This window comes from Capra hircus, chromosome 15, assembly GCF_001704415.2.
Source record: "Capra hircus breed San Clemente chromosome 15, ASM170441v1, whole genome shotgun sequence".
NCBI classification, from domain to species: domain Eukaryota; kingdom Metazoa; phylum Chordata; class Mammalia; order Artiodactyla; family Bovidae; genus Capra; species Capra hircus.
Window position 1 is genome coordinate 35,414,568 of NC_030822.1, and position 72,089 is coordinate 35,486,656.

The window sequence follows — 72,089 nt, forward strand, 5'->3', positions numbered from 1 at the left end:
AACCAAGGCTGGCAGCTCATACCCAACGGATCAGTTTATTATAGGGTAACTTACATGGTGGGTTTGGGCAGATGACAATCCAGAAGCATTTGCAGCTGCAAATCACAGTCCAGGGTTCACTGGGACAATGTTATAGTTAACCTAGTGTTGGGGGTGGGTGCTTAGAAACAGGAAGTATATGCCTAAGTCAAGATTTATAGTCTACATAAGAACTTCTTCAATCATCATATTTATCCTTTGTGTTTCTCTTTTTCTTTGATGATCTTACCAGGACTTTATCAATATTATTAATCTTTCCAAAGTACTAGTTTTGTTCTTTTGTTGAATCGTTAAATTTTCTATATTGTTTCTGCTTCCAATTTTATTCATTTTGCTATTATCTTTAATAATTCCTTAATCTTATTTACCTTATCTAAATTTATACTTCTTTTTCTAACTTCTTAAGTTGTCACCTTAGATAATTGATATTAAATCTTCATACTTTCCTAATATAAACATTTAAAAGTGTAATTTTCCCTCTACTTTAGCTATATTCCACAACTTTTACTACATGTCATTATAGTTTGAAATATTTTCTAATATTCTCTATGATTTCTTATTTGAATCACAGATTATTTAGAGGTATTTTGTTTAATTTCTGGTTGTTTGAACCTTTTCATTACATATATTGTTATTGTTTTCAGTTTAAATATATGTTGGGTTTTTTCTTTGAAATTTATTAAGACATAATTTATGACCCAGCACAAAAATGTACCCTGCTCCCCCCAACATTTTCCAACCTTCCTTTAACATTATCAAGTGGAAATCACTCAGTTGTGTCCTACTTTTTGTGACCCCATGGACTGTAGTCTGTCAGGCTCTTCTTTCCATGGAATTCTCCAGGCAAGAATACTGGAGTAGGTAGCCATTCCCTTCTCCAGGAGGTCTTCCCAACCCAGGGATTAAACCCAGGTTTCCCGCATTGCGGGAAGATTCCTTACCATCCGAGCCACCAGGGAAGCCCAAGAATACTGGAGTGGGTAGCCAATCACTTCTCCAGGGGATCTTCCTGACTCAAGAATTGAACCGAGGTTTCGTGCATTGCAAGGGGATTTTTACCAGCTGAGCTACTAGGGAAGCCCTTGTAACATTATCAACCTCACCCAAAGAAAGTGAAAGGCGCCCTCTGCTGCCTACTAAGAAAGAACCCTACCCTCTACTTTCTCTTGCTTGTTTTTACATATGGTAAGAAAGGTCACTAACTGGACAGAGACAGTTGGAGTAGTGGTGGGGTTGTTGAGTCTAAGAGTAGGTAGCGTGTTCCAACCTATCCATTTCACTGACTGCCTAGAGGATCTATAAGGACAGCAATGGACTCTCTCTTGCTTCATATTCAAAGGCCATAAGTTCACTTGCATAAGTACACATGATCGGCTTCCCAAAGAGAACTTGGGAGCCAGCCATTATCTTTTTGTAGTTTACATTTTTCTAGATCTTCATCCATTTATGGGGATCCTACAGATGGCTCAGTGGTAAAGAATCCTCCTGCTAATACAGGAGATGCAGGTTTGATCCCTGGGTCGGGGAGATTCCCTGGAGATGGATATGGCAACCCACTTCAGTATCTTTGCCTGGAAAATCCCATGAACAGAGGAGCCTGGCAGGGCTATAGTCCATGGGGTCACAAAAGAGTCAGACAAGACTCAGAAACTAAGCAAGAACAACATAGATATTTGTACTTTGAACCAAATTTTCACATCAAGTATACCCCCAGATTAAGGAAGGGAGTAAGCAGCGATCCTAAGATCTAGAATTAGGGAATGAAATTGATGGCCCCCTCTATGTTCTCTGGTTCCACCTATATCAGTCATGACTCCCTGGAGAGCTATGCATATGGAAGTTATTAAGCTCTATTATTTCTTTCAGTCAGTTCAGTCATTCAGTCATGTCTGACTCTTTGCAACCCTATGGACTGCAGCATGCTAGGCTTCCCTGTCCATCACCAACTCCCGGAGCTTGCTCAAACTCATGTCCATTCAGCCAGTGATGCCATCCAACCATTTCATCCTCTATTGTCCCTTTCTACTCTTGCCTTCAATCTTTCCTAGCATCAGGGTCTTTTCCAATGAGTCAGTTCTTTGCATCAAGTGGCCAAAGTATTGGAGCTTCAGCTTCAGCATCAGTTCTTCCAATGAATATTCAGGGTTGATTATCTTGCTGGTTTGATCTCCTTGCTGTTAAGCGACTCTCAAGAGTCTTCTCTAACACCACAGTTCAAAAGTATCAATTCTTTGTACCTCAGCTTTCTTTATAGAGCAACTTTAACATCCATTTATTACTTTAGCCCCTCTTTAATTCCTTGTTGAGTGATCACTACTACTAAGAATACAGAAAGGATTAAGAGTAGAAAACCTGCCCTTCTGATCTCCAGCAGTACTCCTGAGCTTTTTTCTCTCAAAGGGGCACTCTGTTTCTACCAAGTTAAGGAACATCTAATTCTAGGATGAGAGATCTGTATTCCTAATCCTAAACAAAAAACCACACCAAAATTACTAACCGAATGAAAGAAGCACTCTTTGTAGAGGTACCAAGTTTGTGCATTCATCCTGTATCACAATTACTGAAGATGTTTCTTGCATTGGAGATTAAGTCAGACACTTATCTTTGAGAAGTAAATGAAACACAAAAGACTCCTATATACCAGAAGCTTATGGCTTAAAATGGAAGCTATATACAAAACTACTAATACCAAAAATGAAATCTAAAATGTAATAATTCTGATTCAGGATGCTGGATTGAAAATATGATGTACTTTCTCTCTCTCCCAAAAGTCTCATTTAATAGACAAAGAATTATAAAAATAACAATAACAGTTCTAGGATACAGGGAAGTGTAAAACGATTAGTTCAAACATTTTCTGAATTTTCTGGATCCATAAGTCAAATTGGATTGGAAATATAGAAAAAAACAAAATGAAAAAAATCTGCAAACCAATGTAAATGTGGATGGTAGAATTATGAGTTAGGGTAAAGAAGTTAGTGAAGTCGCTCAGTCGTGTCCGACTCTTTGTGACCCCATGGACTGTAGCCTACCAAATTCCTGTGTCCATGGGATTTTCCAGGCAATAGTACTGGAGTGGATTGCCATTTCCTTCTCCAGGGGATCTTCCCGACCCAGGGATCGAACCCGAGTCTCCCGCATTGTAGACAGATGTTTTACAGTCCGAGCCACCAGGGAAGTCCAATTCAGAGAGGGGAAATGTTCTTATTAAGAGATCTAGGGAATGCTCCAACCTTAGAATAAATAATAACATAAAAGAAAAATCATTCAGTGAACTGATGAAATTATTCTTGTAGTGTCAGAGGAGATGGGTTACTTTAGTATCCTGTGCACACAAAGTGCCAAGGAAACCAGCTCCCTCTATTAATGAAGGAGATGTTGCTGAATCTCCAAGCCCTGTTATTGCTGTAGGGCCAGAGAGAATCAGTTAATTCTGAGATAGTAAACCAGCAGGAAAGACAAGAAGGTTAATCCAAAGCATCAGTACTAACATTTAGCTGAATGGCTACACAGTGAAATACTTTCATAATATTGATAAATATTTATCATGGATAATCAAGGAAAAGAGAAAAAGTACAAGTAAACACTGCTAGGAATGAAATAGAGGATATACCAGAGAACACAGTAGAAAATTAAATAATAAAATAATTTAAATAATTTTCTCATACTAAATTTGGATGTGAGTAAAATAAATAGATTTTTAGACAAGAACCACAAATCTTTTCAAAGGGAAATTTTTAAAGACATCCTTCAGGCAAAGAAATATGTATACTACTAGAAAGATCTGAGATGAAAATTATATACTGCTTAAGCTATAGGTAAGTCTGTTGTAACAAAGATCCCAAAAAAATACAGTGGCTTAAACCGACCTCAAGTTCATTTTTGTCAGGGATTTAAGTCAGGTTTGGTGGCCCAGGAAGAATCAGGACACAGACTTTTCTATAATGTAGCCCTGCCATCTTCAACACATATTTCCATCTTTTGATCCAAGCAAGCTGCTTCACATCGACATTCCAAGCACTGGAAAGTGGTATAAATGGAAGGACAAAGCAAATTACTCCTTTTGTAATCTCCTCAAACTAAATACCTCTAGTGTCAAAGTAGTTGTTTTCCAGTGTGTGTGATATAGCATAGGCTGGCTTCCCCAGGACAATTTTACCATAGTTTAAATCCGAGTGATGAGAATATGCAATCCCTCCTGCAATAAGAACTCAGACCTATCCTCCTTTACTCACCCACGTGTGACAACCAAATTAATGACTTCACTCTCAGCTTTATAATAGGAAACTACTTATTAGAAGTCAATTTTACAAAGAAAGGAGAAATTGGAAACACTAACCATCTACCCTACCACTTCTACTGTGATGGAATCTCAAGATAGGATACTCTGATCACTTGAGCATCTTACTTCTAGGTACCAGTGACTTGATTTCTTCCAGGACTAAAAAACATTGTAACTTTTTTAAGGATTCAAAATAGTTAAGATCAATATTAAGGCAATATCCTACAAACAGGCAACAAATCAATTGCGACAATCCTCTTTTAACTTTTTACCCAGTTCCTGTTAGCAGAGATGGAGGGGGGCCTCATTGAAATCACTCCATATCCACATTTCAGAAAGAGTAACTCAGTCTAAGTGGCATAACTGCTTCTAAATTTACTAATAAACCTATGTTTATCAACATCATATTCTAGCATATGTTACAGTTGTGAGATACAAATAATTACATGGTTACTTTTTCTTGGTTAAATTAATACTTACCAAATACATAAATTCAATGCTTTATCTTATTCCTTCTTTATCCAAAGAAAAATATAGGTAAATTAAAATGTAATAAATCTGAAATACAACAGATCTCTTTAAAAAGAAAATCACTATTCACATGTGGTTCTTCATTAAATACAGGGATATCACATTATTCCCTATCACAGTATCTGCTACACATAAGTTTGTTTTAAATAAATAACACCCATATTATTTCAGGAAAACGTATTTTCTCACATTGTGACTGTCTCAAATGATTTGAGAAATGTTCTTATTACACAGGAGCCTAGTGACCTGAAGCTCATAGCACTTACAAATTTTGATGACACTCAGAACTAAAACCAGACAAACATTGGAACTTTCCATACACACTCTAGGAGATGTTGCACAGTCAGTCATTAGACAGAGAAAACGGCATATCCAGGACCATCGTGTGTGTCTCCTAACCCCGAACACCTCTGTTACCAAGAATAGAGAAATGTTTGGATTAGGAAATAAAGAACGGAGGAAATATTCACAATCAGGCTCTCCAGGCACACTCCAGTCAGCCGTGGAGCCAAGTGTTCATGATGCTCTTTGCCATGAGACTATTACAACCAGAAGAGCTTCTCACAATAGCAGTGGACTCTATCCATTTGGCCAACACCAACCACGGGCTCCCAGCAGCATGGCTGGAAAGAACCTCTGAAGAAAATGTTTGGGATGTGTTCAGATCAGTCCTTTTATGTCAAACACCCTGAGTACTCGCTGGCGGATCTGCTGAGTCTTCACCCCATAGACCAGAGGATTGAGTGCAGGTGGCACCAGGAGGTAGAGTGTGGCCAGAAGAACATGGACGTGATGGGGCACCTGCTGGCCAAAGCGGTGAGTGAGGAAGGAGAACATTCCAGGCACATAGAAGACCAGGATGACACAAATGTGAGATCCGCATGTGCTAAAGGCCTTAAGTCGGGCCTCACCCCCTGGTACCTTCAGCACTGCCCGCAGGATGAGGGCATAGGAAACACCAATGGCCAGGACATCGAGACCAACCACAAGCAGCGCCACTGCCAGCCCATAGGCTTGGTTCACTGTGCTCTCTGAGCAGGCTAGTTTTACCACGGCCATGTGCTCACAGTAGGCATGGCCTATGACGGTGGCCTGGCAGAAGACAAGTCTCCTCAACAAGATGGGGAAGGGGAGGAGGAGGAGCATCCCCCGCACCAGCACCGCCATCCCGATGCGCCCTATGACCCTGGGATGCAGGATGGTAGAATGGTGCAGAGGGCGACAGATGGCTACATAGCGATCCAGAGCCATGGCTACAAGTACACCTGACTCCATGGAAGAGAAGGCATGGATGAAGAACATCTGGACCAGACAGGCGGTGTACCCGATCTCATGGGCATGAACCAGGAGCACTGCAAGGGTTTTGGGTGCAGTGGAGGAGGCCAGGACCAGGTCAATGCCAGAGAGCATGGCCAGAAAGAGGTACATAGGCTGCTGCAAGGATGGGTCAGTCCAGATGGTGAAGAGGATGGTGACATTGCCCAGCAGGGCAAGGAGGTAAAGGACACACAGCGGCAGTGCTATCCAGTGCTGGCTTTCCTCTAAACCTGGGATGCCGACCAGGAAGAAGGATGGCTGCATCAGCCTCCAGCTGGAATTACTCAGGGTTTTCATCAATGGCTTGGAAAGGGAAAAGGCAAAAAAAACAAAATCATGATTTCTTCATTCTTTATGGATTATCACATTGTCCAGATCTGGCTACCATCTTCATGAGATGAAGAAAGAAGTTTAAACTGTAACACAAGAGAATAAAATCAGATACTAGGAGGAAAATCTCTTTTTCTTCAGATAATTTAGCAAAGGCAAGATATCCACATATCTTAATTAAGAGAGACTAGTTTCATTAAGGGATAAGGGTAAGCATAGGCTGCTTTTAGAGATATGTTGAAACTCAAACATTCAATTACTTCTAGTCTGAAATTGTCTACACAGAAGAATTCTTTTTTTGCCCCTTGGCATTGATCAACACTATAAATCAGTCTGCTGTTTTTTAAATTAGTATTCCTCAGATTCCATGACTTAGCCCTCCACCAGTGTTTCTCTTATATCCCCAGTCCACCACTTTCTACATTTACCTGTTAGTTATATGTTGCTGATTCCAAGGGTTCACTCTTTCCTCTCTTCCATATTCTGTACTTTATCCCTGATTGAGCTCACATGAGTTTAATATTTATATACTTTAATTTATATACTTCCAAACAGCTTTTTTTATGTCAGATATCTTTCTGAAACACAAATCCACTTTTCCACTTGCTTCCTAAATATCTGTACCACATGCTCAACATATTCAAGACTGAATTAACTTACCTATTCTTCCTAAATCTGCTCCACTTCACTTTTGCCATGTTTTTGTGAATTATATCACTGTCAACCTTTCCAACCCAATATACGAACTTGAAATGACCCTTGCTTATTATGTCTCTATTGTCTGCAAAGTCCCTTGGACAGAAGAGCCTGGTGGGCTACAGAGAGATTCTGACATTACTCAGTGCGAGCCCCTGAGCATGCACAATTCTGTCTCTCATCCTTTTTACATAATCACAGTATCTGTGGACTGGATTTTTAACCCTTCTTATATCCACTTCTTTTTCTCAACCCCCAGTGTCAGTGTTTAGGTCATACTCCCTACTCCTCCAAACTGGATTGTTTCCTTAAATCTCTCCGCTTTTGTCACTTATCCTTTCAATCCACTCTTTATTCTCAAGCCAAAGGGTTCTTAAATGCATCTAAAATGCAGATGTCATCATGTCACTCCTACAGTTAAGTTTTTTTAGTTCATTTAATCTGTGAAATAAAACCTACATTTATGACTGGTATACAAGGTTTTCAAAGTCTATCTTTTTGTATCACTTTGACTTGCACTTAAAATATTCCCACATGTATAGTTTACTTGTTTTTCGAATTATATGAGTATACCATCCTATTTTACATGGGCCTTTTTAAGTATTCTTTGTCCTCCTCTTTATCTGAATTGCTGCTTCTTCAAACTTCAGAGTCCACTGTCTTCTGCCTCTTAAAAAGAATTCACTGACTATGTTTGAACCACTGATTGAGTTATGGGCATTTTATTTTATTATCCTTCTTTGTTCATCCACAATTTTCTGTTTTATCTGTATCATAGAAATTCTTTCAGTGTCTTCATGATTTATATCAAGTAAAGGACCATGTCTTATTGAAATTTATAATTATCAGCTAGCTGGCAGAGACTTCATGATGTAACAGGCTAACACAAGCTGTGCAGGAAGACAGATTAAAATTTTAATTCTGCACCATTCACATTCTAAATGAAATCTTGGTATGATACTTAAACTCTCTGTCTATGATGCCTCATCTGATGGTAAAGCAAATATTATGTCTTACAAGTGTTTATAAATATTAATTAAATGATGTATATCAGTTTACTATAAATTATACACAAACTCATAGCTGGTTCTGTAATCTTACCTCAAAGGCAAAGCCTATTATGATACTTCTCCATAGCAGTCCTGGTGACTGTGAACAGGTACTGAGCAGGGAAGATGTTATTACCAATTGGTAGGTCCCAGAGGCCACGCAAACCCATCTGAACAGAGCCAAAGGTAACCTCCCGATTGGTTAGAGGCACACAGAGCTAAGTCTGCTGTCCCAGGATAGCTGATTGGGTAAGCAAGGAGTGGTACCTACCCCTGACCAGATGGCTAATGTTGGTCCAGTGTTGGTCATCATTTCTAAGCCTGTACATCCTGATTACTATGATAAGAAATTTCATGTTCAGGAAGCTAAGAAACCCCACATTGCTGTATAAGCTCAGACTTCTCATATTCACAGGTCAAACTCAGACCCAATAAATACTTCAGTGGATTTTGTACTTCAGTATGTTCTATCTTCCATCTATCGTGAATGTTGTGTGCTAAAAGTTACCATAATTGAGCCATTCCTTTGGACAAAGAGCTGATTCACACAAAATTGCTTCTCTTTCCTGAGTGTAGATCTTGCTCAATGACTGGTCTATGTACAAATACAACATCCTGACATATTTTCTCCTATATGAAACAACATTGAAGTACCATCCCAGCTCAAGAGCATCCCTATGGAGTCAACATCAGCATCTGGGATAACTGGATCACAGTTTAACTTCTTTCTCTGCCTCATCCTGCTTCCTTCACTCTTGACAGGTGTTATTTCCAAGCATACTTCAAAATAAGCCACCTACATATAAATCTCTGCATTAGGTTTATTCTAGGGAACCTAAGATGAATGCCACCTGTCTCAGGTGAATTGAGCACTCTGCTTCTCTTTGGGGAATTGTGGCAAGCATACAAACATCAGCTTCAATACTATAGCAAGTATAGGATAAATACACATCTCAGAAAACTCATCCCAGGAAGTTTCCAATGAGATAGGCTAAGATCTTCTTTATCATATCTTTCCATCACCAGGTAAACTCTTCCCTTGGTCCCATCTCAGATAAAGCAGCTACCAGTCCACCCCAGGGACCATGTTCATCTTTGGGATAAAGTTTCTAGTGCAGTCTTTTCATTCTTCCAGTCTACAAACATTTCACTTATAGCTAGCAGGAAGTCTCAGTTATTCATTTATTCAATAGATATTAAATATCTACCAAATCTAAGTGCTCTAATAGATGTTGGACAAAAAAACAGCCACCAACAGCTGACGTGATAAAATGGTCCTTGTGATCACAGATCATGGAATGATACTTTTAAATACATGATCATAAGAATAACTAATAGAAGTTATAAGTGTTATAAGTCAAAACTAAAGTGTTTTATGAGAACATTCTCTGCCTGGAGAGTTCAGGGAAGCCATCCTAAATTCAAGTTCATGACCAAAAGAATGGGTTAAAATGAAGAGAGGGGTGAGAGTAAGCTGAGGATACAAAATTCCTGAGGCAAGAGAGAAGGGAGCTTGGTATTGTCAAAGACCTGAAGAAATCATGACACTGGGGAATGTAGTTCTCAGGAATTTAGCCTGGCCTGTAAGTAAGACTGTAACATGCACGTTTTTGGGTCATTTTAAAGGCCAGCAGAAAGTTATGAAGATTTTAAGCAGAAGGTTGAAACACAATCAGAATCTCATTATTAAGTCTCACACTAAGAGTGTGGATAGGAAGGAATGATGCATAGATGATGGGACATCTGTTGGAAACAAGCATAGCAATCTTTAACGAGGTTCAAGTATAAGTATATGTCATGGGAATCGGTAAATGAGATAGGACTTTTGGTAATAAAGAAATGAAGAATAAGAAAACCTAGAGTGTTCAATGGGTCATTCACCCTGAAGTCTCCCTCCAGGACTATGGGTAGCCAAATAATAAAGAAGATATTGATTAAATCATCATTTGATGAAAGAAGAGATATTAGTAACAGCAAGAGGTAGAGGATGATATCCATGAATGACATGAACCTCGAAAGCAGCAGTCTGCGCTTGTTTGTTTGCTAGTCTGTTTTTACTGAACATTGCATTTGGGAACAAGAACAGTAAACTCACTTCCAAACCAGAGGTAAAAGAAGCGTGAGAAAATGGATGTTCCCCACTTAGTAGGAAGTGTAACATTTTCATTAGAAAAATATGAGAACTATGAGAGTACCATCTTCATACACATTTAGTAGACATTAAATGACAGAGTTTATGTATAATGCAGTTTTATTCTCTAAGCTTCAGGGTACCACAGAATAAGAGGAAAACAACAAGAGCTTCTCATATTATCAAAGTTTTACACTAATATCAATACAAAGAGGGAGAAGCCACAGGGCTCTAGAGGGAGATACCTTAGGTGGATGGAGGTTTGAGTGGTAATTACCATCAGTAAGAGCTTTGAGCTCTGATGGAGCTTTGATGGAGCAGCTTTGGCTGCTCCCTCTCTTCTGCCGATCTTTCTTCCACTCCTATCAGTGGAGCAGGGAAAAGAGAAAGGGGGTCCTCTCTTTTTGCCCTTTCTTTGAAAAGCTTTCTTCTTACTAATAATATTGAAGATTAATATTTAACAGAGAAAAATATGGGATCATACAGTGTGCATAGAACAGAAGCCACTTTAGAGGACTGAGGCAGACTCCCCATAGGGACCATAAATTTAATCCTGGTCCACTTACCCACCCAACAATTCAGGCTCATAGTCTCTAAATTCTGGTCATTTATAGCATCAGTCTAAACCCAGTCTAACCCATGTCCCATCTCTTCCCATGGCCTCCCACTGAGAATTAATACTCTATAACTTAGAACCAATCTTTACCATAGCACTGTCGCATTTTATCATAATTTCTACATTTTCAAGTTCATTTCACCAGCACACTGACAGCCTGGTAAATACTCAGGGTCAAGAAGAAAATAATGAAGAAAGGGAGAGCAAATAAAGAAAAGAAAAACAAATGCTAGTTTTCTCTTTGTTCCTTGCTTCTGCACAGCAGAGTCTGTGTTATAAATATGTCCTCTAATATGCTTATATAGTATCCAAAATACCACCAGTTGAACTTATAACAACTGAAAAGACTCAGTTAATGTGCCCTTAGTCATGAAAATGATAGTGAAGACAGTACTATAAATAATGATTGCAATGGCAATAACATTTTTGTGAAAATTTATTTAATTTCTCCAATAAAAATGTATTAGTACCTACTGTTACACTTATGAAGATTTATATATTTATTTATGGAAAAACACAATGTGACTGATGAGGAAATATGCTAGTGATGACACAGTCCATGAAAAGAATGAGATATATTTATTGAACAAGCATTTATTGAGAGCCTATTATATGCCAGGTACTATGATAAGAAAACAACACATTTAACTCACAATTTACTAAAGATGGGGGACAGAGATCATTCATTCAATCAGTACGTATATTGTGATGGATAATGAGATAAATACACACAAAGCTCTGGGTTCAAAAAACAGGTGACCTTATCTAGTTCAAAAAAACCTTCCTCAAGAAGGTAAGGTTTGACTTGAAATTCAAGATGAGTAGAAATGTCAAGAAAAAGGACAGGATGATGCATTTCCATTAGGAAGAGCCCTGACAATACATAACTGGAGGAAGCTGGACTCATGAAGAACTAAAGAAGGTAACATGTTATTACAAATATATAACACTCACTCAACACTACGTATATTGCAAGAGTATGTAAATACTTAACAGCATACAAGAAACATTACAGTGAGAACCAGCGGTAGAAACTAGAAGACAATGGGCAAGAGAGTTAGAAATGAAGACAGAAAATAAACAGACAAAGCAAGAATTAGAACAATAATATTGTGTGCAATAAACTTTAACTCAGGTCTTTGTACCAGAGGCTAAAAATAAGGAAATAAAGAATTAGTATTAACCTGAGAAGTTAGAAATACATAATACTATAAGAGCCATAGAAGGTCAGCCATCTCAGAAACAGGCTAGAAAAATACAAAGAATAAAGACTTCAAATGTTATGGCAATTTTGGGGTCAGATGGAACATGAATATTTTACAGTTTCTCTCATAATCTTAAGACTTAAAGTATCTCCAAAATTTGCCACCCCAGTTTCTGTGATGCCAAAGTTTTTCTGATAGAGGGAGACTTACTGCTTCCATAGACAGGCTATGTGTCAGCATCATGGTGGTGGGAGGTGGCCCATGTTTTCATATGAACTCCTGAGTCACTTGATCCAGGTCTATTAAAGTCTAATTATTTCTTAATTACCTGATGCACTTATTTTGTCAAGACAAGTAAATAACAAACTTTTAGGGGAAAAGGTATCCAAAGAAGTACTTGCTGATTGATCAACTGATATACTCCCCAGCCCTTCTCGATTTTCATCCAAATATCTAAACACCATAGGTCTCAGAAGAGATTTCCCAACTTCTAAACACTCAGGGTAACTTCATTTGCTCTCTCTTCTTTGTCCCCACCAGGTAAGTATCATGGTCTTATGGGGCTCCCATCCCACAGGGGAGGGTCACCTTGGCCCCTGAGGTCCAACTAATGAGAACTACACTCAGGTGGGATCAATACGGTTGAGACTTAGAATTTTACACAGGTGCTCCCAGATCTGCTTGGTCTTGACTCCATAGACAATGGGGTCCAGTGCAGGAGGAAACAGCAAGTAGAGACTGGCAAGGATGACTTTCGCAGCGGAGGCTGTGGGTTGGCTAAAGCGCTGCATGATTACAGAAAGAAAGCCTGGTCTGTAGAAAAAGAGAATGACACAGATGTGAGCTGTACATGTGCTGTCTGCTTTAGCACGTGCCTCAAATGAAGGCAAATGAATCAAGGTCCTCACAATCTGCCATAAGAGTAGGCAATAAAGGCCACATCTCCAGCACCAAGAAAAATCGCCACAGCAAAGGCATAGAGGTTATCCATGGTGGGGGCCCCACAGGCCGGTTTCACCACTGCCATATGCTCATGGTAGGTGTAGGCAATTGTGTGGGAGCCACAGTAGGACAGCCAAGGGGCCAGGCTTGGAAAGGAGGTGGTCAAACCCACGCCTCAAAGCACCACCAGGCCTCCAGTCTTGGCAACAACTACCAGGGTAAGAATGGTTGCGTAACATAGTGGGTTATAGATGGCCACAAAGTGGTCCAGGGCCGTGGCCACCAGCCCTCCCGATTCCATGGAAGAGAATGCATGGATGAAGAACATCTGGAAAAGACAGGAGTAGGAGCCGATGGCTATAGCACCAAACCAGAAAATGGCCAGCATCTTGGGCAGAGTGGAGAGAGAGAGAACCAGGTCAACAAAGGAGAGCATGGCAAGAAATAAAAACATGGGCTGGTGAAGACTGCATTCTGTCTGGATGACAAAAAGCAGGACACCATTCCCAGTTACTGCGAGAAAGAACATGAAGCAAAAAGGAAGTGAGATCCAAATGTGGACAGCAGTCAATCCTGGGATGTCAGCCAAGAAGAAAGTATGTGAGAAGAGATGAGAATTATTGGAAAAAGTCATGGTGGTCATCTCACTTAGAAGTGTGAAATGCCCCTGCAAAGAAAGGCAAGCAGGTTAAATTCAATGAGAAGGTTAGGAGCTCAGAATATGTGGTCTCACTAACTCCACCATCACCATCAGTCTTCCCCCATTATTCTAAGAAAATAGTCAAAAGTAATTTCAATTATGTCAATGTTTCTGCAAGATCTTTAAACACAGAAGAGGCAAGTCAGCTTGGTCCAGTGGGAAATGCATTGAACAAAAAAAAAGCAGAAACCAGTTTCCAGAATTATGCTTCCTACTATATCTGTGACCTGGAGCAATTCACATAATTTAAGCAAATCACAGATTCAAGTAGATGCCCAGGAACTGTTGTAAATGAAACTCCTTCCCATCATGATCTTATTCCCAAATTCTGAATGCTAGTGATTGATCTAATTAGCACAGACCTCATATAAGTCTTATATAACCAACCTTCATCTGAAACTGCCCCAAATCCTAACACCTGGAAAATTCCTCAATTTGGAGACATTCCACTTCTCCAAACTCCACTGACTTCCAGGTTATGGAATAAATGGTCCCTGATGACTCCAACATTGATTAGATTCTTCCTTGGGTTATTCCCCAATCATTTCACAAATGTATATCTTGCTTCTTTCCCCAAAATCTCAATAGAGATCTGATTTCACCACCTCCTGTATCTCCCACTCCTTCAAGGTGGTATTGTACAGGGGTAGACACAAAGTTCAGAGTTGTGGTGACCTGGAATAAACAGAAACTTTTTTAATAATAATCATATGAAATTCGAAAACTCTATATCACAGCTATACTGCTAAGAACAGGAAATAAAGTGATCAGATATACCTTCCAATTCAGCTTTTCATGTAATCACATAAAGTGTACAGAATTATACATATCCTCAACATGTACTATGCTCAAACCGTCATTTTGTAGGTTAGAAAACTAAGGTCTAGAAATAAGTAAAAGACCCAGAACCCCAGGGTTATTAGTGACAGAATCAGACAAGAACTCGCATCCACTGACGCACGAGCTAGGAGGTTATCGTCTTGTCTTTGAGTGAACAGTGACTGCTATGGGGCAGAGGAGGAACGCCCAGGGCACTGTGGCCAGGACTGGGTAGCACAGGAACCAAATAGCATGGCAAATGAAGAACTACTTGGGGATTAGGTGTCTCCCAGCATCCCCCAACATCTGCGGGACCGCAATCCTCTCATGCCAGAGAAAAGCACAAGGACATGCAGGGACCTGGGCCCAGGGTCTGAGAGGGTTTTGGAGCATAAGAGTGATTCACATTCCAGGCAGAGACATTACAGCTGGGTTCCTCTCATACTTTCAGTGGCAGCAGAAGGAGTCTCTAAACATGAGGGAAAGGAGCAGAAGTTAGCCCAGGAGCATAGTTCAGAAAAGAAGGAACATATATGCATTAACATACAATATTTGTTTTTCTCTTTCTGACTTACTCAATTCTGTATGACAGACTCAAGGTCTAGCCACATCTCTACAGTTGACCCAATTTCATTCCTTTTTATGCCTGAGTAATATTACATTGAATACATATAACTGATTCACTTCATCATAGAGCAGAAACTAACACTACATTGTAAAGCAATTATACTACAATTTTTAAAAGGAAATTAAAATAAGAAGGAACAGTGCAGCTTTAAAATGACCAGGAACATTTTGCTTTTCTCTCCAAGAGAAATTACATGACTGTTGCCGATACCTTCAACCATAGCTGCTAAGGAGACTATGTGATAACAGCAGAAGGCATAAGGGCTTGGAAGAGAAGGAGATTTGAGTGGACCTGTAGTTCTGGTGTCTTGGAATAAACACTGGACCAGAAGTCAAGATCCTGGTTCAAGGTACTATTTCTGCCATATGTCTGCTGTGTGACTTTAAGCAAAACATCTAACCGTTTTCAAGCCTTAGTGTCCTCACATGTGAAATGAACATACTAAAATCTATCTCACAAGATCATTATGAGAATCCAATGACATACAATATGTGAAAATTCCTTATCAAATGCTAAAAACAGTCATTTTATTATCACTGAATTACGAGAAGTAAATGATGCATTAGGAGCTATCTGATTAAGAGCAACAGAAACTTTGGCAATTCAGAGGCAATGCATTTGATTTGACAAAAGATGATAGGTTCCAAAAAAAAAAAAAAAAAAGGTTGTTTCATCTCATATGTGGATGTTGTTTAGTAGTAACTCAGAGCCACCCAGTCAAAAATACTATATCCTCCCAGATAATGTTCCCTTTCTCCCTCCCAACACACATTGTTTCCCTCAGCATCCCCAGAATATGGTGCTGTGAGGGAAGGAGTGTTGGAAGATGTCAAGAAATGTGGCTTTGATCACCTGAGCACATGCTTCAGATTATCCAAAAAGTTGCCCAACCTTAAGCCTCAACCCACTTTGTGGAATGAAACAGTGTCTTCAGGACTGTGTAGGAAATAGTTAAATCTAATGGCCCAACTATCCCCTCAGGACCCAGCAAATGTCCCTCATTATAAACTTTATGCCTCAAGGGAAAGTCTAACTCAGTAAGCTCAACTCTTTTATTTCCATCAGGGAAATAGTAAAGGTTAAGAATCCTAGAGCTAGAGGATTCCTGGAGGCAGATGTAGGGGCCTCCATAAATGTTTCCCTAAGGTTCGCCTTGCAGGCTTCAAGGAGGAGTCAACCTATAAATAACTTACTATTGAGCCAGAACCAGCAGGATGTTTGCCTGCTTTGGAGGAAGTAATTCTCACACACCCAATTCCCCCCGCTTGTATATGACACAATGTGAAAGTGTTAGTCACTCAGTCGTGCCCGACTCTTTGTGACCCCATGGACTATAACCTGCCAGGCTCCTCTGTCCATGAGATTTTCCAAGAAAGAATACTGGAGTGGTAGCCATTCCCTTTTCCAAAGGATCTTCCTAACCCAGAGATCAAATCTGGGTCTCTCACATTGCTGGCAGATTCTTTACCACATAAGGCACCAGAGAAGCCCATATACAACACGAAAGGTCTAGATAGATCTATGATGATGTACACATCATCAATATTGGTGATATTTCCCCCTTTTCCCTACTGTTATCAATACAATGCATTTTTACCCCCAGACAGCCTATCAGATTATTCAGATCTGGGAAGCTTGGGGAAAAAATTAAGTTGTAGATGTAGCCTATTCGAATCTCTCTTCCTTGGGCCTACCCTTAAATATTACTCACCAAAGAGGTGCACTGACCTATGAGGAATGAGAAGTTAAGCTACCAGTCAGGTCCCAAGAACAGAGTATTTAATGGGTACATTTTCAGGCACTGCCTATAGGGATCCAAAGTGAAACTCCCACCACCCAGATACCAATTAGTACTCTGCTCCCTCTTCAAACAAAGGTCTAACAAGGTCTCTTCTTATTACTGAGTCCTCAAGGAACAGCCCCAATGGGGAATATTTTGAACATCATACTCCAGGGTGCCATGTCAAGAAAGGGCTAAGGGCCTGCAACCAGAAGCAAGGAGAGACATCCTGTGATGGGAAATGGGACCACCTAATTTGATCACCAAGCAACCTGATTTAGGGAAGGTAAGAGGAGGGCAGGGAGATGGGGAGGGACAACACCAGGACCAGCTACAAATTACCTATATAACCCCATGACATAGGTGGAACTATGAGAGGAAGAATGGATTAATAGGTGACAGTGTTTATAAAATGAGAGAATCTGGCCATGGAATAAGGCTGGAGAAAATGCCAAATGTCTCCTGTACTAGATTTCAAAATGGTAGACGCAAGGGCAGGCCAAGTCCTGTAGGTATTGCCATCCATATCTTATCTCACCTTAGTGAGATTACCTTCAGCTCTGTCTCTTCTTAACCAATTTCTCTACACTTGACTCAACCCAGTCACTAAAATCCCTCCTTAAAGTGGTGCCAGATTAATCTATGAGAGAATATTCAAGAGAATAGAGGATCTGGACATTGCATTGGATTGAGGAGGATTAGAAAAACGGAGTGTGTACATAAAAGGATATGTGTGGTGGTATGCATGAGTCTTCATGGATTCTTCAAATCCAGTAAGAAACAAAGTATTCGTATTTTGAAGAAAAGAAGTTTTTGTTGTTTTTTTTTTTTAATGAAGCCAAAGGAAAAATAAGAACAAATACATGAAAATTTGTAGTTCGGGACTTGGCCAGATTTGTATGTCTTCAGAAGGATAATCCTTAACTAGAAAGATAAAAGTTAACACAAGTTATATTAAAAGAGAGCAGCACAATTTGACTGGAAATGGTCATTGCCCAGAATCAGTTCCTCCACTTAGGAAAGCCACGTTCTAAGGGTACTAACCCAGTTCCAGAGGGAAGAAGACATGGTAGGTGTCATTTTAGGTAGAGCCAAGATTATGAACACTAACGTGAAGCACTCAACTTTCCGACATTGAAGCCAAGCTTGGTAACAATGAGCTTAGGACAGATCATTGCATCTTAGAGGATGCTAGGATATCTCTGAAACTTCAGGATATTGGTTTTATACGGTAGAAAATATCAGGTCACAACCTCATCGGAGGAGGAATGAGTAGGCAGGAGCAATACAAAGGTCAATCGAGTGGAACTGAAGGAGAGGATGAGTAACTGAAACAAGAACTTAAGACTCAGAAAATAGAGAAGTTGGGGGTTCCGTGGCAGGCCAGTGGTTAGGATTTCACACTTTCACTGCTAAGGGTACAGGTTCAACCCCTGGTCAGGGAACTAAAAGCCTCCAAGCCATGTGCCCTTTGGCCCCCAAAAAAGAAAACTATTAAAACTAAAACATTAGATTAATATAAACATGGACCATCTAACTGAAATCCTCAAATCCTCATCTAAATTCAGAAATTGGGTAAAATATCAAGAGATCAGGACAAGACCAAATCTCCAAGAACATTCAAGAGGATTTGGATCAATAATCTGGATCAATAAAAGTATTTCTTGAGTTCCTCTTAAGGGTTGCAAAAGAAAGAAAGAAATATGGATTTTTAGAGTCAGATGAAAGATACACATTAAGCTAAAGCAAAGCATCACCAAAGGCAAGCAGAGGTACAAGCAAAGATTTCTGTGGCCACACCTTGGAGAGATGGAAACACCTTGGGGAGACAGAATCTAATTATGCCTGTGGGAATCAAGGAAGGATATACTAATGAAACAATATTAAGAGGAAAGTTGAAAAGTGAGAATAGAATATTTCAGGATCAGACATTAACATTAAAGACACCAAAACTACTAAAGTATGGAATTCTTGATGAATAGCCAAAAACTGAAAATTGAAGGATTAGTGGAGAGGAATGAGATTTAAGAGGGAGGTTGGATCCAGGTTGCAACACGTCCTAAGTGCTCTTCTGAATAACACTACATGTTAAATATGAGCTCAAGGAAGACAACGAACAAGGGAGTTGTTTAAGCAAAGCAGTGATGATAATAAATTAGTGACTTAGTAGATTTCTTACATATATTCTGGGCATGAGAAGAAAGACATGATATCTGAATGAGTAAGAATTAGTGAAATCCAAGAGGAAATCTGTGGCAATGAAGTAAAAAGGAGGAAATTGGACCAAGTCTTTACTGATAAATATTGTCAGTTAACAAATAGACAACAATCCTGTGCAAATTTTTAGAAAATAGGGAAGGAGGGAACACGTTCCTACTCATTTTATGAGGTCAGTATTAACTGACAACAAATTAGAGACTTACAAAACAAGAAAATCCAGGCCTATAACCCTCATGAACAGAGATATAAAAATCCTTTACAAATGGTTAGCAAATCAAATTCAACAATATATAAAAATGATGATGAGTAGATGGGGCTTGATGATGCTGTGAAAGTGCTGCACTCAATATGCCAGCAAATTTGGAAAACTCAGCAGTGGCCACAGGACTGGAAAAGGTCAGTTTTCATTCCAATCCCAAAGAAAAGTAATGTCAAAGAATGTTCAAACTACTGCACAAATGCACTCATCTCACATGCTAGTAAAGTAATGCTCAAAATTCTCCAAGCCAGGCTTCAACAGTATGTGAACCGTGAACTTCCAGATGTTCAAGCTGGATTTAGAAAAGGCAGAGGAACCAGAGATCAAGTTGCCAACATCTACTGGATCATCGAAAAAGCAAGAGAGTTCCAAGAAACCATCTATTTCTGCTTTACTGACTATGCCAAAGCCTTTGTCTGTGTGGATCACAATAAACTGTGGAAAATTCTGAAAGAGATGGGAATACCAGACCATCTGACCTGTCTCTTGAGAAATATGTATGCAGGTCAAGGAGCAACAGTTAGAACTGGACATGGAACAACAGACTGGTTCCAAATAGGGAAAGGAGTATATCAAGGCTATATATTGTCACCATGCGTATTTAACTTATATGCAGAGTCGAAGTCGAAAGTGAAAGTGAAGTCGTTCAGTCATGTCCGACTCTTTGTGACCCCATGGACTGTAGTCTATCAGGTTCCTCCATCCATGGGACTTTCTAGGCAAGAGTGCTGGAGTGGATTGCCATTTCCTTCTCCCAGGGGATCTTCCCAACCCAGGAATCAAACCCGGGTCTCCCGCATTGCAAGCAGACACTTTACCATCTGAGCCACCAGGGAAGCCAGAGTACATCATGAGAAATGCTGGGCTGGATGAAACACAAGCTGGAAGCAAGATTGCCGGGAGAAATATCGATAACCTCAGATATGCAGATGACACCACCCTTACCGCAGAAAATGAAGAAGAACTTAAGAGCCTCTTGATGAAAGTGAAAGGGGAGAATGAAAAAGTTGGCTTAAAGCTCAGCATTCAGAATACTAAGATCATGGCATCTGATCCCATCACTTCATAGAAAATAGGTGGGAAAACAGTGGAAACAGTGAGAGATTTTATTTGGGGGGGGGCTCTAAAATCATTGCTCTAAAATGACTGCAGCCATGAAATTAAAAGACACTTGCTCCTTGAAAGAAAAGTTATGGCCAACCTAGACAGCATATGAAAAAGCAGAGACATTACTTTGCTGACAAAGGTCCATCTAGTCAAAGCTGTGGTTTTTCCAGTAGTCATGTATGGATGTGAGAGTTGGAATATAAAGAAAGCTGAGCACTGAAGAATTGATGCTTTTGAACTGTGGTGTTGGAGAAGACTCTTGAGAGTCCTTTGAACTGCAAGGAGATCCAACCAATCCATCCTGAAGGAAATCAGTCCTGAATATTCATTGGAAGGACTGATGTTGAAGCTGAAACTCCAATACTTTGGCCACCTGATGTGAAGAACTGACTCATTGGAAAAGACTCTGATGCTGGGAAAGATTGAAAGCAGGAGGAGAAGGGGGGGACAGAGGATGAGATGGTTGGATGGCATCACTGACTCAATGGACATGAATTTGAGTAAACTCTGGACATTGGTGACCAGACAGGGAGGCCTAGTGTGCTGCAGTCCATGGGGTTGCAAAGACTGAGCGACTGAACTGAACCGAACTGAGATGAGGCTTACCCAAGAATGAAAGATAGTTTAACATTCAAAAAAGTTGATTTAATTCATCAAATTAACAAAATAAATGATGAAAATCACATACAAAATAAAATAAGAACTTAGCATTTCTGGGGGAAAAAGTAAAATGATTATCACTTGACTACAACATAACTGTAAGTAGAAAAACCTACGATCTGTACTATTAAGTAAATCTAGCAGGGTCATTTGATAAAGTCAATACAAAATTGATTTTCTGCACTTGTACACAGTATTAATAACTGGAAAACTGGAAAATTAGATTCATAAAATCATTAAGTATGATGACATCAAAATATATAATATACTCAGGATTTAATTTGATAGACTATATCTGAGTCTTTGCACTGACAATTAGAAAACATAGCTGGGAGAAATTTTAGATTTAAATTAATGAAGAGAAATGCTATGTTCATGCATTGGAGAACTCAATATGACTAAGATGTCTAGTCTCCCAAATTGATCTATAAACGTGATGTAATTTCAAAGAAAATCCCAGAAGATTTTTTGTTTGTAAAAATTGGACAACTTGTTCTCAAACTTACCTGAAATGCAAAGACCCAACAGAACAAAAATAATTTTGGAAACAATTCAGAAGTTATCAAAGTCGGAGGACTAATTTCAAGACATTTTAAATCTACAATATCAAGACAGTGTAATATTACATAAGGGATAGTTTAATAGCTCAATGGAACAAAAAGCAGAGTTCAGAATATACACACACACACATATATATAAATAATCAGTTGATTTTTTTTTAAACTAACGTGCAAGGTACTGTGATGGGAAAGGGATAAACTTTTCAATAAGGGGTATTGAAACAACTGAATATTCATATACAAAAGATAAACTTCCTCCATGGAGACCAAGTAGAAATTGAAGACACAGACCACCCCAGATAAATGGCAAGGATAAAAAGCAGGGGGATTTACTTGGGAGGCTTGTCTTGGGCACCCACAAGATGAGTAAATCTTCACAGCACCAGTCAGAATCTTAGGAGTTTATAGAGAGATCTTAAGAGGATTCACTCAGATGGTCTCAACAACACATGACTCTCTTCAGCTGCATCTTTGAAAATGGGTCTGGCTATGGGACTGGTGGGTGGTACACCCATTCCAAGGACAGGAAGGGAGTGAGGATCCTGATTGCCCAGGTCCAGCTCAGGGATCAATCAGCAGTCACATCCTCTGAATGAGGTAATCCAAAAATCTTAAGACAATGTAGAAGCTAAAATTATGAATTTTCTAGGAAAAAAATAGGATAAAATCTTTGCAACTTTATGTTAAGCAAAAATTTCTTCAATAGGACACAAAATGTGTTTTATTTTAAAATATAGTTTACTAGTTTTATTTTATAATTTTATAGTTTTATTTTAAGCTATAAAATAAAAATTGATTCCTTGGTGGCTCAGACCGTAAAGAAACCACCTACAATGTGGGAGACCTGGGTTCAATTCCAGGTTTTGGAAGATCCCCTGGAGGAGGGCATGACAACCCACTCCAGTATTCTTGCCTGGAGAATCCCACGGACAGAGGAGCCTAGTGGGTTGCAGTCCATGGGGTTGCAAAGAGTCAGACATGACTGAGTGACTAATCACAGCACAGCATAGTTCATTAGCTTTATTTTATAATTTTATTTCAAACTATAAAATAAAAATTGATATATTAGCATTTACCAAAATTTTTAAATCTTCTCATCAGAAGACACCATTTAGAAATAAAAGACAGAAGGAAGCAGGTGGCTGACCCGTCGGCCCCTTGAGGGGCAGCACCATGCTGCTCCCTGTGAGCCCAGGCCGGCGCCCCAGGGCAAGGCGCCATGAAGCTGTACAGCCTAAGTGTCTGCACAAAGGTGAGTCCAAGGCAGTGCTGCTCAAAGCCACATATGATGTGTCCTCTTTCAGCTTCTTCCAGAGGTCCAGGGTTTAGGAATTCCCCGCCTTCACAAGCCAACTGATTGTGGTGGTGGTGGTGGTGGTGGTGGTGGTTTAGTTGCTAAGTCATGTCTGACTTTTGCAACCCCATGGACTGTAGCCTGTCAGGCTCTTCTGTCCATGGGATTCTCCAGGCAAGAACACTGGAGTGGGTTTTCATTTCCTTCTCCAGAGGATCCTGATTGTGGAGTGCTCTGCAGAAGGTAGCCAAGCTTCTGTGGAACAAGAATATCTGTGCCATGTCTTCGTGAAAAATGACAGTCTTGCGGAAGTGGTCACTGCTGACAGTGAACATCCATCCTGGGGGTCTTTTACCTTGCTAGAGAAGGTACTAGATGAATTCTCCAAGCAGGTCCACAGGACAGACTGGCCAGTTGGATCCCCTGATACCCTCCAGTACACAGGCCTGGACAGTCACCTCAGTAGACACCAGAACCCCGGAGAAGCTGACTCCATGACTACAGTGCAGGCTGAACTGGATGAGACCAAGTTCATCCTGCACAACACCATGGAGTCTTTATTAGCGCGAGGCGGGAAGCTCGATGACCTGGTGTCCAAATCCGAAGTGCTGGGAATACAGTCGAAAGTCTTCTATAAAATGGCCAGGAAATAAAACTCGTCCTGTGCAACCATGTGATGGCCACCAGCAGAGCCCTGCGCTGGCACATCACCGTCATTCACATCAGAACCGCACCCCCATCCCCCACCCCAGGAAGCAGAGCCACTTCGCAACAACCCAAGTGGGACAGACTCAACTTCCGCTTTGGAGCTCCTGGGAGGAACCGAAGGGTGGAAGGCACCTAGGGGTGGGGAACGTTCAAATTCACATGCCTAGTTATTTTTGAAAAGATAACTTGAGGCCGGTAAAAGTGTGTTTTGGGGCCAAATGGAACCATAAAGCTCAGTGACTCTGCAAAATAAATAAAAATAAAAGGTAAGTTGCAGACTTGGTAAATATATTTGCACTGCATGGGTCTGAGAAAGGATTTGAATCCCGATTATGTAAAGAAATTATACAGAGAAATAATAAGACAACTCAAAAACAATAAAAACATTTGAACACTTTTCACAGGAAGATTTATGGATAGCCAACAAGTTCAGAAGCATATTAAAAGATGTTCAATATCATTAGTCATTGAAGAAATGCAAATTAAAACCATAATAACTTACAATGATCGCCATATTAGGATGGCTAAAATTAACACTGACCATACCAAGTGCTGGAGAAGGAAATGGCAACACACTCCAGTACTCCCGCCTGGAAAATTCCATGGGTGGAGGAGCCTGGTAGGCTACAGTCCATGGGGTCGCAAAGAGTCTGACACGACTGAGTAACTTCACTTTCTTTCTTTCTATAGTTCCTTTTGGAGAAGGAAATGACAACCCACTCCAGTGTTCTTGCCTGGAGAATCCCATGGACAGAGGGGCCTGGTGCACTACAGTCTATGGGGTTGCAAAGAGTCGGACACGACTAAGCAACTAACACACACACGTACCAAGTGCTGATGAGGATGCAAAGCAACTGGAGCTCTCAAATTGCTGGTAACAGTGTAGAATGGTAGAACCACTTTGGAAAACAATTTGGTAGATGCATTTTAATAAAATTAAACATATGCATATCACATAACCTAGCAACTCCATGCCTGAATTTTTTAAAATTTTTATTGGGGTATACTTGAGCTTGGGCAAACTCCAGGAGATGGTGAGGGACAGGGAAGCCTGGAGTGGGGTCCATGGGTTCCATGGGGTCACAAAGAGTTGGACATAACTTGGTGACCAAACAACATAAGTGATTTCCAACTTGTCTTAATTTCAGGTGTACAACAGAGTGAATCTGTTATATAGACATATATATCCACTAATTTTTATATCCTAATGTTCCATATAGGACATTACAGAGTATTGCATAAAGTTCCCTGTGCTATACCATAGGTCCTTATTAGTTATTCATTTTATATACAGTAGTTTGCTTGTGTCAATCCCAATCTTTCAATTTATCCCTCCCAACCCCTCCCAGGTAACCATAAGTTTATTTTTTACATTTGTAACTCTGTTTCTGTTTTGTAGATAAGTTCACTTGTAGCCTTTTTTAGAGTCCACACTTAAGTGATTCATATGACATTTGTCTTTCTCTGACTTACTTCACTCAGTATGACAATTTCAAAGTCCATCCATGTCACTGCAAATGGCATTATTTTGTTCTCTTTATGGCTAAGTAATATCCCATTGTATATATGCACCACATCTTCTTTCCATTCATCTGTCAAAGGACATTTAAGTTGCTTCCATGTCTTGGCTTTTGTAAATAGTACTGCAATGAACATTGGAGTGTCCATGCCTAAATATTTACTAAAGAGAAATGAAAAAATTTAGGTTAAAAAAAATCCAGTTTTATTAATCATTTCCTTTACATTTAGTCCTTTTTTATGAGCTATTTAAGAAATTTTTATTTACTCCAAGGTTATGAATATATTCTTGTATGCTATCATTTAGAGCTTTTACTGTTTTTAACCTTTCACATTTATTCTCAAAATGACTTTTATGTGGCTAGGGATCAAGGTTCACTTTTGCCTGTGGACAGCCTATAGACCTTCTACCTTTTAGAAAAAAGACTGCCCTTTCCCACACTGCTTTGTGTTCATATACATGTAGGTTTATCTTTCAGCTCTCTCTTCTTTTTAATAATCTTTTTTCTTTTTCCTGTACTACACTGTGTTAATTATTATAGCCTTATAATATATACTGTTTATAAAGCTTAAGTTCCTCAATCTGATTCTTCCTCTTTAGGTATTTTTATAACAAATATGTGGGAAAGTATCAATTTGTAAGATTAGGTTGAGTGCCATATCAAAATACCCATGATAACCACAATGAGGTACCACTTCACACCAGTCAGAATGTCTGCAATCCAAAAATCTGCAAGCAATAAATGCTGGAGAGGGTGTGGAGAAAAGGGAACCCTCCTACACTGTTGGTGGGAATGCAAACTAGTACAGCCACTATGGAGAACAGTGTGGAGATTCCTTAAGAAATTGCAAATAGAACTACCTTATGACCCAGCAATCCCACTGCTGGGCATACACACCGAGGAAACCAGAATTGAAAGAGACACATGTACCCCAATGTTCATCGCAGCACTGTTTATAATAGCCAGGACATGGAAACAACCTAGATGTCCATCAGCAGATGAATGGATAAGAAAGCTGTGGTACATATACACAATGGAGTATTACTCAGCCGTAAAAAAGAATTCATTTGAATCAGTTCTGATGAGATGGATGAAACTGGAGCCGATTATACAGAGTGAAGTAAGCCAGAAAGAAAAACACCAATACAGTATACTAACACATATATATGGAATTTAGGAAGATGGCAATGACAACCCTGTATGCAAGACAGGGAAAGAGACAGAGATGTGTATAACGGACTTTTGGACTCAGAGGGAGAGGGAGAGGGTGGGATGATTTGAGAGAATGGCATTCTAACATGTATACTATCATGTAAGAATTGAATCGCCAGTCTATGTCTGACACAGGATGCAGCATGCTTGGAGCTGGTGCATGGGGATGACCCAGAGAGATGTTATGGGGAGGGAGGTGGGAGGGGGGTTCATGTTTGGGAACGCATGTAAGAATTAAAGATTTTAAAATTTAAAATATAAAAAACTAAAAAAAAAAAAAAATTAACAAAAAAAATCTAGGAAGAAAACCACCGTATGACCCAGCAATCCCACTTCTAGGCATATACCCTGGGGAAACCAAAACTGAAAAAGACACATGTACCCCATTCTTCACTGCAGCACTATTTACAATAGCTAGAACATGGAAGCAACCTAAATGCCCATCAACAGATGAATGGATAAAGAAGTTGTGTTACATAAACACAATGGAATATTACTCAGCCATAAAAAGGAACACTTTTGAGTCAGTTCCAATGAGATGGATGAACCCAGAACCTATTATACTGAGTAAAGTAAGTCAGAAAGAGAAAGATAAATATTGTATTCTAATGCATATATACGGAATCTAGAAAAATAGTACTGAAGAATTTACTTACAGGGCAGCAATAGAGAAACAGACATATAGAGTAGATTATGGATATGGGGAGTAGGGGAGGAGAGGGTGAGATGTATGGAGAGAATAACATGGAAACTTACATTACTGTATGTAAAATAGATAGCCACGGGCATTTCCTGTATGGCTCAGGAAACTCAAACAGAGGCTCTGTATCAACCTAGAGGGAGATGGGAGGGAGATTCAAAAGGGAGGGGATATATGTATACCTATGGTTGATTCATGTTGAGGTTTGACAGAAAACAAAATTCTGTAAAGCAAGTATCCTTCAATAAAAAAATTAATTAAATAAAAAAAATAAATAAAGAAATCTCAATTCAGATACTAAATTTTCATCAAAAAAAAAAAAAATACCCATGATATCCATGGAAGTTCTTGTCGCTGGCTTTCCAGTGTCATATATATGCACTGGTTTGTCAACAACCTCTCATATCCTTGTGTCATGTGGAGAAAGATGTTACTCTATCCCCTCTAGAGCTCTGAGTCAGTTGACTGAGGCCCTGTCACACCTGCATCACAATCTACTTCTCCGTTTACCCAATCTTTCCTTCTCCCTGCTTTTCCATGGGTTCTGATCCCCAGTAAACCTCTTGTACACTTGATTGTTTCGTTGTCTACTTCCCACGAATCAAATCTGAGTCCCTTTGCAGTCCACCTGAAACTATCACAAGTTAATTGGCTACACACCAATGCAAAATAAAAAGTTTTTAAAATGATACATTTTGATACATTTTGGTTTAGTAGGAAGATTGGAGAATATAAATCTCAAGTAGATTTAAAAGAATATGAGAGGTAAGGAACTGGGAGCTACTCATTGAGAGAAGTGCTTTAGGAATTTGTGGAAGAAAGAAAAGAGAGGGAGCAGATTTAGGACAAGAGTGCTGGGTGGGAGAAATTTGAGATCAGGAGGTATATTAGTCAAAGTCCTAACAGGAAACAGATGATACATGCAAAAGGAAAGATTGAAGAGAGTATAACGAAGAGAACAGTCAAAATACATGGGAAGAGTTAAAAATAATAATAATAATAAAGCAGGGGTGGCAAAATACACCAGGGCTGGTGACATCAAAGGCATTACCCTCCCTAGGCTGGACAGCAATGGAGAGCTCACTATTGGCACAGTCATCAAGGGAATCACCTCATGGGAACAGTGGCCTTAGGAGAAGCCGCAGGCACTACAGAACAGTGAGTGGACTTGTAAGGTGTCCCCCAACTTGTCCTTCTTGCTGCCTCTGATCAACTGCCAGTGCTTTCTATAAGCCAAACCTAACAACATCCAGAGGCAATAGACTTTACCCTCTCTGGGTACAGAGCAAGGTATAAAGTGGGTCTGGGGGTGGGGGAGTCAGGTAGAATGTATTTAGAAGAAGAAGTATAAATATGCTCTAATATGGGACAGATAACCCATGAGAAAAGACATAGTAAAACATAAAACAGAGAGAATACATCTGCTGGAAAATGGTCCCTATGGAGGGTGAAGAAAATTGTGTCTTGTGGGAGGGGCAGGCCTTGATGGAGTCACACAGATTGAAAAACACCTCTCTGTAAACCTTCATCTGCAGAGATGAGTACTAATAGTGCTTCCCAAGGGACTGAGGCCTGAGTACTTCTCTTCCCTGAGATGAATTTGATATGCTCCTAAGACTGTTGAAGGCCTTTCCAGGCTGCAGTGAGAAAACATCAAGTTTTGATGCACACAGGAAAAAAGATTAGAGAGAGCTTCTTGAAGGACCAAGGGAGTAACATAAAGGGTCCAGGGTACCTCCAAGTTCCAATCTATGCAACAACCCAGCTGCCAGGGGAGAGGAAAGGATGTATTCTTTGCAGCAAAAGTAAGAGCGTATCCAAGAGAATAGAAACCATAAAGAAGGATGAATAGCGAAGAATTACTTCTTTCGAACCGAGGTGCTGGAGAAGACTCTTGAGAGTTCCTTGAATAGCAAGGAGATCAAACCAGTTAATCCTAAAGGAAATCAACCCTGAATGTTCATCAGAAGAACTGATGCTGAAGCTGCAGTTCCAATACTTTGGCCACCTGATTCGAAGAGCTGACTCACTGGGATGGTTGGATGGCATCACTGACTCAATGGACATGAGTTTGAGCAATCTCCGAGAGATAGTGAAGGACAGGGAAGCCTGGAGTGCTGCATGTGGGGTCACATGTGACCCATGGGGTCACAAAGGGTTGAACATGATGAGCAACTGAAAAACAGCAACAGAAGGCAGTTCCATATGCAGAGAATCTCTCCAAGACCTCCTAGCAGGGAGTGACCGGGAGACCGAGGTGAGAGGAGGAGGCTCATTTCCTGCCCTGTGTGCCCTCTGCGTTCCGGTTGCCCAGCCTCTTTCTTCCTTTCCTGTCGGTGTTCTCACTTTGTTTCCTTAGTGTGATCACTGCAATTCTGGCCCTCTTTTCGGTCAAAAACAAGTGAGAAAAGTGTACATATTAGAAAGAACAGAAACCCCTACCGGAGGAAAGAGTCCCAGAACCACTGCCTCTTGGAGCCTGACACGGAGGAGCCATGTAGTAAATGCTGAAAGGATGGTGAAAGCAGGACAACATTCTGTTTAAATTACAGATCCAAGAGCCTGAACAGAGAGAGTGACTTAATTCACTCATTTCTGATTTTAAAAAACCAAATCAAGAATTAGAAATAGACATAAAATCACCAAACCAGTTAAGATTGTTTATCTGAAAAGCATTCAAATATCAATAACCTCAAATATGCAGATGATACCACTCTCATGTCAGAAAGTGAAGAACTAAAGAGCCTCTTGATGAAAGTGAAAGAGGAGGGTGAAAAAGTTGGCTTAAAACTCACTATTCAGAAAACTAAAATCATGGCAGCTGCTCTCATCAATTCAAGTGAAATAGATGGGGAAACAATGCAAACAAGGACAAATTTTATTTTCTTGGGCTCCAAAATCACTGCAGATGATGACTGCAGCCATGAAATTAAAAAACACTTGCTCCCTGGGAGAAAAGTCATGACCAACCTAGACAGCATATTAAAAAGCAGAGACATTACTTTACCAACAAAGGTCCATTTAGTCAAAGCTAAGGTTTTTCCAGTAGTCATGTATGAATGTAAGATTTGGACCATAATGAAAGCTGAGTGCCAAAGAGCTGATGCTTTTGAAGTGTGGTGTTGGAGAAGACTCTTGAGAGTCCCTTGGACTGCAAGGAGATCCAACCAGTCAATCCTGAAGGAAATCAGTCCTGAATATTCATTGTAAGGACTGATGCTGAAGCTGAAACTCCAATACTTTGGCCACCTGATGCAAAGAACTGACTCATTGGAGAAGACCCTAATGCTGAGAAAGATTGAAGACGGGAGGAGGAAGGGATGACATAGGATGAGATGATGGATGGCATCACTGACTCAATGGTCATGAGTTTGAGCAAGCTCGAACTTGCTTGTTGGTAATGGACAGGGAAGCCTGGCGTGCTGCAGTCCGTGGGGTCACAAAGAGTTGGACGTGACTGAGTGACTGAACTGAACTGAATGGATTCACCAGCACCACACTGAGGAGAGCTCCAGGAACATATTATTTAAAGTTCAGATCTAGACAAGGATGTTCACCATCAGTGTTTCTTTATATTGTTTAGAAAATTATAAAGATTTTTAAAAGATGCCAAATATAAACAAGAGCTTATATTAATTAAAGTTATTCCAGTGAAATTTTAGCAATGCATCTTCCTGCCAAAAAAAAAAAAAAATGATAAATACCGAGGAGAATCTCCTAAATAATTAGCTTTAAAAGCAGTAGTGTAAAATAGTTATGTTTTGTGAAATGTTTTAGAAAGCAATAATGATCCAAAGGTTTTTAAGATAATAATAGCTAATTTGGAAAGATAAAGAGATAAAAGAGAAATATAAGGTAAAAAATTCTAAAACTACTTATGACATTTATGACAGAAATTTCCATTAAATTTCTGAATGGAAAGAATCAATGAGATATAGATAATCAGTTCTTCCATATTACTCTGTATGTTTCAATTTAATACAACCAGTCTTTTTTTAATTGAAAAAATTATCCAAAATTACTAGTAAAACCCTACTCTAAAGTGAAAGTGAAGTCGCTCAGTCATGCCTGACTCTTTGTGACCCCACAGAGAGTAGCCTGTACCAAGCTCCTCCGTCCATGGGATTTTCCAGGCAAGAGTACTGGAGTGGGTTGCCATTTATCATTTGGTAAACATACTAATTCAATTAGTACTGGCATTAAAAACAGAAAACTGACTGGTTAGGTAACGATCCTTGAATATATGTTTGAATTTAATATTTGACCCAAAAAAGCACATTGCAATAAATGGGAATGTTTATTTACTGAACAGTGCTGCAACAATGAGTTAGCTATCTGTTGTTCAGTCACTGTCAGGTCTGACTCTTTGTGACCCCATGGACTGCAACATTCCAGGCTTCCCTGTCTATCACCATCTCCCAGAGCTTGCTCAAACTCATGTCCATTGAGTCAGTGATGCCATCTGACTATCTCATCCTCTATTGTCCCCTTCTCATCCCTCCTTCAATCTTTCCCTGTGTCAGGGTCTTTTCTAATGAGTCAGCTCTTCGCATCAGGTGGCCAAAGTATTAGAACTTCAGCTTCAACCTCAGTCCTTCCAGTGAATATTCAGGACTGATTTGCTTTATGGTCCAAAAGGAAATTTTGGAAACTCAGCTTTCTTTATGGTCCAAATCTTACATTCATACATGACTACTGGAAAAACCATAGCTTTGACTAGATGGACCTTTGTCGACAAAGTAATGTCTCTGCTTTTTAATATGTTGTCTAGGTTGGTCATAACTTTTCTCCTAAGGAGCAAGCATCTTTTAATTTCATGGCTGCAGTTACCATCTGCAGTAATTTTGTAACCCAAAAAAATAAAGTCTGCCACTGTTTCTACTGTTTCCCCATCTATTTGCCGTGAAGTGATGGGACCAGATGCCATGATCTTAGTTTTCTGAATGTTGAGTTTTAAGCCAAATTTTCACTCTTCTCTTTCACTTTCATCAAGAGGCTCTTTAGTTCTTCTTTGCTTTCTGCCATAAGGGTGGTGTCATCTGCATATCTGAGGTTATTGATATTTCTCCCGGCAATCTTGATTCCAGCTTATGTTTCATCCAGCCCAGCGTTTCTCATGATGTACCCTGCATCATGATGCAGATGGGTTGTACATAATGCCATATACATAAAGGATGGGCTGTACATAAAGCCAAAACAGAAAATTACCTAAAGTATGTAAATGGGGGGGAAAAGATCTTTTAAAATGTCCAAGTTAAAAAATAGTCAAAGTTCACAAAACAGTGATGAAAAAGGTAAACCAAAATTGTAATATCAATTTTTACTTATTCTAATAATAAAGATTTTTAAATTGAAAATTTTAATGATGGCATGGATGTGATGAAATAGATACTCATAAGCAAATTCTGGATGTGTAAAGTACTATCATATATCTATGAAGCAACATTTCAGTGTCTGTCAAAAATATAAAAACCAATATTGTCATAAAGGGGTAGAAAAACCTCTTTAAAAGACAGTTTAGCAATTTTTTTTGGTCCATTTCACCCAGTAATGTGGAAATTATGGATAAACTTACATATATGCTTAAATATATATGAACAGTAATTTTATTGGATCATGTTTTACCATAGTAAATACTGGAAAAAAATTGAATGTCTTTCAAAAGTTCTTATTAAGATATTGGACATTTACGTGGTACAAAATCATGCAACTTAGCAATGGGGCATATCTATAACATGATATGGAGTGGTCTCTGAGACACATTAAAAAAGAAAAGGAGAGGAAACAAAAAGAAGAGGATGATTAGTATGCTAACATTTGTTTTTCTCTTTTATGGGAAAATATATATAAAAACTATAGGTTCAAAAACTATCTCTAGAAAGATTCCCCAAAAACTGGTATTACTGGCTGCCTCTGGTGAAAGAGAAGGGATTTGGGAGGCCCAAACACAGGAATCTTACTTTCCATTGTTTTACTTTTTAACGTCATTTGATTTTTTTTTTTTTTTTTTACTATCTGCATGTGTAACACTAAGAATATAAAAATACTATTAAAAGTAAAATTTTAAGATGGCTATGCCCTTTCCCAGGTAGCTCAGTAGTAAAGAATCTGCCTGCCAATGCAGGAACCACAGGAGACTAGGGTTCCATCCCTGGGTTGGGAAGATCTCCTGGAGGAGGAAATGGCAACCCACTCCAGCATTCTTGACTGGAAAAACCTATGGACAGAGGCTGCAGCCCATGGGGTTGCAAAGAGTCAGACACAACTGAGTCACAGAGCACACACACATGATATGCTCTTTGTACATATCACCATTGTATCATTTCTTAAATTCTACTCAAATGAAATAATCTGAAAAGTAAAATACTGCTGAGTAATATATGAAAGAGCCAAATATAGAAATACAGAAATTGAGATTTCACATAGCTTTTAATACTTAAATTCATGATTCATTCATTCACCCATGCAATAAATTTTTACTGCCTATTTTATGTCTTAGGGCATACTACTAAGAGACAAAGGCAAGATACAAAATTATTTTATAAGATATAAATTTCTTAAATATAAAGCAAAAAATGGGGGTAAAACAAATATTAATATTTGTTATCTGTTAGATAACAGATAACTGGTTATTGTTGATATACTTGGCCAAGTAGACATACAAGTAGTGATGACAAATAGGTATTCAAATATTTCTGTTTAGAATTAACTTGGGCTTTCTTTATTGCTCTTCTGTGGAATATTTCCCAGAGTCAAAAAAAAGTTGAAGGTCATTCATGAATAAAAGAAACTGTGTCATTGATGGCAGTCCCTGATCAGAACTGGAATGGGTGAATTTAACTCAGATGACCATTACATCTACTACTGCAGGCAGGAATCCCTCAGAAGAAATGGAGTAGCCATCATGGTCAACAAAAGAGTCCGAAATGCAGTACTTGGATGCAATCTCAAAAACGACAGAATGATCTCTGTGCCTCTCCGAGGCAAACCATTCAATATCACAGTTATCCAAGTCTATGCCCCAACCAGTAACGCTGAAGAAGCTGAAGTTGCACGGTTTTATGAAGACCTACAAGACATACCAAGGGAACATTTCATGCAAAGATGGGCTCGATAAAGGACAGAAATTGTCTGGACCTAACAGAAGCAGAAGATATTAAGAAGAGGTGGCAAGAAAACACGGAAGAACTGTACAAAAAAGATCTTCATGACCAAGATAATCACGATGATGTGATCACTAATCTAGAGCCAGATATCTTGGAATGTGAAGTCAAGTGGGCCTTAGAAAGCATCACTATGGACAAAGCTAGTGGAGGTGATGGAATTCCAGTTGAGCTGTTTCAAATCCTAAAAGATGATGCTGTGAAAGTGCTGCACTCAATATGCCAGCAAATTTGGAAAACTCAGCAGTGGCCACTGGACTGGAAAAGGTCAGTTTTCATTCCAATCCCAAAGAAAGGCAATGTAAAAGAATGCTCAAACTACCACACAATTGCACTCATCTCACACGCTAGTAAAGTAATGCTCAAAATTCTCCAAGCCAGGCTTCAGCAATACGTGAACCATGAAATCCCTGATGTTCAAGCTGGTTTTAGAAAAGGCAGAGGAACCAGAGATCAAATTGCCAACATCCACTGGATCATGGAAAAAGCAAGAGAGTTCCAGAAAACCATCTATTTCTGCTTTATTGACTATGCCAAAGCCTTTCACTGTGTGGATCACAATAAACTGTGGAAAATTCTGAAAGAGATGGGAATACCAGACCACCTAACCTGCCTCTTGAGAAATCTGTATGCAGATCAAGAAGCAACAGTTAGAACTAGACATGGAACAACAGACTGGTTCCAAATAGGGAAAGGAGTACATCAAGGCTGTATATTGTCACCCTGCTTATTTAACTTCTATGCAGAGTACATCATGAGAAACGCTGGAATAGAAGAAACACAAGCTGGAATCAAGATTGTCGGGAGAAATATCAATCACCTCAGATATGCAGATGACACCACCCTGATGGCAGAAAGTGAAGAGGAACTAAAAAACCTCTTGATGAAAGTGAAAGAGGAAAGCGAAATAGTTGGCTTAAAGCTCGACATTCAGAAAACGAAGATCATGGCATCCGGTCCCATCACTTCATGGCAAATAGGTAGGGAAACAGTGGAAACAGTGTCAGACTTTGTGTTTTGGGGCTCCAAAATCACTACAGATGGTGACTGCAGCCATGAAATTAAAAGACGCCTATTCCTTGGAAGGAAAGTTATGACCAACCTAGATAGTATATTCAAAAGTAGAGACATTACTTTGCTGGCTAAGGTCCATCTAGTCAAGGCTATGGTTTTTCCTGTGGTCATGTATGGATGTGAGAGTTGGACTGTGAACAAAGCTGAGCGCCGAAGAATTGATGCTTTTGAACTGTGGTGTTGGAGAAGACTCTTGAGAGTCCCTTGGACTGCAAGGAGGTCCAACCAGTCCATTCTGAAGGAGATCAGCCCTGGGATTTCTTAGGAGGGAATGATGCTGAAGCTGAAACTCCAATACTTTGGCCACCTCATGCGAAGAGTTGACTCATCAGAAAAGACTCTGATGCTGGGAGGGATTGGGGGCAGGAGGAGAAGGGGACGACAGAGGATGAGATGGCTGGATGGTATCACGGACTCTATGGACATGAGTCTGAGTGAACTCCGGGAGATGGTGATGGACAGGGAGGCCTGGCATGCTGCGATTTATGAGGTTGCAAAGAGTCAGACACGACTGAGCGACTGAACTGAACTGAACTGATCAGGACCCTCTGCTGAACTTTCAAATGCAACCTCTTTCTTATTTCAGTTTATGGAGAGCCACCAAGAATAGCATCACTGACTCATTGGACCTGAGTTTGAGCAAGCTCCAGGAGATGGTGAAGGACAGGGAAACTGGCATACTGCACAGTTCATGGGTTTGCAAAGAGTCAGATACGACTGAGTGACTGAACAACAACCAAGAATAGGGCACCTATCCCATAGATATTTCTACCAGTGTTACCAACAGTTTCAGCCTCCAGATTTCCCAGTTCATCTTGATGGGGCCCCCAAGCACTCGTGATTGGCAGCACTGGCTCTCCCTGCCCCTGGCTATGCTCTACTTTTTAGTCCTTGGTACCAATCTCCTCATCACGACCACCATCCAACATGAGCTCTCACTGCATGAGCCCATGTACATTTTTCTCTGCATATTAATAGCTGTGGACATTAGCCTGGCTACCAGCATCATGCCTGAGATTTTGGCTATCTTCTGGTTTGATGCCAAGGCCATTCACCTCCCTAAGTGTTTTGCTCAGATCTGTGCCATCAGATCATTTCTGCTTCATTTGCATGGAATCTGCTATCTTCCTCTGCATGGCAGTGGACAGATACGCACCATCTCTCCCCGCCTTCAATACCTCTCCATGGTCACTAAAAACTTTGTGGTCAAAGCCACAGGGTTCATGGCACTCAGGAAGAGCCTGTTGACCATTTCAGTGCCTATGGCTGTCCAGAGACGTTAATATTCCAGGAATGAAACTGACCACTGCCTATGCTCTAACTTGGGGGTTGCCAACCTGGCTTGTGATGACATCATTGTGAAAAAATTTTGCCGACTGATCTTAGCATGGATCCTGACAGGGAGTGACATGGCTCTGGTTTTTTCTTCCTGTACTTTAATCCTTGATTCTGTGCTGAGACTGATATCACCAGAAGTAATGGCAAAATCTCTGAGCACCTGTGGCGCCCACATCATCCTCATCCTCTTCTTGCACACAGGTGTCATTGTGCTGTCTGACATACACCTTGCAGATAAAACAGCTTCCTATTATCCCTGTCTCCTCAGTGTGCAACACAACATCGTCCCTCTGCACTCAACCCCGTGATCTATGCACTTAGGATGCATGAGCTCAGACTGAGCATCCAGAGGCTGCTCGGGCTGCACAAAAACGAGTCGACCATTTAACCCCAGTTTACTTCATTTTATTTTTTTAATTTTATTTTTGTCACACCAGGTCTTTGTTGCTTCACACAGGCTTTCTCTAGTTGCTGTGAGAGGAGGCTATTCTTCATTGCCCTGCACGGGCTTCTCATTGCCATGGCTTCTGTTGCTGTGGAGCACCAGCTCTAGGTGTACGGTCTTCAGTAGTTGTGGCACACGGGCTCATTAGCTGTGGCGTGTGGGCCCTTGAGCTTGAGCCTAGAAGTTGTAGCATGGGGGCTTAGTTGTTGCACTACCAAGGAAGTCCAACTCCAGTTTTAGAATGCTATTAAGGTGCTAGGTAAGGACAGAAATTTTAGCTCTCAATAGACCTGGGTTGTAATCTGCCTTTATCTCTTACTAGGAACAAAATGGGCAGTAAAATCATGAACACTTGTCAGTCTCACTAATCAAAATACACATAGGAAAGTTACGATAAAATTTCCTGTTAATGTAAAATAAGAATAGAAAAAATGTAATGTCCCTGACAGCTGATGCCACCCTGAGATTGATACTGTTTTTTAATTTATTTTTAATTGGAAGATAATTGCTTTACAACATGAATCAGCCAGAAGTATATATATGTCCCTTTGCTCTTGAGCCTCCCTCCCTCCTCCCACCCCATCCCACCCTTGTAAGTTGTCTCAGAGCACCTGCTTGAGCCCCCTATGTTATACAACAACTCCCCACTAGCTATCTATTTTACCCGCGGTAATATATATGTTTCAGTGCTACTCTCTCAATTCGTCCCTCGCCTCCTTCCCCCGCTATGTCCACATGCTGTCCTCTATGTCTGTGTGAGACTGATACTCCTATACAGTGAGTAAGACTGTAGATTGATAAAAATGTACCAAAAAGAAATTTGACAAAATCTATCAAATGTTCATGAATATTCAAATTTGTTTATTCATAACTCTATTTTTAGAAAAATATCCAGAAGAAATAGTTTAAATGTAAGCAAAAATTTATTTATGAGAAGTTTGTTGTAACATTATTGTTCATAGAAAATGGAGTCTTTAAAAATGTTTATATAAATTTACTTGAACTGTTAGATATTTGTGTTTTTCCTATGTAATTTTCATAACAAAAAAAAATTTTAAGCATATGTTTATTAAGAAGGGACAGAGAAAAGTTTTGTACCAGAAAACCTCAATAGCATCAATAATAAGAATTATTCTTAATTAATGGATAATAAGTGTTAAGTACTTCTTATAGGCCAGAAAACTGAGACATACATATTAGATATTACATTTATGTATACATATATATCATTTGATTTAATACAATGACCCTATGAGGCTGGTACAATATTATTCTCAATTTATAGCTAAGGGAACTGGGGCACTGGGAGTAGGGATATAGAGCTTGCCTCTGCCAGTAGTTTTCAAGTGTGAGAGCTGGGATTCAAGATATTGGAAGTTTGATTGCATAACCTTCGCACTGTTCTCCCTCTTAGTCTTGCTGTGTTCCAGAATTTCTGCATGATTTTGAGCAACTTATGAGACCTCACAATGCTTCCGTTCCTTAACTTAAAAGTCATAATAATCAGAAGTTTTAGTTCTCAATAGAGCTGGGTTGTAATCTGCCTTTGTCTCTTACCAGGAAAAAAATGCTAGAAATCACAGCATGCCGTGACAATCAGACAATCAAGGGATAATAAAGAAAATGCTTTGAGATATGATACACACATGGAGAAAAAATGGTTGAACTGTGTAGCAAAATTTTCTTCCTAGGAAAGGAAGACAATGGGCCCAGAAATGCCTTAGAAAAGTAGCTCCAAATAACCGATTATTTAAATCTAATTTTATTTTTTGAACATCTAACAAAAATGCACACTTTCACATTCAAGAACTCTGATCCTTGATCATTTTGTATGCTCTCTGTGTTTAGTACAGAACTCCGTACGTGTGTGTGTGTACTCACTCAGTTGTGTCCAACTCTTTGCGACCCCATGGACCATAGCCCACCAGGCTCCTCTGTCCATGAGATTTTCCCAGAAAGAATACCAGAATGGGTTGCCATTTCCTCTGCTAGATTCTTAATAAAGACTTTATCCATGATGCAGTGATTCAGAGAAGCATAACACAGTCTGCTGAATCATTTGTATCAAAGAAAATACCCTAGACCACAGTCTGGAAAAAGACCTCAGGAAGTATGCCTGTGAGTCCACCTTGGAAAACAGCCTCTTGGAAGACAGCACTGGGCTTGAAACAATGTCAGAAACTGTGAGCTCAGCCCACCAGGGAACTAGCTGCTGGGCAGCAGAGCAGACCTGCAGGCAGTCAGCCCACCATCTGAGACAGGCCATCCTAAGAGTTACACCTAGAAACCTACCCAAAAACAAAGGCTACGAACTTCCTCCAAAAGGAATTCCTGCTTCACTATTGTTGGACAGTGGCCACTGATTCAGATAGAAAGCAATTCTACACAATGTGAGTCTATGTGTAGTGCCCAGATTGCAGACCATTGCCAACAACTGCTGTGGTGATGTGTCTCTCAACTCTTTTAAAAATACATGAACATCCAATATGCAACCTAGAGTCTGGGCAAAATTTCTGACACAACAGAAAGATCAGAGCAGTTAATTATGCTCTCTGCACTCTGCACCATGAATATAAAAAGGTGTGCCTTCTGTTTAATCTTGATGAACTGTGTCTGAAGTTCAGGCATGTAATAAACATTCCTCTGTCATGTTTATTACATTTACTTATTTGTTTTGCTTTATATAAATATAATACTGTCACACTACTTTATTTTTAATTGCTTATTTATCTTTTCTCATGCATTTATTTTCATGTCCAGTTGATACTTTAATTTGGGCCTGTCTTTTCAAAACAGCATTAGCTACATCTTTATTATTTAACCTATTCTGAGAGACTTACCATTTAAGTAGGAAGATTCAACCTAGCCACATTTATCATAATTCCATATTTGTGGTTGCCTTTGTCATCATTTATTTTCATCATGTTTTCTCTTTTTTTTTTTTTTTACTTCTGACTTTTGCTGAATTGATCCATTTCATGAGTGAAAATTGCTCAGTCGTGTCCAAATCTGGCAACCCCATGGACTCTACAAGCCATGGAATTCTCCAGGTCAGAATACTGGAGAAGGTAGCCTTTCCCTTCTCCAGGGGATCTTCCCAACCCAGGGATCAAACACAGGCCTTCCGCATTGCAGGGGGATTCTTTACCATCTGAGCCACAAGGGAAGCCCAAGAATACTGCAGTGGGTAGCCTATCCCTTCTCCAGCGGATCTTCCCGACCCAGGAATCAAACCATGGTCTCCTACATGGCAGGCAGATTCTATACCAACTGAGCTATCAAGGAGGATCTCCCTATATATCTATTTATTTGACTTAGAAGTTTTATCAAATATATCTGTTTGACCTGCTACTATACTCATAACTTTAGGGACACTTTCAACTTTCTATTTTTGTATTATTCCAAATTTTATGGTAGTGATTCAGTATTTTTCTTTCTAATACTAAGCTCAAGATAAGACTGTAAAGCATTTTTCTGTATCTTTTATTCCCTATCAAGCTTCTCACTGGATATGACATGCAAAGATGACTGCAAAGTCTCCATCCCTCAGACTTTTTTGGAATGTAACCAGGAAATTCCCCATTGAGAAGTTGAATCTAATTACTGCCCACCACCTTGAGCTGGCCTTAGTGAATCACTTACAGCTAATAGACTGTGACAGAAGTCCTGGCCAGGAAAACACATCCAGCATCCACCTGTGCCTCTTGTAATGTTTGGTCCCTAGATGATGCTCCCACTAAAAATCCTCCAATCATGCAAAAAGAAGTCTAAACCACATGACAAGGCCATGGGTAGCTGTTCCAGTCAGCAACCTCAGCTGAGCCCAGCTTTGAAATTGTGTCAGTCCAGGAGCCAAGCCTGTTGAGTGATTCCAACCCTGGGAATTTGATCACCCTCAGCTATTTGAGGCCCCTGAGCTGAGGTTTCAGAAACATGGGGTAGAAAGAAAACCTCTCCACTGCACTGTTCTTGAATTCTTGACCCACAGAATCTGTGAGAGTGATAAAATGGGTATTGTTTTATACTCTGTGCTTGTACAAAGCATAAATAACTAGAACACTGAACTTTGCTGAAATCATTTGGAATTTTAGTCTCAAGTCATTGTTAATGATTAATGTAAAACATATCTCTTCTATATCAAAAGTATTTTAGAGCTTTTAGTATAGCTCACAATTACATTAAGAAAATTTATTTTTGTTTCACTGTGAAGCTTTACCAAATTCACTGTTTATAATTTTTTGTATACATTTCCCCAATGTATCATTCTCTGTCCAATAAAGAGAGGGAAGCCATATAACCTGAACAGGAAATATTAAATAAAAAGAATTATCAACTATAACAAGGAATTGGAAAATCAAGGGATTGCCTAGAAAGCAGAGAGAACTCTAAAGATTATATAAATAGCAGATACAGGAGCAGCCACTGCCACTGGAGGTGAAATGGATTCTCCAAAGGGAGAGCTCCACTGGGCTGAGATCCAGTCCTTGTTGGAGAGGGTACAGGATGGCACACTGAATGGGAAAGTTGCTGTGATGTTGTGCCAGCAGAACTTGCTAGAAATCCAACTTGCAGGGTGCCAGAGAAAACTGTTCACAAGGAGGTATATTACCAGAGGCATTCTGCTACAAAACCATAACAGGGAGCTTCTAGGAGGGGCTGCTGGCTACCCCGTGCTGCATAAGCTGTACTAGAGTAGTTAATTAGGCTCAGCAAAGCCTGTGGGCACTTAATCATACAAAGATGACTGAATCTCAGTAGGAGAGCTCTGTGGCATTTTAACTAACCTAGGCTCCATCTCTCCTTCTGTGACTCGGTGACATTCCTGAAAAGAGCAGCCTGTGCTCCCTGTGTGGGCTCGTGGTCCTGGAAGGAGTAGAGCAGACCTTGTTCTCAAAGAATTGTTGTCATTTTTTAACCCAGCTGGTGGCTCCCTGAAAGACAAAAACAATGTGTCTTTGTTTCAGGTAACTCAGAACTCTCCCCAAATAAAGTAGAGGTTATAAAGATATAGTAGAGGTTACTTGAGGGCATTTGGCAAAAAATATTTAAACACAAGTGTGTTAGCCTCTGTGATCTGGAAAGGAATGACAGTCAAAGCAAACAATGGACACACCAAATGCTTGGGAAGAAAGGCTGAGGAGTGAGATGTCTTGACAAATAACAGCTTTGAAAAGCTCCCACATATTCCTGGGGAGCTAGAAGGCCATAAGCATTCCCAGGGCTAGGGGCATAATCAGAAAGACCAAGATAAAAAGAGAAAAGACTCAAATTACAAAATTAAGTATGAACATGGGAACATGACTACCAAGCTCACAAAAAGGAAAAAGATTAAAAGAGAATAAAAAATTGCATGCCAGCAAATTTGATAACCTACATTAAAGGGAAAAATTTCTAGAAACATACAAACTACCAAAACTGGCTCAACAAGATATCTAAAATATAAACAGACTTATAACAAGTAAAAGGGTTGACTCAGTAATCAAAAAGCTTCCAACAAGAAAAGCCCAACCCCAGACAGCTTCACTGATGAACTCTCTCAAATGTTTAAAGAATTAACACAGAGCCTTCCTAAATTATTCCAAAAAATAAAGGATAATAGAATACCTTGTGGGCTCCCCAGGCAGCACTAGTGGTCAAGAACTCACCTGCCAATGCAGGAGATGTAAGAGACTAAGTTTCAATCCCTGGGTTGAGAAGATCCCCCAGAGGAATTCATGGCAGCCCACTCCAGTATTCTTCCCTGGAGAATCCCATGGACAGAAGAGCCTGGTGGGCTACAGTCCATGGGGTCTCAAAGAGTCAGACATGACTGAAGTGACTTAGCATAGCACAGCACACACAGAATACTTCTAAACTCATTCTATGAGACCAGAATTACCATCATCATACTTTTAAATTCCTTAAGAATTCTCCCATACACCTCTTCTCAATATTTATTCACGCATTTGACAAACATTTATCAAACATCTACTAAGTGTTGGGAACTAATCTAAGTGCTGGGTTGAGAGAAGTGAACAAAAACGGCAAAAAGCATTCTCTCGGGGAGCTTACATTTTACTACGAGAAAAAGAAAAGAAAAACAAACAAATTACTTACAATATGCATGTCATGAGATGCTATGTGGCATGGAGATAAATTTAAAGCAGAGAATTATATAGAGTTGGAGTTGCTAATTTAGATAGAATGATCAGAGAATACATCTCTCATTTAAAGAGCATTTTATCTGAATACAAACTCAGTATCACTCTTTTATTCCAATCAGTAAAAGTACAAGATGGTGCTGTAGAAGGATGTTCACTCATCTTCTGCAAGAACTCCAAAATTACAACTTGCTGCTGAACAACCATCAACATCACCACCATAAAAAGATACCCCACATCCAAGGGCAAAGGAGAAGCCCCAGTAAGATGGTAGGAAGGGCAAAATTGCATTTAGAATCAAACCCCATACCTGCCAGATATGCTTGGAGGGCTCAAACAAAACCTTGTGTGCACCCGGAGAACCCATCGAGACTATCAGTCCTGCCTTTGAATGTTTGAGTGTCTCCTGCGGAGGTATGGGTCAGAAGTGGCCTACCACAGGGGCAAGGGCTCTGGATGCAGCAGGCCTGAGAATGGCATAAGCTCTCTTGGAGAAGGTTGCCATTAACCCCACCATAGAACCACCAGAAATTACACAGGGCTGGGGAAACAGACTCGTGGAGGGCACAAACAAAACCTTCTGGGCACCATGACTCAGGAGAAAGGAGCAGTGACCCACAAGAGACTGACCCAGACTTGCCTGTGAGTGTCCAAGCGTCTCTGGTGGAGGCATGGGTCGGTGGTGGCCTGCTGCAGGGTCGGGGGCACTGAGTGCGGCAGGCCACGCACAGGACCTTTCGAAGGAGGTCACCATTATCTTCATCACCTCCACCATAATTTGGTCTCAGGTGAAACAACAGGGAGGGAACCCAGCCCCGCCCATCAACAGAAAATTGGATTAAAGATTTAATCCCATTCTGATGGGCCACATGACCCCACCCATCAGAACAAGATCCAGTTTCCCATTCAGTCAGTCTCTGCCATAAGAAAGCTTCCATAAGCCTCCTATCCTTATCCATCAGAGGGCAGACAAAATGAAAATCACAACCACAGAAAGCTAATCAAACGGATCACATGGACCACAGCCTTGTCTAACTCAATGAAACTATGAGCCATGCCATGTTCAGTTCAGTTCAGTTGCTCAGTCGTGTCCAACTCTTTGCGACCCCATGAATCGCAGCACGCCAGGCCTCCCTGTCCATCACCATCTCCCGGAGTTCACTCAGACTCAGGTCCATAGAGTCCGTGATGCCATCCAGCCATCTCATCCTTGGTCGTCCCCTTCTCCTCCTGCCCCCAATCCCTCCCAGCATCAGAGTCTTTTCCAATGAGTCAACTCTTCGCATGAGGTGGCCAAAGTATTGGAGTTTCAGCTTCAGCATCATTCCCTCCAAAGAAATCCCAGGGCTGATCTCCTTCAGAATGGATTGGTTGGATCTCCTTGCAGTCCAAGGGACTCTCAAGAGTCTTCTCCAACACCACAGTTCAAAAGCATCAATTCTTCTGTGCTCAGCTTTCTTCACAGTCCAACTCTCACACCCATACATGACCACAGGAAAAACCATAGCCTTGACTAGATGGACTTAGTCGGCAAAGTAACGTCTCTGCTTTTGAATATGCCATCTAGGTTGGTCATAACTTTCCTTCCAAGGAGTAAGCATCTTTTAATTTCATGGCTGCAATCGCCATCAGCAGTGATTTTGGAGCCCAGAAAAATAAAGTCTGACATTGTTTCCACTGTTTCCCCATCTATTTGCCATGAAGTGAGGGGACCGGATGCCATGATCTTCGTTTTTTGAATGTTGAGCTTTAAGCCATGTAGGGCCACCCAAGACGGACAGGTCATGGTGGAGAGTTCTAACAAAACGTGGTCCACTGCAAAAGGAAATGGCAAGCCACTTCAGTATTCTTGTCTTGGGAACTGCATGAACAGTATGAAAAGGCAAAAAGATAGGACACTGAAAGATGAACTCCCCAGGTCAGTAGGTGCCCAATATACTACTGGAGAACAGTGGAGAAATAACTCCACAAAGAATGAAGAGACAGAGCCAAAGCAAAAACAGCACCCAGCTGTGGATGTGACTGGTTTTGGAAGTTAAGTCTGATGCTGTAAAGAACAATATTGTATAAGAACTTGGAACGTTAGGTCCATGAATTAAGGCAAATTGGATTTGGACATTTTAGGAATCAGTGAACTAAAATGGAATGGGTGAATTTAACTCAGATGACCATTATAGCTACTACTGTGGACAAAAATCCCTTAGAAGAAATGGAGTAGCCCTCATAGTCAACAAGAGTCTGAAATGCAGTACTTGGATGCAGTCTCAAAAACAACAGAATGATCTCTGTTTCCAAGGCAAACCATTCAATATCACGGTCTATGCCCCAACCAGTAATGCTGAAGAAGCTGAACTTAAATGGTTCTATGAACACCTATAAGACCTTCTAGAACTAACACCCAACAAAGATGTCCTTTTCATTAGAGGGGACTGGAATGCAAAAGTAGGAAGTCAAGAGATACCTGGAGTAACAGGCAAATTTGGCCTTGGAGTACAAAATGAAGTAGGGCAAAGGCTAATAGAGTTTTGCCAAGAGAACACACTGGTCATAGTAAACACCCTCTTCCAACAACACAAAAGAAGACTCAACACATGGACATCACCAGACGGTCAATACCAAAATCAGATTGATTACATTCTTTGCAGCCGAAGATGGAGAAGTTTCATACAGTCAGCAAAAACAATACCAGGAGCTGACTGTGGCACAGATCATGAACTTATTGCCAAATTTAGACTTAAATTGAAAAGAGTAGGGAAAACTACTAGACCATTCAGGTATGATGTAAATCATATCCCTTACGATTATACAGTGGAAGTGACAAATTGATTCAAGGGATTAGATCTGATAGAGTGTCTGAAGAACTATGGACAGAGGTTCGTTACATTGTACAGGAGGCAGTGATCAAGACCATCCACAAGAAAAAGAAATGCAAAAAGGCAAAATGGTTGCCTGAGGAGGGCTCACAAATAGCTGAGAAAAGAAGAGAAGCTAACAGCAAAGGAGAAAAGGAAAGATATACCCATTTGAATACAGAATTCCAAAGAATAGCAAGGAGAGATAACAAAGCCTTCCTCGGTGATCAATGCAAAGGAATAGAGAAAAACAATAGAATGGGAAAGACAAGAGACATCTTCAAGAAAATTAGAGGTACCAAGGGAATACTTCATGTAAAGATGGGCATATTAAAGGACAGAAATCATATGGACCTAACAGAAGCAGAAGATATTAAGAAGAGGTGGCGAGAATACACAGAAAAACCTTACAAAAAAGATCTTCATGATCCAGATAACCACAATGGTGTGATCACTCACCTAGAGCCAGACATCTTGAAATGCGAAATCAACTGGGCCTTGCGAAGCATCACTATGAACAAAGCTGGTGGAGGGGATGGAATTCCAGCTGAGCTATTTCAAATCTTAAAAGATGATGCTGTGAAAGTGATTTACTCAATATGCCAGAAAATTTGGAAAACTCAACAGTGGCCATAAGACTAGAAAAGGTCAGTTTTCATTCCAATCTCAAAGAAAGGCAATGCCAAAGAATGATCAAACTACCACACAACTGCATTCTTCTCACACAGTGCAAAGTAATGCTCAAAATTCTCCAAGCCAGGCTTCAACAGTATATGAATCGTGAACTTCCAGATATTCAAGCTGGATTTAGAAAAGGCAGAGGAAACAGAGATCAAATTGCCTAATCTCTTGAATTATCCAAAAAGCAAGAGAATTCCAGAAAAACATCTACTTCTGCTTTATTGACTATGCCAAAGCCTTTGACTGTGTGGATCACAACAAACTGTGAAAAATTCTCCAAGAGATGGGAATTCCAGACCACCTTACCTGCCTCCTGAATAAGCTGTATGCAGGACAAGAGACAACATTTAGAACTGGACATGGAATAACAGACTGGTTCCAAATCAGGAAAGGAGTGTGTCAAGGCTGTATATTGTCACCCTGCTTATTTTACTTATATGCAGAATACATCATGCAAAATGCCAGGCTGGATGAAGCACAAGCTGGAATAAAGATTGCCAGAAGAAACATCAATAACCTCAGATACACAGATGACACGATGCTTATGGCAGAAAGTGAAGAAGAGCTAAACAGCCTCTTGATGAAAGTGAAAGAGAAGAGTGAAAAATTTGGCTTAAAACTCAACATTCAGAAAACTAAGATCATGGCTCTAGTCCCATCACATCATGGCAAACAATGGAAAACAGGGAGAGACTTTATATGTTTGGGCTCCAAAATCACTGCAGGTGATGACTGCAGTCATGAAATTAAAAGATGCTTGCTCCTTGGAAGAGAAGCTATAACAAACCTAGATAGCATATTTAAAAGCAGAGACATTACTTTGCCAACAAGGGTCCATCTAGTCAAAGGTATGGTTTTTCCAATAGTCATGTATGGATGTGAGAGTTGGACCAAAAAGAAAGCTGAGCACCAAAGAATTGGTGCTTTTAAACTGTGGAGTGGAGAAGACTCTTGAGAGTCCCTTGAATTGCAAGGAGATCAAACCAGTCCATCCTAAAGGAAATCAGTCCTGAATATTATTGGAAGGACTGATGCTGTAGCTGAAACTCCAATACTCTGGCCACCTGATGCAAAAAACTGACTCATTTGAAAAGATCTTGATGCTAGGAAAGACTGAAGATGGGAGGAAAAGGGGATGACAGAGGATGAGATGGTTGGATGGCATCACCCACTCAGTGGAGAGGAGTTTGAGTAAATTCCAGGAGTTGGTGACAGACAGGGAAGCCTCGCATGGCATGGTGTAGTCCATGGGGTTGCAAAGAGTCTGACATGGCTGAGAGACTGAACTGAACTGAGTTGAAATGTACAATGTCTTGAAGGACAATAAAGGCAAGTGGACCCAATGGGAGGAACTTATCAATTCAGAAAAATAAAGAAGTTTCAGGTAAAATTCAGTTCTAAAAATTATGCCAAATTTTTGTCAATTGAGGTCATTAATAAGAGCAATTTCTATGTGATATTGAAAAATTAAATTGCAGTGAGATGAGATGCATATAGGATGTGAGGATAGGGCAGTGACACAAAGGGGTTACTCATGTTTATGAAGCAGGAAATGGGGGGGGGGGGATCTGTGGAAAGGGTATGGAGTAAAGATACATTTTGATATGGGGAGACTTCAAAACTTTCTTTAATGAAGAGCACTATTCATCACAAAAGGGTGAAGTAATCCCTCAGGATCCTGAGCTGAAAAGCTGTCCATCTGGTGGACTGCCCTGGGACTAGAGTTGAAACTACTCCCAGACATTAAGTGGCTAACCCCTAAGAGCCCTTGGGTTCTATTCCTACCACAATGTAAAACAAAAGATCCTGAAGTGCCGGGGTCCACCCCCGGTGGATCCAGGGAAATTCGAAGCGTAGACGGCGTAGGCGATGAAAACTTATTTGTTTATTAATATAAGAATATAAGATTAGATTAGGGAGAAACAGTGTAGTAGGAAAATTAAGTGGAGAAAGAAGGCTGAATAACTTGGCTCACAGGGAAGGCCAATTAAGTTCCAGACAAGGAGCTTGCACCATGTACGTTGGGCCACCGGCGCCCACTTGAATATCGAAGGATGCCCCGCCTTAGGCTCCCTTTCACGGGGGTCTTAAAAGCCAGGGCAAGTAAGTAGACGTGGTGAGCCGCCCTGCTCCAGATGGGAATTCAGCCTGAAATTAGATTAAAGAGGAGAGGGAGAAAAAGAGAGAGAGAGAGACACGGGGGGAGCCAGATTCCCAAGAAACTAGGCCGAGAGACTAGTCCGAGAAACTGGTCCATCCTTTATTGTTCAGAAGGCTTTCTATACTTTTGATAATACACGGAGATCAATGGGTAACACAAAGTTATGCAGCGTTAGCCGCCCAGATTCTTAATCAAAACCAGGCTTTTCTCTCTGCATACCTAGTTGTATACACGTCTTAGGTGATTTACATTATCTTCTGGCCAAAAAGGGCCAATTAACATTTTATAGCCTTTTTTCTGATAAGGGTTTGTTAACTAGAAGACTTATTTGTGTTGATCTTCCCAAAGTCTGGTGCCACTCTCAGAAAGCACTAAATAAAGTTACATTCTTACATAGCAAAGATACAGCGACTTATAACAAGTAAAAGGAGTACAGTGATTTGTAACAAAAGAAAAGTAATTAACTCAAAAGTCTAGTGTTGCTAACATCAAAACTACTATATATCTTTTTCTACATCCCGAGTACATTGATTAACATCTTCCCAGGTGCCTAAAAGATAAAGAATATGGAGGCCTGGCAGCAATCATTGAGTCAACAGTGAAAACCTGTCACCGATATGATTTTTAGCTCTTTAGAAAAGGCTCTGTATCTTTAAGGTGCTTTTAAGCTTTGTGCCTCTTGCGGTTGGGGGGCTGTAAGCAATTCACAAGCTGTAAGAGGTCCAGGGGAACCTGTTAGGCAAGCTAGAGAGCTATCAGAGGGGTTTAACTGAAACATCCCTTTCAAATGCAGAAGACTAAAGCCCTGATTTGAATTTTTCCGAGAACATCAGAAGAGCAGAGTACAAAAGCCGGCAGATTTTTGTTTTTTGAGGGTACATGCTCAGGAAATTCCAGGGGGACACCCTGAAGCCTGATCACGTCCTTGCTTTTTGTCAGGCTTCCTTCCTCACGACCTTGTCACGGGCGGGATTCCTCCCGCTGGCTTCCAGCACTGAAGGATGCTTGGAATACAGTAGGGAGAGCCTAGAAAGCAGCACACAAGGATTAGACATCTCAGGGATCAAATTTATACAAAAACTCCAAACTCTGGGCGTGGCCAGTGAGGACAAGAATCTGTTCTGAATAACAAAAGGCCAAACACAAGCAACTGAAGCAAGGAGAGCAGGAGCATCTACAGAAGGCATTGCAGCCTGAGAAGCTCTCCAGAGCTCCTTCGGAAGCTGAGCAAACCAATGAATGTATGACCTGCATTCTGGGTAAGGGGACGGATGAATCCTGCGTTCTCATAATTCTGTCCTGATCTCTGATTTTGATTATATAATTTATCTACGGCCTCCAGAGTTAGTTCTTTTTGTTTGATTTTTCACGTTTAGTTCCTTCCTTTTCTCAGTCTCTCCACATTTTTAGGGACAATGGTCCATAATTTAGGAAACAGGAGAGAAATGACACTGAGTTCTAAAATTGTCCGTGAATAAATGATAAACAGAGGGGTCTAAAATAAAAATTCTATATTCAAGATTCTCAGAACAAAAAGGAACTTCAAAGAAAAGACTACTTTATTACATCCAGAAAAAAGAAAGACATATAACTTTTAAAGTCACATTCAAGCCGAATTCCTGTTAAAATCTGACCAAAAAAACTGAAGAAGTTTTCCATCATACTTATTTCACATTAATAATGAATTTTCAACCATTTCTTTGAGATATGAAGCAAAAATTAAGATGAATTAATATCCATAAAAAGAGAAAAAAACAAGGTATGCAATCAACTTTTTGCTTTATCTAGAACATCAGAAAAAGAACATCAGTGTTAAAAATTGACAACAGTTAAGAAAAATGGCTAATACACAAGACAAAAATAAAACAAATATAACTTCAACATATAATAAATCCAAAATATACTTTATCTGCAATCATTAATTGGTGGATGTCATACAGACACTCATAAAATGTTTTAAAGATGGCACAACTTTAGCACAATGGATGAATGAAAAAGGAAATTAAAGAGAACAATATAATTACACTGAAAAAAATAAAGTCAATGAATTTCCATCAGTCATAAATAAACATTGGAATACATAATACAAAAAAAGTCATATTTGTTTAAAACATTCCAAAATACTATTTGTCATAATAAGAATGGTAAAAAAGAACAACAACAACAAAAAAAAACACTTTTGATTGGGTCTGAGATAGGTTCATCTTTATTCAGTTCTTCTTTGTGGGCACTTGTGAAAGAGTAAAGGACCGGTGACTCATTGACAAGGATGCCGGACAAGATATCTAAGGCCATCAGGCCATTATCCTTCCTCTGATCACCTTAATTAGCATATCTTTCACATCGTTGTTTCTCAAAGAGTACATCAGTGGGTTCAGCATGGGTGTTACTGTCCCATACAACACTGCAATGATATTATCCTCATCTTGGGAAGATTGAGAGTGTGGGCACATATACATTAGGATTTGACAAATGCAGACAAAAATAATACTTATGAATGAGAAAACTTGATAGCATAAAGATGTGAACTTTTTGTCAAAATTAATATATAAATTTAACATAATTCCAACTAAAACTACTATTTTAGAACTCAACATGGGAATTCTAAGGTTAATCTGGAAAATAAACACATGAAAAAGATTTTGAAATTAAAGAGAATAAGTAATAAGAGAATATAGTTCTATTGTATATTAAGTATATTATAAAACTAAAACTTTTACTTCAGTTTCATATTGGCACAAAATTAACCACAAAAAATAGAAATAGTTGATTGCCCAGGTAAAATTTATGCATATAAAAGTTTATTATGTGACAAAGAAGGCATAATAATCACTTGAAGAGAAATATAGAAGACATTTCTAATAATTATTAGAAACTGACTTATTTAAATACTTCTCATTAACAGTAAAATTAACTCCATGTACATAAGTTAAGACACAGAACCAGAAGAGTCAACCGTTAAAAGATGGAAAGTCATAAGAGGTGAATTGGTAAAAATTTTGAGTAAAGAATAATCTCTTGTAATTGTTTCCTGTTTGTAAAATGGAATGCTTTGAGAATTTTATGAAAGCTACATGGCCCCTTCCCCCAGAATAATGCAAATATAGACAAAAATTTTTTCATATGAATTTGGGAAATTTACAGTTTCAGATAGATACCTTCCAAAAATTTTTGGTGAAAGAGTTCTAATTAAGCTTAAACACACATAGAAAAAAAAAAGAAAATAATATAAGTATCAAAATAGAATACATACATATACACATAAAGCCAAACAAAAGCTAGTGAAAATGTTACAAAAAATATGAAAACTTTTAGTGGCCATTGATAATTTATAAAATTTATAAATTTTTTAAGACTTAAAATGCTTTTAAAGAGTTCTCCAATTAGGAAATTTATATGTACTATATTAAGAAAAAGCACAGAATAAAGGATTCTACTTATGCAAAACTTCATCTGTATAAAAAGATTGCAAAGAAAAATGCTGAAAATTAAATGTTGTTAACTGTTAAACATCATTACCTTTGTTGAGATTTTGATTTATAGTTACTTGCATTTAAAGTTTTTTTTTTTGCTTCTTTGTTTTCTAAAAGTGAAACTGCATTGTTTTTCTTCATCAATTTCATGGGAAATATACATTTATAATCTATAAATGGCATGTTCATTCATTCTTCACATAGATGGTGAAGGATAGAGCCTTGATCTTACTCTTAATGCCATCAAATGAATCAAAGACAGAGATGTGGAAAGGAAATATTGACACCTAAATATTTGACAAGGTAAGATAGTATTCACAGATTAAGCTAGCAAAAAGAATGTAAGATATTAATGGATTCCAAAAGCTTAATGTCCATGTACAATTTTTGGTGGAAACACTTGAGTATATTATACAACAATTCAAGAATGAACAAAATCAAGAATGTCAGAACAAGGAAGATCAAGTATTAAAGGACCAATAACAAGACATGAAACTACTTAAACAAAAAAGTCTAAATATGTGCAGTAAATGCCTTCCATATTTCCTACCAATACCACACAAAAATCTGGAAGTAGGTGGAAGTTTTTTGGTAATTTTCTCTCTTTATATATTTTATTAATAAAATTGATGATTTAAAAATATTCCTTTAACAGACTCACAGATACAAAAAACAGACTAGGGGTTACCAGTGGTGGAGTGGGGGGCCAATGTAGGGATTTTGGGAAGTGAGAGGTATAAACCACTGTGTGTAAAATAGGCTCAGGGATGTATTGTACAATATGGGGAATACACAGCCAATATTTTATAATAACTGTAAGTAGAAAGTAACCTTTTTAAATTGTATTAAAAATAAAATTTTAAATTAATAAGTTTTTTTAATAAAAATATTGCTTTAAGTATATCTTTAACATTACTTTCATAATCAAAACAGGAGCAAATGGTATTCCTAAAGGGTATTGAACTTTTGGATATGATTTGATGAAAAGGGTGGTGAAATTAAATGCAAAAGGTTAAAATATTTTGCTGAAGCTTATTAGTGTTTTCAATAAATGATTCTTATCTAGACTGATCATTTAAGTGCTGTATCCTCTATGCATGTGTGAATAGCAACAGCTATTTGATGAAGATTAAATGAGATGGGTTTTGTCAGAAATAATTTGTCAGCTTCAGGTGCTGTTTAGAGAAAAGCAAGGTTCTTATTGTGGCTTATTCTCTTTCTTAAGATCTCCAAGAATAGAGAAAACACTGCTGCCCTTAAACTTTACCTCCTGAAAGTTTGGATTCTTTACATATGCATATGTGTTCTGCTTTGTGCTCGTAACCCCCACATATTAAAAATAACTATTCAAAATTTCAAGAAAACAAAGCCATAAAGCTTCACTTTTATTCTGCTAAAAGCTTTATCTTAGAATCTGTTTTGGCTCTTTCATTGTTCTTATCTGAACTTTTTCCGAGGGTCTCAAGCAAGTTGAGACATGTTATGCTAAAAAGAACTGAGTCGTTGGTGAATCTTATATCCTTCTACATGAATTTTGACCCTCAACTGGGCTAACCGCAGCCTATTCTTGTTTTCCCTTAATTCACAGATAAATGTTGAGAAGAAGACATCCCATGACATGAATACTACCCTAAGTATAACCAACGGCTCAGGGTTTCAAGTGACTGAATTTGTCCTAATGGGGTTTCCAGGCATTCACAGCTGGCAACACTGGCTCTCCCTGCCCCTGGCTCTACTCTACCTCTTAGCTCTTGGTGCCAATCTCCTCATCTTGATCACCATCCGTCATGAGTCTACCTTACACCAGCCCATGTATTACCTCCTTGGTATCTTGGCTGTGGTGGACATTGGCCTGGCTACTACCATCATGCCCAAAATCCTGGCCATTTTCTGGTTTAATGCCAAGACCATCAGTCTCTCTGAGTGCTTTGCTCAGATGTATGCCATCAACTCTTTCATGGGCATGGAGTCAGGCATCTTCCTCTGCATGGCTGTGGATAGGTATGTAGCCATTTGCTATCCCCTTCAGTACTCTTCCATAGTCACTGAGACTTTTGTGATCAAAGTCACACTGTCCATGATGCTCAGGAATGGCCTACTGATCATCCCAGTGCCGGTGCTTGCTGCCCAGAGACACTACTGCTCCAGGAATGAGATTGACCACTGCCTATGCTCTAACTTGGGGGTCACCAGTCTGGCCTGTGATGACATCACTATTAATAGATTTTACCATTTGGCCTTGGCCTGGTTTATGGTTGGGAGTGACATGGGTCTGGTCTTTGCTTCCTACATGTTGATTATTCGCTCAGTGCTGAGGTTGAACTCTGCTGAAGCAACATCTAAGGCCCTGAGTACCTGCAGCTCTCATCTCACCCTCATTCTCTTTTTCTACACTGCTATTATTGTAGTATCTGTCACCCATCTGGCAGGAAGAAAGTTTCCCATCATCCCTGTTCTTCTCAACGTGCTGCATAGTGTCATCCCCCCAGCCCTTAACCCTATGGTGTATGCCCTTAGGACCCAGGAGCTGAGAGTGGGCTTCCAAAGGCTGTTTGGTCTGGGTGAGAATATGTCTAGGAAGTGAGCCAGCTTTAAATAGCAGAAAGTTACCATTGGTATTGAAAACGCACAGGCTTTGGAGCCCAGTCATTCTGGGACAAAATTTTAATATCGCAATTAGTAGGATCATCAATTCAAATTAATTCACCTGTTTTGCATAGTACATACTATGTGCAAGGCACTGTTCTAGACATTTCACAAATATTAACTCATTTAATTCCCAGAACAACCCTGTGAAGCAAGACCCATTGTTATTTACACATTTTGCAGATGAGGCAAGAAAGTTGAGAAACTTTCCTAAGGTCAAACAAGAAGGAAGTTGTAGAGTGAGGTTGGAACCCAAGCAAAATTTAGGCTATGAATATTCAAAGAATTGAATCATCTTACTTTGACAGAGTGAGTTAAACAGAAAGGCTTTATTATATCTATGGACAAGGCTTATCTATGAACCATCTGCTTCCACCTGTTTTTTCACAGTGATCCCATACACCCCGAGCAGAAGTATTGCAGCTGATAAAAAGTAGTGTACAAATGCATGGGTCAAACTGCCTGTTTCTCTTTCCATATGGTGCTTGGACTAAGTCCCTGAGATCCTTTAACATTTCAGGGAGGGAAAAATAAATCCCAAAAGAACTACTGGAATTTATTCTAATCTTACCATCCAAGAGATTGGATTTCCATTCTACCAACAGGCTGATAAGGATAACTCAGACAAATCCTCCTAGGTAGAATAAGGGTAGAGAGAGAATGGAAAACTAACAAATTAGTAAAAACTATGTGGCCAAGATCTGAGCGTCAAAGAAAACACAGACAGATTTCTTTTCTGTTCCAACATATAAAAAGAACTTAAGTTGCCACTCCCATCCTTATATTAAGATGAACCTGAACAAACTAAAAATCAACTGTTTTTCTGGACCCATCAGAGAACTGAAGTCACAGAACTAACCAACAACCTGGAGTCAGAGAAATATCCCCCACTCCAGGTAGGATATGTCTCTAGTAAAGTCTTTTCCCCTGGAGAGGAGGCCTCTAACATGGAGCATGCTCTGGGCTTATTTCACAATCCATTCTTGGATCTTCACTATACGAATCTGCTAGAATTTCTGGATTTAAAGTGTGGAGCCTCCCTAAGACTACAGCTCCAAGTGTTTCTCATTTTCATGCTACTCCACACACATCCTCCAGGATTTGTCTAAATTACCTTTGAAGTTTCCTACCGGTTGATGGCTCCAGTAGCTTCTGCTCCTATTAGCCAGGTTCTCTGTATTCTCTGTCTTTACCTGTCCCCCTAAATTTGGGGGTAGAAGTTACCCTGCAATGTCAGTTCTCTGATGAGTCCAAGAAAAGTTACTGAATTTCCTTTTTTCAGCTTTTTGTTGTTGTTGTTGTTGTAAGGATAGGAGTGATGATAAAAAGCTCTTTACAGGTCAGAAGTTCTAGTATTGGATTATAGCTAAATTACAAAATAAATATCCATGACTCCATTCTGATATAAATAAATGATCCAATAAATAAATATGTAAGGGAGAATAGACAAACCTCTTAAGCAGAAAAATTCTAAATAATATATGTAGATACACTCAGAAGGCAATGGCAACCCACTCCAGTACTCTTCCCTGGAAAATCCCATGGACGGAGGAGCCTGGTAGGCTGCAGTCCGTGGGGTCGTGAAGAGTCGGACATGACTGAGAGAATTCACTTTCACTTTTCACTTTCATGCATTGGAGAAGGAAATGGCAACCTACTCCAGTGTTCTTGCCTGGAGAATCCCAGGGATGGTGGAGCCTGGTGGGCTGCCGTCTATGGGGTCGCACAGAGTCGGACATGGCTGAAGTGACTTAGCAGCAGCAGCAGTAGATACACCACCTTCAAGTAGGTGAAGTATAATTCCTTATTTCTTAAGTGCATAGTGATATCTTCCCGGAAATCTGCCTTGGCTGCAAGTAGAAAAAGGAAAATACAACAAAAACATGTATTTGAATGCCTAAATTTCATAGATTTGTATACCCTCTTCTTCAATATGCTGTCAGTTAGCTGAATGTTAGCAATTTCTTGAATCAAACTGACCTTCCCCAACTGCAGATTCCCTGCAGATATAGGACCTTTAAAAATGGGGTTACCACATGGTTGAGAGTCATAGAAACACATGGTTTAGAGACTAGGAGAGAGAAAAGGACTGAGCTCTATTCAACATTTCTTTTCATTAACCACTCAGATTAAGACAAGAGTGTCCTCCAACTCTGGAGAGTGAGTGAAGAGTAAACAGAAGTGTTATGGCAAAGGACTGGTCAGCACATGGCACAGAACATCAAGAAGGAGAGAGATGTGCCTCCTTAACTTTAGGTAACAAACTATTAGGATTGTGTTTGGCTGTATATGAGACAATAGATAATAGCGGCCAACCAAACTGGAGCTTATTTTTCTCATCACACACATATACACACCACAGTCAGGTAGTTCAGAATTATTAAAGCAGCACTGGTTGTACCATGCTGGGAAATGTTGAAGGCAAAAAGAGAAGGGGACAGCAGAGGAAGAGATAGTTAGATAGCATCACCAACTCAATGAACATGATTTTGAGCAAACTCCAAGAGATAGTGAGGGACAGATAAGCCTGGAGTGCTGCAGTCCATGAAGTTGCAAAGTGTCAGATATGACTTAGCGACTGAACAACAGCAACAGTTTTGACATGAAGGAATCAGGCTCTTGCAACTTTCTGCTCTGTCATTCTAAATTATAGATACCTTCATCCCCACATTCCAGACAAGAAGGAAGTTATTTTAAAGGGAGTCTTGACAGAATTTTACTCATACCTGGTTGGCCAGAAATGAGTCTGTTGTTCAGATCTGATTGCAAGAAAGACTCAAAAGTTAAGTCTTTTACATTCCCAGCCTCTGTGATGATGGAATGCTATAGAAAGTTGGGTTTGAATATGTTCTGAATGTACTAACTTCTGAAAACAGAAAATATACATCACATTCTTTCCATGCAATATTTTCAGAAATATGTAACATAGTTTGCCATGAAGAAGGTCTCAAAGATTCCAGAGTAAATAAGTTCCAAAGATTTCTGAATCTACATGACAAATTCAGCATTCACGGCAGCCTCCTCCTTCCACTCTAAAACTTAGTAATACTGACAAGATAGTCAATAGTAAGTCGATCTATAACATGATACAAAACAAATGCAGAGCCATTTTAAAAAGAGAAACTGTAAAGAAACTCCAAAAGAAGAAAGACATCTATAAAAGAATTATCGGAAAGAATGGAAACCCAAAAGGTGCACGGAAAAGGACTGCTACAAACATAATACTGATTGTCAGATTCAGAAATATCTAATTCTAAAAGAGTGGGGAGGGGGGCAGCATGAGAAAATCAACTTGCTGATTAATGGGTAGCAGAGTAGGAGCAGGTAGGCAGGACAGCCTTTTGCACATACACTGTTAGACCAAGAAGTGAGCCAAAAGTCAGGCAAGAGGGGTAAGTGTTCCAGAATAGTGGTGACTGGGTCAGAAAATAGGATGGCGACCCAAATGGATGCAAATATTCATGCCCCATGAGACATGGAAAAGAAGCTTAACCATAAATCTACCCCGGCACACCCCATATCTCCCCAGCAGCAGGTTGCATTAAACAAATACAGCAGCACTCTGAGATTGCCAACTAGAAAGAAAAGCAATTAGCCAATGACCAAGATGACTTGGTCTAAACTTTAGACAGATTTCTTCCCTGTTAGCATCTAGCCTCCCTATTCTTAGGACATCTGCTTGAGAAAACTTGTAAATTCTTTCTCTACCCTTTTGCCATATAAATAAACCTTCTGTCAATCTTTTCTCAGTTTTACAACCTAGAAATAAATGTCTTTCTCAAGACCTGGGAACTTTCTCCTAAAATGTAAACATCGAAGGAGATAGCACCCTATCTCTCATCCTCTATGGAACCTAACTTCCAAAAGCAGCAATTAGCAAGCACAGATGGCCTAATCACAGACAAAAGCCTTTGCAATCTCAGGAATAACTCCATATGCTTGACAAACCCTACTGATCAACCTCTCCCTAAAGTCCTCTAGTACTTTTCCACTAGCACAGCCCAGGGCTGAAACCGATTTCTCCTGACACCTACCCCAGCCCAACTCCACCTTCTGTTTTAGTAGAACTGAGTATCTAGACGTGGTCTGTGTTTTCTCCCCCACTGCTGGCAATAGTATCAAATAAAATCAACTTCCATTTGCTCATCCTGTTGAGTGCAATTTTTCTTTACTACCAAATACAAAATTTTTGAGGAAAATCAACATGAAAGAGTGACATAAATGTTTACAAACATAACTCAAACCAGAAAAGATAAAATAAATTCAACAACATCAACCCAAAAAAGAACCTCCTCTAGAGGTAACCTTCTCTATGCCAGCTCTCTACTTCAGCAATCCAGTCACTCAACCCTTCACAGCTCGAGGTGGTGACATGTGCTGTTACTTATGAGCCCTAGATAACTGCATTTAGGATCACTTAGGATCTTGTACTGACCACATCCTTCTAAATAGTCCCTTTGTAAGCAATTTGAGAAATAGTACAAAATTTTTGAGCCTCCCTGATAGCTCAGTAAAGAATCTACCTGTGATGTAGGAGACCCTGGTTAGATTCCTGGATCAGGAAGATCCACTGCAGAGGGGATAGTTTACCCACTCCAGTATTCTTGGGCTTCCCTGTGGCTCAGCTGGTAAAGAATCCTCCTGCAATGCGGGAGACCTGGGTTCGATTTCTGCATTGGGATGATCCTCTGGAGAAGGGAAAGGCTACCCACGCCAGTATCCTAGCCTGGAGAATTCCATGGAATATATAGTCCATGGGGTCTGAAAGAGTCAGACACGACTGCGTGACTTTCACTTGTAAGTAATTTGAGAAATAGTTAAGTTTTGCCAAGAATGTGGAGAAAAGGGGATACCTGTATACTGTTGGCGGAAATGAAAGTTTGTGCAGCCATTATGGAAAACAGTATGGGTTTCCTCAAAAAATTAAAAATAGAACAAATGTATCATCCAACAAGTCCACTCTTAGTATTTATCCAAAGAAGACTAAAAATACTAATTTGAAAAGAAACCTGTACCCCCATGTGCACTGCAGCTTAGAAGATAATAGGCAGATCCCGAGGATAGAGAAATAAGACTGGAAAGTCCCACGGAAAGACCTAGGGATAAATATGTGGAACAGAGTTGTTTTAAGTTGACAGTCATTTACTGAGGTTCATGATATGGGAGAAAGGAAGTCTGTTGACAGAGGAGAAAGTGATTACATACACTCAGTTCTGCTGTGTCACTTGGTTTGAACATACAAATATGTCCCAAAACCAATGATATGTTTTGAAACAATTTGAGCATAACTGAATTTCACATTTGCCCTTGGGCAATTTTGTACACTAGTAACACGGGTTGAAGGGAGAAAGCTGCATCAAGCTGAAAACAAACTACGTTAGAAGTACACAAAACACACACACTCAGCACACACTCCAAATATCTACCAGCTACCTCCATTCACTTCACAACTTTCCATTTGATTTCAGATAGTTATTTCTACCACTTCAAAATAACTTACAAGCTGCAATCTGTTTACCTACTTCCACAAACTCCATGTCTTTTTCAAAGTATTGTATTCTTTGTAGTATTTGTATTGTTCTTAATCATTTAACATGTGTAAAACTCTGGTACTGTTTATATTTTTTCTCTGTCTTTTTTTTACATGCCATTGACAAAGTTTTTGCATACTGTGCTCCTAACTCCATTCTTCCATAAATCCTATGGATTTCATGTAGGATTTGCATAGCATGGTGATTTTTAAGACTTTATAATGTAGCATGTGTCACATTATAACAAAACTGACTTTACTTGCTAGAATGAGTGGGGAGAAACCCAACTGTGGATAGAAGGGAGAACACATCTTTTTTTTTTTTTTCCAGCCATACAGGACCTTAGGATCAAACCTGTGCCCCTTGAGGTGGACGCTCAGATCCCTAACTTCTGGACAGCCAGGAAATTCCTGAGAACACAGCTTATACCTACAATTCACCCTGGCAGAACTGTTCATCTGGTGGTACTGCCTCCCAAGATTAGGTTTGAAAGGGATGGTTCACAGATAACCAAGATAAACCCCCAAAGTCACCAAGGGTCCCTCTTGCTGGAATAAAACAATAACCTGACTCAAGCAGGGAGCCAGAGAGGCTCAGTGCAAGATCAGGTCATTTCACAGCCGTGATGTAGTCCCCAAACCCCAGGAGTGGTAGGGAGGGGGATAGATTTGCGCTGAGCCACAAACATCTAAACAGAGGCGGCAGCAGCCATGGGCGGAAGCAGCCCTGAAGGACACACCAACCTGAGGACAGCTTCACGGCGCTTCACGGTACCTCTGCAGTAGTAAGGAAATCAGCCAATACCAAGACACTGGGAGGGGAATAAGGGAGGCAGCCCACCCTGCTAGGATTCTGTCCTGGACTATACTCTGGCTCACTATCCTTGGATTTCTCAACTTGCCTGTCTTTATCTTCATTAGTTTCTTCACTTGTGCAAGGGTTAATAGCTGTATCTGGAACAAGGCCAGGGAGATGAGGCCAAGCTCTAATAGTCCTTGTTGAAAATGGTGAGGCCATCCAGCCAGAGGACTATGCAAAGAAAAACTTCTCAGCTATCACAGGGTCAGGCACAACTAGAAAGCCTGTGCACAATGAAAAATCCTAAGAACTGATGCAGCCAAATAAATAAATGGTTTTTTAATAATATAAATGAAAATAAATACAAGAGGTAGTTCCTGCCTAAGTAGAACTATACATATTGTTTTCAATGAGAAGAATTTATATTTAAAAGTTGCACATATGGAATATAACTGAAATGCCCATCAGTTGATGAATGGATAAACAAAACAAGGCATATCCATATATTGAAATATTATTCAACAACAAAAAAGAATGAAGTACTGACACAATGTTACATGATATAATACTTATGAACCTTAAAAGCACTATGCTGCTGTTTATAATAGCCAGGACATGGAAGCAACCTAGATGTCCATCAGCAGATGAATGGATAAGAAAGCTGTGGTACATATACACAATGGAGTATTACTCAGCCATTAAAAAGAATACATTTGAATCCATTCTAATGAGGTGGATGAAACTGGAGCCGATTATACAGAGTGAAGTAAGCCAGAAAGGAAAACACCAATACTAACACATATATATGGAATTTAGAAAGATGGTAATGATAACCCTGTATGTGAGACAGCAAAAGAGACACAGATGTATAGAACAGTCTTTTGGACTCTGTGGGAGAGGGAGAGAGTGGGATGATTTGGGAGAATGGCATTGAAACATGTATAATATCATGTAAGAAACAAATCGCCAGTCTACGTGTGATACAGGATACAGGATGCTTGGGGCTGGTGCACTGGGATGACCCAGAGAGATGATATGGGGAGAGAGGTGGGAGGGGGGTTCAGGATTGGGAATTTATGTACACCCGTGGTGGATTCATGTCAATGTATGGTAAAACCAATACAGTGTTGTAAAGTAAAATAAAAATTTTAAAAAAAAAACCACTATGCTAATTAAAAGAGCCAGACATAAAAGGTCATATATTGTATAATTCCATATATATGAAATGTGCTTAATGACAAAGCCATAGAGACAGAAAGCAGACTAGTGTCTGTTGGTGGCTGGGATGCTGGGGGAATGATGGTAATTGCTAATGGGTAACAGATTCCTTTTTGTGAAGATAAAAGTGTTCTGGAATTAGATAGTGGGTGATAGCTGCACAACTGTGAATATACTAAAAACTATTGAACTGTATGCTTTAAAGGGTAAATTTATAGCACATGAATTAAGCAATTACATTTTTTAATGTTGCCAAATGCTTGTCTAACAGTGAAAGCAGCAGATTTTCATTCAGCGTAGTAAAAAAACGATTGTGTATGGCAAGAATGTAACAAATTCTTCTGTGGCTTGACAAAGCCTAACCTCCCTCACCATATATGGAGCCAATTTGTATTGAAAACACAAAGCTTCCTGGAAGAAAGGTAATGAGACCACCTGCCCCAAAATAGCTTCATTTTGTAGTTTAATATTATATAACCTTCCCTGATGAGTGGATGAAAATGATCTCAACAGAGTCTAGACCTATCTGCATCTTTTTGTCATGAATTTTTTAAAATTGAAGTATAGTTGATTTACAATATTTGTTTCAAGTGTTTTGTCACACAGATAAAAAACAGATGACAAATGGAGGGGGTTAGTTCCCATACTTCTCATGGTTTCATATCCTTCAGTTCAATTCAGTTCAGTCGCTCAGTCGTGTCCGACGCTTTGCAACCCCATGAACCACAGTACACCAGGCCTCCCCGTCCATCACTAACTCCCGGGGTTTACCCGAACTCATGTCCATTGAGTCGGTGATACCATCCAACCATCTCATCCTCTGTCATCCCTTTTTCCTCCTGTCCCTCAATCTTTCCCAGCATCAGGGTCGTTTCAAATGAGTCAGCTCTTCACATCAGGTGGCCAAAGTATTGGAGTTTCAGCTTCAACATCAGTCCTTCCAATGAACACCCAGGACTGGTCTCCTTTAGGATGGACTGGTTGGATCTCCTTGCAGTCCAAGGGACTCTCAAGAGTCTTCTCCAACAACACAGTTCAAAAGCATCTATTCTTCTGTGCTCAGCTTTCTTTATAGTCACGTCCATACATGACCACTGGGGAAAAACCATATCCTTGACTAGACTTCATATCCTTACCCTTTTTAATTTCTTAGTCTTTCTTCAATCTGGTAAGATAGTAAGCTCCAATTTTGCTTACTATTGGAGTAAACTCCAATTTTACTTACAACCTCTGTTCTATCTTGGTTAACTGCAATGCAAGACACAGAACAGTGTCTGCAATTTATCTAACCTCCCTCTTTTTTCTCTCGTTTGTACACTGGGAACAACCCTATTACCATCTGTAACTGGGATGTTGACGAAGTTGAAAGAGAATAGAAGAAAATGTACATTGAATGTGCATCCTTCCAGGCTTCTCTGTCCATGAGGTTTTCCATGCAAGAATACTGGAGTGGGTAGCCATTCCTTCTCCAGGGGATCTTTCCCACCCAGGGATCGAACCTGGGTCTCCTGAATTATAGGCAGATTCTTTACCAACTGAGCTACCAGGGAAGCACGTACAGTCCATAAGGGAGTAATATTTTAAATTTTTGCAATAAAATTCAAATCTTGGGCAAATAATTCCAAGTGGCTTTGGTGGGGGCGTGGGGGGTTCTAAATGAATTTTTACTGTTTTTCTCTCTCCAGCGAACCTGTGTAAAAGTCAGTGTCTAGCACAGAACTCTGAACTCCAGCACTGCCTAATAAATTCTATGTGAATGACTCAAAGGACAATAGATTTAGTGTCTTTCTTGATATATACATAAAAAAAATTCTGGACTATGTACTGAGGACAGGCTTCATGAGGCTTGTGGATTAATTTACACATGGGTAGCATCAGCTCCTTGGAAGATAGATTCTCCACTGCTGTGGAGCAGTGGTAGGAACCATTAGGGGTGACCACTCAGAATATGTAGTTTAATGTAGAGCAGGACATGAAAACAGAAAACCTCAAGTAATCAGCCCTTAAACCAGGATGGGTAGACTTGAGAGCTGTGTTTAAAGATAGTTGTGTAAAGAGAAGTTGAACTCTTTTCCAACAAGTCATGTTGACTCTTCCACCAATGATCAGCAATTTCAGACTCCAAAGTGTAGGAGGAGAAGAGAAGTAATCACTGACGAGGCTTCCAGATTAACCCAATTGCTTTCATGTATCCATCTGGAGGGGGCATAAGAATAATTTTAATACTGTATATAGAGTACTTGGCAGCTTAAGAATTGCCCCAAACACAATCTCATTTATCTTCATTAAATCCTGTTAAGTTAAATCTGCTTTTCATTATTCAAAAATTATGAAAATCAGTGACTATATTAGTAAGCATACAACTTCAAATTTCTAGTTATTTGACACAATAAAACATTACTTGCCATTCACACAGAAAAGGAAAAAATGATAATATTGTCAGCTGAATGACTACTGATACCTATCCTCCAAGTGTTTTTTTCCAGGCTTCAGTTCAGTTCAGTTCAGTCACTCAGTCGTGTCCGACTCTTTGCGACCCCATGAATTGCAGCACGCCAGGCCTCCCTGTTAACACCAACTCCCGAAGTTCACTCAGACTCACATCCATCAAGTCAGTGATGCCATCCAGCCATCTCATCCTCTGTTGTCCCCTTCTCCTCCTGCCCCCAATCCCTCCCAGCATCAAAGTCTTTTCCAATGAGTCAACTCTTCGCATGAGATGGCCAAAGTACTGGAGCTTCAGCTTTAGGCATCATTCCTTCCAAAGAAAACCCAGGGTTGATCTCCTTCAGAATGGACTGGTTGGACCTCCTTGCAGTCCAAGGGACTCTCAAGAGTCTTCTCCAACACCACAATTCAAAAGCATCAATTCTTCAGTGCTAAGTTTCTTCACAGTCCAACTCTCACATCCATACATGACTACTGGAAAAACCATAGCCTTGACTAGACAGACTTTCATTGGCAAAGTAATGTCTCTGCTTTTGAATATGCTATCTAGGTTGGTCACAATTTCCTTCCAAGGAGTAAGCGTCTTTTAATTTCATGGCTGCAATCACCATCTGCAGTGATTTTGGAGCCCCCCAAAATAAAGTCTGACACTGTTTCCACTGTTTCCCCATCTATTTCCCATGAAATGATGGGACCGGATGCCATGATCTTCATTTTCTGAAAGTTGAGCTTTAAACCAACTTTTTCACTCTCCTCTTTCACTTTCATCAAGAGGTTTTTTAATTCCTCGTCACTTCCTGCCATAAGGGTGATGTCATCTGCATATCTGAGGTTATTGATATTTCTTCCAGCAATCTTGATTCCAGCTTGTGCTTCTTCCAGCCCAGCATTTCTCATGATGTACTCTGCATAGAAGTTAAATAAGCAGGGTGACAATATACAGCCTTGATGTACTCCTTTTCCTATTTGGAACCAGTCTGTTGTTCCACGTCCAGTTCTAACTGTTGCTTTAATTGACATGTAATGTGTAAGTTTAAGATGTACAATATGCTGACTTGATACTCTCATATATTTCAAAATGATCACCACCATAGTATCGCTAACACCTCTACCCCATCATATGATTATCATTTTGTGTGTGTGATAAGAATATTTAAGATCTACTCTCTAAGCAATTCTCAAGTGTATTATACAGCATTATTAGCTATAATTATCATATTGTACATTAGATCCCCAGAACTTAATTGTCTTAAGACTGGAAGTTTGTACACTTCAACCAACATTTTTCCATTTCTCCCACTTCCTAGACACTGGTAATCACAATTCCATTGTTCCTGTGAGTTTGGTTTATTTAGATTCCACATGTAAGCTTTATAGTACGTGTCTTTGTGTCTGACTTCTTTCACTCTGAAGTGAAGTGAAGTGAAGTCGCTCAGTCATGTCCGACTCTTTGCGACCCGTGGACTGTAGCCCACCAGGCTCCTCTGCCCATGGGATTCTCCAGGCAAGAATACTGGAGTGGGTTGCCATTTCCTTCTCCAGGGGATCTTCCCGACCCAGGGATCGAACCCAGGTCTCCCACATTGCAGGCAGACGCTTTAACCTCTGCACCATCAGGGAAGCCCTCTTTCACTCTAATGCTTCATATTTCATATTTATTCATTCTGTGGTCAATGGACATTTAGGTTGTTTCCACATCTTGGCTACGGTAAGCAGTGCTGCAATGAACATGAGGGTGCATGTATCCTTTCAAATCATGTTTTTCTGTAGATATATGCCTAGGAGTCAGATTACAGGGTTGTATGGTAGCTGTATTCTTAGTTTTTAAAGGAATCTCCATACCCCAACAGTATAATTTTTAAAACACTCTTTTATATTCATTACATAATTTTATTTTTAAAATAAACTTCTGGTTATGATGGCAGTGGTGTTGGAGGTGATGATGTTCTTGGAAGGTAAGCAGGAGGTAGAGGAGCCTCTGGAAACCCTGGAAACCTCATATATATAAAATCTAAAACATCTTCCTCAGGCAACAAACTTCAAGTTAAAACTATAGCTAACATTGAGATTCCACTAAATGATAAGCAATGTACCATGTTGTTTACAATTTAATTTAAGCTAATTTAAGTTAACAGATTTAATTTAAGCCTTAGAGCCTAGGTACAATGTTTCATTTTATAGGTTAGGACTAAATTTCCAAAAAGTGAGACTCTACCCATGGTCAAGAAATCAGAAAGTACAGGAGCCAGGATTTAAATCCAGATGCACTTTTATTCCAGAGCCCGTGTGCATTCTTCTGCAACACACTGCAGCATCTAAATTTGGGAATTTGGTAAGTTCTCTTTTTTCCTGTTGCTTTCAAAACTGTAAAGGAACCATGAGATTTCTCAAGACTTCCCCACAACAGATAGCATGTAAGCCACAGTCCCTGATTTTCTTGGTCTTTGCTCCATAGATGATGGGATTAAGCACACTCTTTTATATTCATTATATAATCTTATTTGTAAAATAAACTTCTGGTTATGATGGCAGTTGTGTTGGAGGTGATGATGTTCTTGGAAGGTAAGCAGGAGGCAGAGGAGCCTCTGGAAACACTGGAAATCTCATATATATGAAATCTAAAACATCTTCAGGCAACAAACTTCAAGTTAAAACTATAGCTAACATTGAGAGTCCACTAAATGATAAGCAATGTACCATGTTGTTTACAATTTAATTTAAGCTAATTTAAGTTAACAGAGTTAATTTAAGCCTTAGAGCCTAGGCACAACATTTCATTTTATAGGTTAGGACTAAATTTCCAAAAAGTGAGACTCTACCCATGGTCAAAAATTCAGAAAGTACGGGAGCCAGGATTTAAATCCAGATGCATTTTTATTCCAGAGCCCGTGTGCATTCTTCTGCAATACACTATAGCATCTAAATTTGGGAACTTGGTAAGTTCTCTTTTTTTCTGTTGCTTTGGAAACTGTAAAGGAGCCATGGGCTTTCTCAAGACTTCCCCACAATAGATAGCAAGTAAACCACACTGTCCCTGATTTTCTTGGTCTTTGCTCCATAGATGATGGGATTAAGCATGGGGGGAATTAATACATAAAGATTTGCCAGAAGGATATAGATATTGAGGGGGGGGGCAGAATATTCTTGCTAAAGTGATAGGTCAGGAAAGTGAAAAAGGATGGGATGAAAAAAAGGAGAATAAATCCACTGTGGGAACCACAAGTATTGACAGCCTTGTGCCAGGCATCCTGGGAAGGAAGTCTTAACATGGCTTGGAGGATCAAAGTGTAGGAAATACCAATGAGCGCAACATCTACCAAAACTGATGCCATTGGCACTGAGAAACCATACCCGATGTTGACGGTGATGCCAGCACAGGCCAGTTTGGCTACCCAATGAGTTCACAGTATGAGTGGGGGATGACGTTGGTTCAACAGTATGGCAGCCTCTTCAGCAAGAATATGATAGGGAAAATGGCCCCAGGGTTCCGTCCCCAGATTGCCAGGGTCATTTTTATGATCGCTGTAAGAGTTGAGATGAGATGGTTGGATGGCATCACTGACTCAATGGAAATGAGTTTGAGCAAGCTCTGGGAGTTGGTGATGGACAGGGAAGCGTGACGTGCTGCAGTCCATGGGGTCGCAAAGAGTCAGACACGACTGAGCAACTGAACTGAACTGAGGAGTTAAGATGGCTCTGTACCTCAAAGGAGTACAGATGGCCATGTAGCAGTCAAATGCCGTGGCCAGAAGGATTCCTGACTCAGTTACAAAGGCAAAGTGGATGAAAAACATCTGAGTGATGCAGGCATCAAAGGCAATCTTCCCAGCATGGAACCAGAAGATAGCAAGAGCCTTGGGCACAGTGGTGGTGGACAGCAGGATGTCAGTGCCAGCCAGCATGGATAGGAAGACATACATAGGTTCATGGAGAGTGCATTCATTGAGGACAAGGATGAGGGCTCCATTTCCCAAGACTGCAGTGATTTACATCAGGCAGAAGGGGATGGAGAGCCAGGTGTGGTAGTTCTCCAGTCCTGGTATGCCAAGTAGGACAAACACAGTGAAGTGGAAGGTGGTGAGGTTAGCACCAAACATGCCTGCTTTTGGAGTCTCTCCATGAAGACCACAGAAATTAGGAGTCATTGAGCAGAAGCAGCCATAAGTTTCACTAAAGTTGAATGTTAGATAATGAAATCAATCACTAATGCCTTGACTTAGCATATATAATGTTAGGCTTTCACTTTCTAGCCTAGCGCTGCAAACATAAGTATAGACATAGGTTCCTGATCACAACTCAGAAATGTCTAGAATATAGATGTAACTTACCATTCTCACTTACATGCTTCTACTCAGGCTTTGGCCATCCTTCACCCACTCTGTTGCGATAGCTTCATAAGTAGTCTAGTCTCCTCCTCTCCTAGCTTCCCAACCTCAACCTCTCCACAGCCATCAGCTGTACTGCAGCCTGGGTGGTATGCTCAAAACAAAACAAAAAATCTTTCTATGTTTCCTATTATAGCCCTTACATAATTATATACACATACATATACGTATGTGAATGTGAATGTGAAGTCGCTCAGTCATGTCCGACTCTTTGCGACCCCATGGACTGTAGCCTACCAGGCTCCTCTGTCCATGGGATTTTCCAGGCAATAGTACTGGAGTGGATTGCCATTTCCTTCTCCAAAGGATCTTCCCAACCCAAGGATCGAACCTAGGTCTCCCACATTGTAGACAGACCCTTTAACATCTGAGCCACCAGGGAAGTCACATATACATACATACATATATATATGTGTGTGTGTGTGTATGTGTGAAAGTGAAAGTCACTTAGTTGTGTATGACTCTTTGTAACCCCATGGACTATACAGCCCATGGAATTCTCTAGGACAGAATACTAGAGACTAGAGTGGGTAGCCATTCCCTTCTCCAGGGGATCTTCCCAATGCAGACATTGAACTCAGGTCTCCCACATTGCAGGTGGATCTATATCTTCTTCATGACTCACTCAGTAGTGAGAGAGAACTTGATGGCATAGTGATCAAGCTTGCTTCTCCTTACAGATGTTTTTCTGAGGCTGCCTCCAGAGCCTCAGCGTTTTGGGTCATCAGAAAATGGGTGATGTCTGGATCTTGTCGGGGGGGGGCGGGGGGCTGTGGACTCCTTTCAGTACTGCTTTCTTGGCCTTCAAAGCCTTTGCTTTGGCTTCAGTTTTGGGAGGGGCGGAGGCTTCCTTCTTCGCCTTTGGCCCCATTTTCGTGAAAAGCTATATAATGATTAGCATGCAAAGCCTTCCACAATCCCACTGTTACTCTCTTCTCTAGCTTCAGTCCCCTTTAGGCACTCTGCTGCTGCTGCTAAGTCACATCAGTCGTGTCCAACTCTGTGCGACCCCATAGACAGCAGCCCACCAGGCTCCCCCATCCCTGGGATTCTCCAGGCAAGAACACTGGAGTGGGTTGCCATTTCCTTCTCCAATGCATGAAAGTGAAAAGTGAAGTGAAGTCACGTCCAACTCTTCGCTACCTCATGGACTGCAGCCCGCCAGGCTCCTCCATCCACGGGAGTCTCCAGGCAAGAGTACCGGAGTGGGTCACCAGTGCCTTCTAGCACAGCTGAATTAGACCATAATCCATTCTCCACACAAATCTGAGTTTTCCAATCTTTATAGCTTTTCTCAAGCAAAGCTTAAATATTTATCATCTGGAAAGCCTTCCTCAAGTTCAAATTCTGATTTTTTTCCCCAACTTTCTGATTAACAAAGAGCAGGTTTTTCACATCTCAAAAATGTAGCCTTATCTGTGAAATGAACTATTCATTCTTATTTTGCAAGGATTAAATTAAATACTTTCATTAAACTGCCTAATATAGTGCCTGGCATAGAAAAACTAAACACTAGTTACCATTATTGAGTGAATGAGTACTGCTTAATAAAAAGACAGCTTAAAAATAAATGCCTATATTTGGAATTTAAAAAGTGATAAAGTTGGAACTTTCTGGTGGTCAAATGGTTAAGACTCCACCCTTCCACTGCAGGGGGAACATGTTCTATCCCTGATCAGGGAACTAAAATCTTGCACACAGGAGAAAAGGGAGTGGAGGGAAGATGATAAAGTAGCATTTTAACTTAGTAAAGAAAGGAAGACCTACTCAATTAATGATATTGGGCTGTGAGGGAAGATGATAAAGTAGCATTTTAACTTAGTAAAGAAAGGAAGACCTACTCAATTAATGGTATTGGGCTGTTGGGCTACGTTATTGTTGTTAAGGAAATAAAATCAGTTCCCATCTCAGTAAAAAATAGAAATTCCAAATAAATTAAAGATGCACTTGTTTTAAAAACTACAAAAATGTTAAGAATTAAAATTAAGATATTAAGAGAAAAATTAAAAGAAAATGTTTGGGAGGTTGGAAAGCTCTTCCTGAGATAATAAAATCATATTTCATAAGCAGTAACAAGTGAACAATTTAATTAGGTAAAAATATAGTCAAACAAAAATAAAAATCCTAGGGAAAAAAGTTGCAAAGCATGTAATATACTAAAAGTTAACATGTTTAAATACCAAAGTGCTAGTCGTTCAGTTGTGTCCAACTCTTTGTGAACCCATGAACTGAAGTCTGCCAGGATCCTCTGTCCATGGGATTTCCAAGGCATGAATTCTGGAGTGGGTTGTCATTTCCTTCTCCAGGTGATCTTCCTGACCCAGAGATCAAACCCAGATCTCCTACACTGGAGGCATATTCTTTACCATCTGAGCCACCAGGGAAGCCCATGAATACTAAAAGTTGGCATAAATGAATAAGAAAAAATAGG

At 39.9% G+C, this 72,089-nt stretch overlaps 2 protein-coding genes and 4 pseudogenes across 2 annotated transcripts; 3 read left to right on the plus strand and 3 right to left on the minus strand.

Annotated features, from left to right (window-relative positions):
* Positions 5,513–7,197, minus strand: LOC108633236 (olfactory receptor 52L1-like). Its single transcript, XM_018058916.1, has 2 exons — positions 7,160–7,197; positions 5,513–6,512 (listed from the first exon to the last, which is right to left on the minus strand). The coding sequence occupies exons 1-2, from the start codon at positions 7,195–7,197 to the stop codon at positions 5,513–5,515; spliced, it is 1,038 nt and encodes a 345-aa protein (XP_017914405.1).
* Positions 12,820–13,772, minus strand: LOC102181321 (annotated as a pseudogene).
* Positions 23,091–23,842, plus strand: LOC102188240 (annotated as a pseudogene).
* LOC102187968 lies at positions 23,842–37,268 on the plus strand (annotated as a pseudogene).
* On the plus strand, positions 54,251–55,216 carry LOC102181059 (olfactory receptor 688). The gene has a single exon (XM_005689774.3). The coding sequence runs from the start codon at positions 54,251–54,253 to the stop codon at positions 55,214–55,216; it is 966 nt and encodes a 321-aa protein (XP_005689831.2).
* LOC102187697 lies at positions 68,265–69,370 on the minus strand (annotated as a pseudogene).

Bases quoted from the DNA above. Each gene is read 5' to 3' on its own strand.
- LOC108633236 (XM_018058916.1), bottom strand. From the start codon at position 7,197: ATGGCAAAAGTGAAGTGGAGCAGATTTAGGAAGAATAG. The intron at 6,513-7,159 runs GTAAGTTAATTC...TAAAGAATGAAG, and splicing joins AGCAGATTTAGGAAGAATAG to AAATCATGATTTTGTTTTTT.
- LOC102181059 (XM_005689774.3), top strand. From the start codon at position 54,251: ATGAATACTACCCTAAGTATAACCAACGGCTCAGGGTTTCAAGTGACT.